Raw genomic sequence first — 70756 nt, 5'->3', positions numbered from 1 at the left:
CACCAGCTCCGCTGGCGGGCCACAATAATCACCTGACAATTGTCATAAATACGAGTCAGTTGCCGAGCGGCTGAATTTTGATCACACGACTGTGGGGATGCTAAGATCCTAAGTCTGGGGTTTTAAATTGAGCCGAATTTATTTAATAATTTTTAATTTTTAATTGATGTTTGTCTTGTGTTTTTAAATAGGCTGTACACTGCCCTGAGTCCTTCAGGAGAAGGGCGGTATAGAAATAAAATTATACTTATACTTATACTCCCCCCCCCAGCGCTGTTGTAACTTTTGAACGGTCGCTAAACGAATGGTTGTTACGTCGAGGGCTGACTGTACAACCGTCACCACGTTCCCACACTCGAAATTCAGGTTGGCATCTTTATTTAGGATGGTTGCCTACGTCCTGGGGTCATGGGATTGCCCGAGAATTTCCAACAAACAAAAATCAGGGAGGGAACCCTAACAACCACAGCGGGAAGGTTGTGAAACCTGACAGAAGCTCGCTCAACAACTGCCCCGTTTAGCGACAGAAGCTCCATTCCCAACTGCGGTCGTTAAGTTGAGGACTACCTGTAGGCCTGATGGCATTTCGCAGGTGTCCACCGTTTTACATGTCTGCCAGCACCTATTCCATCGCCCCTGCTTTAGGGGAGCCCCACAAGAGTTGTGGGCAGAGGAAGGGGGTGCCCCAAAGGTTATGTCTCGTCCCTACCACTTCCACTGAACCCCCCCCCTTCCAAAAATTCCCTCTGTCCCCGATGGAACTCTTGCATGGAAGATGCAGAGAATCTTCTCTTTGCCCTCCCCCTCCCTTGCACTACTCTACCTGCTTGGTGGGTTCCAAGGATTTTTGCAACGACTCCAACTTGGTGGGGACCACTTTATGATGGAGGTGAAGCAGCATCCTCAGCAGGTGCCGGTGGACGTTGTCCTTCCTGGAACGGGGTTGAAAGAAGACTGTTGGTGGCTCAGTTTGGAAGCCCAGCAGCTTCTCCCAATCGGTAGCCCTAACTACCTGCCTTAGAATGAGTGGCAACCCTCCCCTCCCCTCTCCTTTTTCGTTCCTCCTTCCCTTCCCTTCCCTCTCCTTTTTTGTTCTTCCCTTCCTTCTCTTCCATTTTCCCTTCCCTTCCCCATCCTTTTTTTCTTCCTTCTTTTTCCTTCCCTTCCCTTTTCCCTTCTCTCCCCTTTTTCTTCTTCCCTTCCTTCCATTCCCCTCCCTCTCCTTTTTCTTCCTTCTTTTTCCTTCCCTTCCTTCTCTTCCCTTTTCCTCTTCCTTCCCTCTTCCTTTTTCCTTCTCTTCCCTTTTTTCTTTCTTCTCTTCCCTTTTGCCTTCCTACTCTTTTCCTTTCTTCCTTCATTTTCCTTCTCTTCTCTTTCCTTCCCCTCATTCTTTTTCCTTCCCTTCCTTTCCCTTCCATCTTCCCTTCCTTCTCTTTTTCCATCTCTTCCCTCCCCTCGCTTCCCGAGGGAGCATAGAATATAAGCGCAAGAAACACTTCCGCTGTCACCTTCTGGGAAAGGAGGTGAGTGTTACCTGGGGCAGGCCGTCAGGAAGAAGCGGTCGAAAAGGACAGCGCAGAAATCGTCCTGCCCAAATTCGTCAGCCAGCAAGGTGAGGTTGCCGGTGAACAGATGCAGGAAAATGTCGCCAAAGGCCAGGTCGTTAAAAGTCTCCGCTACAAAAGGCCCAGAGAGATACTTAGGGTGACTTTGAGAAGAGGGGGGAGAGGACCACTTTCTCCCTCCCCCTCTCTAAAGCAGGGATCTGCAATCTCAAACACTCAAAGAGCCATTTGGAACCGTTTCCCACAGAAAAAAAAAAACACCGGGAGCCACAAAAACCCTTCCCGTGCCTGACTATTTCTCGAGCGGCCACAAAACTAGCATATGTAGTTGAATTAAACATTATGTTTTCTTCTGAAACTTTTCTTTTCTTGGATTTATCCATGGTTGGCCTAACGGGGGGTTGAAAAGCTCAATAAATCACGTGCCGGCGGGTGTCGCACATTGGCGGTTGCAACACATATTTTGAGCGACAGGGAGCCGCAGCAGAGGGGTGAAAGAGCCACATGCGGCTCCAGAGCTGACCCCTGCTCTAAAGTGAGGAGGAGGAGAGAGAAGGTGGTGGATGACTCCACGATGTCTTCACTGCAATTTTTGTTTTTGTTTTGGTCTTAAGTCTTGCAATTTCTTCCTGACTTGAAGAGCCACCAATGCAGGGAGGGTTTTTTGGCTTTTCCACTGAGATGAAGACATGGGACAAGGGGGCTTACTCAGGGTGGGAACCAAGCGAAGCAATGCGTTCTTGTTCCTTTGCTTGGTGATGTGAAGCACGTAGTAAAGGCCGATCTCACAGGCGATCCGCTGCTCTTGCAGAAATCTGGGACACGCATAAAAGGAAGAGTTTCAGCTGCTGTGTTTGTTCACTTCTTTGTCCGTTCACTCATTCCCTTGCTCGCTCATTCATTCATTCATTTTCTACCACACCTTTATTATTTTAATCAATATCTCAAAGTGATAACGATATCCAACACACAAATGTAGGAGATATCCTTCTCCTACATTTTCGACAATAACATCCTTGTGAGGTGGGTTGGGCTGAGAGAAAGGGGCTGGCCCAGTCACCCAGCCCCTTTCATGATTAAAGTGGGACTAGAATTCGGTCTCCGGGTGATTGGTCCAAAGTCACCCAGCCACTTTCATGCCTAAGGCAGAACTAGAATTCATAGTCTCCTGTTGTTTGGTCCAATGTCACCCAGCCCACTTTCATGCCTAAGGTGGAACTAGAATTCAGTCTCCTGTTGATTGGCCCAAAGTCACCCAGCCACTTTCATGCCTAAGGTGGAACTAGAATTCAGTCTCCTGGTGATTGGTCCAAAGTCATCCAGCTAGGTTTCATGACTGAGGTGGAACTAGAATTCAGTCTCCTGTTGATTGGCCCAAAGTCACCCAGCCACTTTCATGCCTAAGGTGGAACTAGAATTCAGTCTCCTGGTGATTGGTCCAAAGTCATCCAGCTAGGTTTCATGACTGAGGTGGAACTAGAATAGTCTCCTGGTGATTGGTCCAAAATTACCCAGCTAACTTTCATGACTGAGGTGGTACTAGAACTCACAGTCTCCTGTTGATTGGCCCAAAGTCCCCCAGCTAGCTTTCATGCCTAAGGCGGGACTAGAACTCACTGTCTCCTGCTTACTAGCCAGGTGCCTTACCACTTAAATGATTTTTTTTGTAACTCACAATTCTCAGTGAGGCCTGGTGGGTGAACAGCAGCCTTGCTTATTAACAACAGGCGTTCTGGACCCAGTTGTCGAGAAGTCGAGGACTACCTACATTTTGGCTTCGGTCTCTGAAGCCCACCTTCTTCAGCTCTGCCGACCGGAAGGTTTTGACTGACGGGCAAAGGCTCCCGAGCTGAAATGACTTACTTTGGAAACATCTCAGGGATGGCGCTGGGGTAAGACGCTGGCGCTTTCTCTTCCGCAGGCAGCTTCTGATCCACGGTGAAGGTGTAGTCGTCCACCACGAAGGCCATCAGCATGGGCAGAAATTTGGTGATCAAATCCACTTCCTGGGAGACAGAAAGGCAGCGGAGGAGGTTCACCTAACATTATCCTTAACTGCTAGTGAGAATCGGACCTTCAAGACCATAAGCCAGAGGTCCCCAACCCTTACAAGGCCGCGGCACTTGTTGAGTGGTGTTCTCACCTAGGCTTCCCCAGCAGCACAAAGCCCTCGTCCCGATAAACCCCTTTTATTTAATTTACAGTGAATTCCTCTCCAGCAAAGTCTTTCCTCTCCCACAGTCTTTCAAGATAGTTCACAATTACCGACCTTTATCAGGCTTGGAGAGTGGCCAGGCCGATATCTTTCAGACACCAAGAATGCAGGAATGAACTAATTGTCTCCTGCAAACTCCCCTCCCCTTTCGCTCCTCTTTTATTCCCTCTGGGAGGGGCCATTCATCGTCCACCTGTGGCCTTACTCCTGAGTTGACCCTTGTTCTTTAGCTGTTCCCTTCGTCTGGCAGCTCTGTGCATGCACACACTGGGAACAGGCTTCAGCTGTTCGTCTGCCTCACTGATGTCTGACTCCGAAGGCAGCTGATAACTGTCAGATGGCCCTGGCCCTCTCTCTGCCTCAGACGCAGAGCCCTCATCAGAGCCTTCCCCAGACTCCAGGACTGGCCCATCTTCCTCCCCAACCTCCTCACTGTCCGAATCTGCTGGCGGGCCACAAGAAGTGACAGGCAAGTGCGCATATGTGTGAAGCTCCACTCACGTGAGGACACTTGCACTCCCACGCCTGTCACACACACACGTGCTCTGGGCCGAGGTGCCAAGCTGGAAAGGTTATGGACCGCTGCCATAAGCGCTAACGTTCATGCTGACCCCTTACCAGTTTGGGTTCTTTGAAGATCTGGCTGTCGATTACATCCCAAGCTCCTTGTCCCAGGGACAGCATCCTCAGAAGTAACAAGAGCTCCAGGCTTTCCTGAAAATTCAACAACACGGAAGCATCTCCAAGTGAATTCTCCGGATGCTAAAATCTGTCAGGTCGACTATGCGCTCAACGAACAAGTGGAAATTAAACTACGGCCGCGTCGGCATCCGGAACAAACCCCGATGATTGCCAAAATGTGCACCGTGACATCACAAAGACTGCTCTTTGGATCTGTTCCTCGCTTCTAGTTGCTCCATCATCATCTTAGCAAACCTGGTGCCTTGCCTCACCACCCCAGTAGATTGTGAGAAATGCTAAACCCCTCCTGTTTGTCCCCCACTTTCTGAGCTGTGGCACCACTGGTCTCTTCTAGCACTGCTTTTGAGGATCTGGCAATGGCCATTAGAATCCTTTTTCTACCAGGGGGGGAAGACGTCCTTTCAGTTATGTTTAGGAGCTCTGAGCTTTCCCTCCATCAGGAAATGTAGAGTTCAGCTCTCAGATCTTCACTGCAAAACCCCAAGTGCACGTTGCAAATCCACTTCGCTTCCTTGGACAACCATTCATCTAGGGTGGAATAAGATCTCCTGCCTTGGGCTTGGACTAGAAGAGGAGGGAAGTAAGCAGCGGGATACCACGAGATTCTGTCTTAGGCCCAGGACTCTTCAGTATCTTCATAAACGACTTAGATGAGGGAATAGAAGGAGAACTCACCAAATTTGCAGATAATACTAAGCTGGCAGGAATAGCTAACACCCTAGAAGATAGGTTCAAGATCCAGATGGATCTTGACAGACTTGAACACTTGAACACTATCTAAACAAAATGAAATTCAATGTAGAGAAAAGTAAAGTCTTACACTTAGGCAAGAAAAACCAAAAGTAGACATGTAGACTGGGGGAAACCAGGCTTAATAGCAGTGACTGTGAGAGGGATTTTGGAGCCTTGGTGGCGCAGCGGACTAAACTGCTGTTAAAGTAGCACTTAGCTGCCAGCTGCCTGCAATTACTGCGAGTTCAAATCTCACCAGGCTCAAGGTTGACTCAGCCTTCCATCCTTCCGAGGTAGGTAAAATGAGGACCCGGATTGTGGAGGCAATAAGCTGACTTTGTATATAAAAGAACACCGCTTAGGGAGGGCCGAAAGCCCTACTAAGCAGGTATATACAAAAGTATGAAGGCTATTGCTTAACGCATTGTAAGCTGCCCTGAGTCTCCAGAGAAGGGCGGCATATAAATCGAACCAATAAATAAATAAATAAATAAATAAATAAATAAATAAATAAATAAATAAGCCAGCCGTGTGCAGCGGCAGCCAAAAAAGCCAACACAATCCTAAATTGCATGAACAGAGGGATACAATCAAGATCAAGGGAGGTACTAATACCACTCTATAAAGCCTTACTAAGGCCACACCTAGAATACTGCATTTCAGTTTGGGTCACCACACTATAAAAAAGATATTGAGACTCTAGAAAGAGTGCAGAGAAGAGCAACCAGGATGATGAGGGGACTGGAGGCTAAAATATGCGATGAACGGTTACAGGGACAATCAACCAATGGAACAGAAGTTGTGGGAGCTTCATCATTGGAGAGTTTCAAGAAGAGATTGGACTGCCATTTGTCAGAAATAGCGTAGGGCCGCGATGGCGAACCTATGGCACGCGTGCCACAGGTGGCACGTGAAGCCATATCGGTGGGCACGCAAGCTCAGCTCCAGCTGATTTTCAGGCCTTCTGGGCCCACTGGAAGTCGGGAAACAGGCTCTTTCTGGCCTCCAGAGGGGGGGGAAGGCTGTTTTCACCCTCCCCAGGCTCCTAGAAAGCCTCTGGAGCCTGGGGAGGGCGAAAAACGGGCCTACCGGGCCCACTATGACATGACGTGCCAAAAGCAGGGGAAGCGCGCGGGCTGTGGGATGAGTAGAATTATGTGTGTGGGCATGTGCGTAACCCTCCAACACTCACCCCGCTTTTGGCACGCAATAGCCATCACTGGTGTAGGGTCTCCTGCTTGGGCAGGTGGGGGGTTGGTCTAGATGACCTACAAGGTCCCCTTTCAATTGTATTAATCTGTTAATGACCTCTGAAGGATTCTACGATTCAAAAGGTCCAGCCCCAACTTACCCTGGGTAACACTTCCTGACCAATCAGCTCCTGCAAATTCCGGATGGTACTCAAAGCCAAGGTGTTAATGGCAAACGGATCACACAGGATCATCGACAGGTCCCTAGATAAGGCGAGAAGAAACAGAACCCAATGTACCTTTGCGGCAACCTACAGGTACTCCTCAACTTACGACCACAATTGAGCTCAACATTTATGTCGCTAAATTGAGTTTTGCCCCATTTTACGACTTTCCTCGCCGCGCTGGTTCAGTGAATCACGGCAGAAGAGGTTGCAGAAAAGAAATGCTTTTAAAAGCCTCTGACGGTCAGGCAACTCAGCTGGGATCGTCAGAGGCTTTTAAAAGCATTTTTTCCCCCTACAACCTCTTCGGCCGAAGAGGTTGTAGAAAAAAAATGCTTTTAAAAGCCTCTGACGATCCCAGCTGAGCCGCGCGATCATCAGGGGCTTTTTTTTAAAAAAAAGCATCTTTTCAGCCGAAGAGGTTGTAGAAAAAATGCTTTTAAAAATTAAAAAAAAAAGTCTCTGATGATTGCGCGGGTCAGCTGGGCATGGGGGGGGGGGGGCACAGGGATTTTTGCTACTGGTTCTCTGAACCACCCGCCGCCATCACTACCGGATCGGGTGATCTGGTCCGAACCGGGAGCATTTTACCCCTGCTTCCTGGTTAAGGGAATCACTGCGGTTGTTCGGTTAGCAGCATGGCTGTTAAGCGAATCCAGCTTTCCCGTTGATTCTGCTTGTCAAAAGGGGAATCGTGTGACCTTAGGGGACACGGCAACGGTCTTTAAGTATGAACCAGTTACTGAGCGTCAGAATTTTGATTACGGGACCACAGGGGTGCTGTGACGGTCGTTAAGTGTGAAAAACGGCCGTAAGTCCCTTGTTTTTTCAGCCCCGTTGTAACTTTGCAAGGTCGCTCAATGAAAGGTGTACTGTTTTGTGCCGTTCCAGTTGGCTAGAATAAAGATATATATACAGACTAGGAATGTAAGGGGATTTGGGGTTTGTTGTGGCTCCGACCCCCGAGCCCATCTTATCGGAGGAAGAAGGCTCCGAACATGAAGGAGAGGAGCCGGCCAGGCCTCCCTCTCCAGGACCCTCCTCTCTGGCAATGCCTCAGGTGTCTGCCGAGGGAGAGGAGATTGACCAGGAGCCAGGTGTCTCCGATGACAGCGATGAGGGGGATAAGTCGTTCCTGGATCCACGCCAACGAAGGCGAGATAAACGTTTGCAGCAGATGAGGAGGCGTGCCAGGGATTAAGCTGAGTCACTGGACCACACCCCACAGGCTATATAAGAGAGTGTGGTGGCCATTTAGACTCTGTGACGGACAAAGCTAACTTCTGGCTAGTCACTTTGTACAACGCCTGAATCTGCTGAAGGTTTCATGTTTGAGCTGGACTGTTTTGAAAACTGTGTGTCTTAGTTGGTGTTATCTGGTGGAGGAACACTCCCTCTTCTTGTAGTAAAGCACTTGGCAGACGGTTATCGTATTGCTGCCAAGTTCCTGATAACGAACCTTGTGTGTGCCAAGTACTTCTTTAAACCCCGGCTGGCTGTTTGTGTGTGTGTGTGGGGACGGGGACAGAACAGGGTTTATTTAGGCATCCGTGCCTAACATAGAAAATGTCCATCACCAGTTCAACTCCAGGCAGTTCAGAACAAAGCCCCCCAAAAAGGAAACACAGCGGCAGATTCCTCACTGCTGACACATCACGTTTCGTGAATGGGGTTTTAACGCTAGGAATTTTTTCGCGCCAGGAAAAGCCCAGCCTGCCTCCAGATACATCGACACTCACCCCAAGACTTGCTCTTGGCCTTTTTTCACTCCGTCGAGGAAACCCTGCAGCTCCCGCGCCCGCTTGTTGTCGACAAACTTTTCCCGAATGCAAGCATCGAGGCACCAAGTAAACTGCCAAGGAAGGGAGCAAAGAAATATATATATATTTAAAAAATATTTTTGACATAAGAGCATGAACCAGGAGGAGAGGCTGACCAGTGCCTGAAAGAATGCAGGCACCTGGGAAGGGAAGTTCTAGGGGTCTAGTGGTGAGGTTAGAAAGCTAGTTCCATTTTAGGCATGAAAGTTGTCTGGATGACTTTGGGCCAATCACTAGGAGACGGTGAGTTCTAGTTCCTCCTTAGGCATAAAAATTGGTTGGGTGACTTTGGGCCAATCACCAGGAGACGGTGAGTTCTAGTTCCATCTTAGGCATGAAAGTTGTCTGTATGACTTTGGGCCAATCACCAGGAGGCAGTGAGTTTTAGATCCGCCTTAATCATGGAAGTTGGCTGGATGACTTTGGGCCAATCACCAGGAGACGGTGAGTTCTAGTTCCATTTTAGGCATGAAAGTTGTCTGGACGACTTAAGGTCAACTACCAGGAGACAGTGAATTCTAGTCCTGCTTTAGGCATGAAAACCAGCTGGGTGATTTTGGGCCAATCATCAGGAGACTGTGAGTTCTAGTTCCATTTTAGGCATGAAAGTTGTCTGTATGACTTTGGGCCAATCACCAGGAGGCAGTGAGTTCTAGACCTGCCTTAATCATGGAAGTTGGCTGGATGACTTTGGGCCAATCACCAGGAGACGGTGAGTTCTAGTCTCACATTAATCATGAAAGTTGTCTGGACGACTTAGGGTCAACTAACAGGAGACAGTGAATTCTAGTCCTGCTTTAGGCATGAAAACCAGCTGGGTGATTTTGGGCCAATCATCAGGAGACTGTGAGTTCTAGTTCCATTTTAGGCATGAAAGTTGTCTGTATGACTTTGGGCCAATCACCAGGAGGCAGTGAGTTCTAGACCCGCCTTAATCATGGAAGTTGGCTGGATGACTTTGGGCCAATCACCAGGAGACGGTGAGTTCTAGTCTCACATTAATCATGAAAGTTGTCTGGACGACTTAGGGTCAACTAACAGGAGACAGTGAGTTCTAGTCCCACCTTAGGCATGGAAAGCCAGTAGGGTGACTTTGGGCGAGTCCCACTCTTTCTCTCAGCCCAACCCACCTCACAGGATTGCTGTTGAATGGAAAATAGGAAGAGGAATTCGTGTTGGATATATCAGCCTCTTGGAATTCTTTGTAAAAAATAAGAAAGGCGGGATACAAATAAGTAAAAATGAGAAAATAAGGTTGATATTTAGATTAGAGTGGCCTGATTAGAGTGGCCTGCCACAGCAGTCTCGCTTAGGGGACAAGCTGGGATGCGAACAAGATGGGATGTTTTGATGGCAACAAAACTCTATAGCCGCGGAAGGGCTGGAGGAAGGGCTACAACCACCGTTTCTTGGGTTTGTACCTTGTGGCAGGGGTCCACCGTGCAGATCTCGCTGATGTCCAGATCGTGGAGGGACATCAGGAGCTCCGCCCTTAACGTGCAATAATGGACATTCCGTGTCCGAAGGAAGAGAGTCCGGAGGAATTGGAGGACCATGTCATACAGCTTCACGTTCTTCCCGATCATCTGGGTCAGCTTCTGAACCACCTGGTCCCAAAAACAGAGCAAGGTTCGGAGTGGGATCGAGGACAATTCACCACGGCATGAATTGTGTGACTTTAAAGTCACACAATACATATTCATAGTAAAGTCACAGAACACATATATTGCCTGGACAACTTGTTAGGCTCAAACCATATCCTAACACAACTTGCCGTGGCCAACTCGCCACGGCCATCTGACTATGGTCAACCTAGCACCGGCCAACTCACTGTGGCTTCCTCACGACAAGACAACTCGCCGTGCCCAGCTGTGGGACAACTTGCCATGGAAAATTCCATGCAGCGTAACTCGGTGTGATGTTATCCTTTGAGATATTTCTTTGAGATGTTGTCCCATTGACAAAAATGGAAGATGTATAGCAATAGCCATAGCACTTAAGACATATATCTCAGTTCACAGTGCTTTTACAGTCCTCTCTAAGCGGTTTACAGAGTCAGCCTCTCGCCCCCAGCAATCTGGTCCTCGTTTTACCCACCGTGGAAGGACGGAAAGCCGAGTCAACCTTGGGCCTGGTGAGATTCGAAGTGCCAAATTGAAGGCAGCCGGCAGTCAGCGTGCAAGCCACGCGTGAGAGCAAAGAGCATGCGGGGAAGGTGTTCTGACCTACGCTTCCCAAGTCATTAAACACACAAATAGTCCCAAAAACCTCTTTTATTGCAACAGCTGTGAATTACGTTCATTCACAGCCGAGTCCCAATTAGTTGCAAAAAGTCCTTCAGGAGAAGTCCTTCGGGATAATCACCCACCTTTATCTCCCTTGACACGCTGCCAAAGACCTACTTGGCAAAGCCACACGGAGTCCAGAATTAAACAGAGATGCTGACTGGGAACAGAATTAACAACGTTGCTTTCCTGCAAAGGGCCCACGTGCCTTTGCTCCTCTTTTAAGCCTTATGGGAGTGGCCAATCATCTCCAGGCCTTACTCCTGAGTCGTCCCTTTTGTTACAACTGTTCTTGCCTTTTGGCAGTTCTGCACATGTGTGCACTAGGAACAGGCTCCTCCTGTTCCTCTGCCTCTCTGATGTCTGACTCTGGAGGCTCCGGAGTCCGTGCATAACTCCCAGATCCCAGCCCCATCTCTGCCTCCGACACAGAGCCCTCATTCAGGCCTTCCCCAGACTCCAGGACTGGCCCATGTTCCTCCCCAGCCTCCTCACTATCCGGCTCCGCTGCCAGCTCTGCAGGCTGCTGGCGGACCACAACAGAAGGCCGTGGACATGCATGGAAGGTGCGTGCATTTATTTTCGGTGCACAGCGAACCGGTTGTAAAATTATGTGACACCCACCTCTGTGGCCCAGCTACCTACAATAACCATGCTGGATCATCCTTCTTGTTGCTTACCTCTCCCTGCCGCCTCATTTTAGGGGAAGGGCTGAAGAAGTTCTGCAGCACCGAGAGGTCGTTACTGAATAAAGCATTTTCCTTCTCCAGGATATACTGCTTCAACAACGGGGAAACCTCGTCTCCAAACAGAGCCTGGTTATCTTGCCAGATCTGGCGTTTCACTTCCACGGCACAGGCTTTATACAGATCCTTGTCGGCCATCACGAGCTTCAACTTTTTTTCGGGAACCTTGGGTTTAATGGAGAATATATATATATATTGGAACTTGGATGTTATATATGTGGACGGCAGTAAGATTATTACATGCACAAAAATGGAAGGACGCTTCGATCCCCACCATGGATGAATGGTTGCAAAAGCTGATGCTTTGACCAAAGGGAAAAAAAAAACACAATTACTTTCGTTTCTCCTTGGAAACCGCTTCTGGACTTTGTGCTTGAGGTGGCAAAAAAAAAAAAAAAAAAGAAGGAAGGAAGGAAGGAAGGAAGGAAGGAAGGAAGGAAGGAAAGAAAGAAAGAAAGAAAGAAAGAAAGAAAGAAAGAAAGAAAGAAAGAAAGAAAGAAAGAAACTTTGATTTCGGGTTTAGGTAGATCTGTTGTTATAGAAATGGCTAGTTTATATAATTATGTAAAAGGAAAAAAAAATGAAGTTTGATGTTACTGTCTTATTCAACTGCACTAGTTCCAAAGGTAGATAGATATTGGGCTGATTTTCTCCCCGCCACATTCTTTTAAAAACATGGTTTATTGTAGAGTTCCTGCATGGTTTAGTTCTGCTAACCCAAGAAGCCCAGTTAATGGCTGGCTTCTGACAACATGCCGAATTAAAACCAAGCCAAATCAAACATGGACATGATATGCAAACCTCACCATTTTCTAGGCTCTGCAACGAAGAGCTTGATAAAATTGTTTCTAAAGCTAGAGAGGAACAAAGCTACTGAAGTCCCGTAGCCCACTCTTCCGTCAAGACCTTAACAAAAAGAGGTGCGCAATCTGTAAAGATGTTGACACAGGGTGAGTTTGAGACAAGAAACCATAATTCACAATGTCAGCTCTTCTTAGTGTTAGAGTGCAGCCAGTTACAGAAGGGAGAAAGAAATACCTTGTATGACAAATACCTCCTCTGGCCTTATAGCACTTAGACATGAAGTTCAGAATAAAGGTTTTTTTTTTAAATAGAAACAGAGGAAATTGATTCCTACATAAAGGGGAAGAAGGAAGGAAGGAAGGAAGGAAGGAAGGAAGGGAAAGGGATGGAGGGAGGGACACGAAAGAGGAGGAAGGAAAGGAAGGAGAAAGAAAGGAGGGAGGAAGGAGAGAGAAAGGGAAGGAAGGAGGGAGGGAAGGAGAGAAGGAAGGAAGAGGAAAGGGAGGAAATAAGAAGAGGAGGAGGAAAGGAAGGAGAAAGGAGGGAGGAGAGGAAAGGATGGAGGAAGGGACAGAGGAAAGAGGAGGAAAAGAAGGAGGAAGAAAGGGGAAGGGAGGAAGGAGAGAGACAGAAGGAGGGAGGGAGGGAAGGAGGAAGGAAGGAAGGAAGGAAGGAAGGAAGGAAGGAAGGAAGGAAGAAAGAAAGAAAGAAAGAAAGAAAGAAAGAAAGAAAGAAAGAAAGAAAGAAAGGAGGAAAGAAGGAAGGAAGGGGGATGGAAGTAGAGAGAGAGATGGAAAAAGGGAAGGAAGGAAGGAAGGAAGGAAGGAAGGAAGGAAGGAAGGACAGACTAAGAATGATCCTGAATTCCACCAAAGCAAACCACTGATCACCCTTTTACTATACCCAGGTGGCATCCAAATTCAACACCGATTTTCTTAAGTTTCTACCTTGGGCAGATGTTTCATGACACACATCACCACCGGCTGGATGGATGGCATTTTTACCAGAGGGAAGCTCTTCTCCAGGAGATCTTCCAGCTTTTTGTACCTGGGAGAAGAAAAGGAGAAGCCAGACGTCCACTTTTATCCCAACGGGCAGGTCCCTTCTACGGTGGTCCACCCGACTTACCTTTCTTCGGCCTTTCCTTCAGAGGCGATAGCCGAGACCCTCTCCAGAAGCTTCTCACGCAGCTCATCAAACACCGACTGGTGGAACTCCAGCCGAGGGGTTCCATGGAGGTCCAGGAAAGGGAGGGCGGACTGAAGAGAGGGCAACAGGATGCCGTTTTCTGTCTGTCAACACGACACGTGTGGGATTCAAACAGATTAGGGCAGGTAATTCGCACATTTCTCACCCACCATGATGCCGCAACGGTCATAACGGTGGAAAAACGGTCCTAAGTCACATTCTTCAGCACTGTTTGATCACTAAATGAACTGTTGTAAGTTATTTATTTATTAATAATCGGGGGGTGAGAGTGCGGTGGGGGGAGAGAAGAGGAAGACAGTTCAAACATCTGGAGGCCATAAAGAGACTAAAACCCATCCCAGATTTTCAGGCTGGGAAACCCTCAATCTTGGCCAGCCTGTTAGCCCCCCTTGCACCGGATGCAGTGTGTGTGCATGCATGCATGCACAGCCGAATGCGTGGCTTGCAACAGACCCAGAGAGATTTTAAGGAGCAATTCAGCAAAAGAAAGAAAGAAAGAGAGAGAGAGAAAGAAAAAGAAAGAAAAAAGAAAGAAGATTGGAGAGAGGGAGGGAGGTGGAAGGAGACAGAGATGGAAAAAGAAGGAAGGAAGGAATTAACAAAGAAAGAAGGAACGAAAGAATGAAAGATTGGAGGGAGGGAGATGGAAGGAGACAGAGATGGAAAAGGAAGGAAGGAAGGAAAGGAAAGAAGAAAAGAGAAAGAAAGAAAGAAAGAAAGAAAGAAAGAAAGAAAGAAAGATAGATTGGAGTGAGGAAGAGAGATGGAAAGAGACAGAGATGGGAAAAAAAGGAAGAAATTACGAAAGAAAGATTGGAGGGAGGGACGGAGGGAGGGAGATGGAGAATATGAGATGGAAAAAGAAGGAAGGAAAGGAAAGAAGAAAAGGAAGGAAAAAAAGAGAAAGAGAAAGAAAGATAGATTGGAGGGAGGGAGGGAAATGGAAGGAGACAGAGATGAAAAAGGAAGGAAGGAAGGAAAGGAAAGAAGAAAAGGAAGGAAGGGAAAAAAGAGAAAGAGAAAGAAAGAAGATAGATTGGAGGGAGGGAGGGAAATGGAAGGAGACAGATGAAAAAGGAAGGAAGGAAGGAAAGGAAAGAAGAAAAGAAAAGAAAGAAGGAAAGGAAAGGAAAGGAAAGGAAGAGGGGGGTGGGGAGCAAGTCCTCCGGGACTTAGGTGCTTTTTGCACCCGCGTGGAAGGACCGTGCTAAGAGCAAACCCCCCTCCCCAGGGTTTGCAAGCGGTGGGTAGGTGGGAGAAGACTCAGGAAGTAAAGTTGCATGATAAACCCCCGGGACCCAGTCCCCATGGCAACGGGAACGCGGAAGGGAGTTCCCCCCCCCCCCACACACACCTGGAACTGCTCGATGGCCTTGAGGGGCTCCATGCAATTGGTCAGCGTCTCCTTCAAGTCCTCCCCGTTGGCCACGCCGAGCTCTTGCAAGCCGGCAAACATGATGCCGAGGCTCCGCAGCCCGCGCGGGGTCCTCCCGCCCCGTAACGGCTGCGGTGCGGCGGCGAAAGGCGCCCCCCAGCGGCCGTCGGTCCGACGCTTTTAGGCGTCCCGCCGGGAAACCGCGCCCCGGCCGTAAAAAGTTCCGCTTCGGTTCGCGATCCGAGAAAGGACGCGAGTCGCTTCGTTCCGACAAGAAAAGAAAAGAGAGGAGAAGAGAAGAGAAGAGAAGAGAAGGGAAGGGAAGGGAAGGGAAGAGAGAAGGGGAGGGGAGGAGAGGAGGAGAGGAGAAAAGAAGAGAAGGGAGGGGAGAGGAAAAGAGAGAAGAGAAGAGGAGAAGGGAGGGCAGAGGAGAAGAGAAGGGGAGGGGAGGAGAGGAGAAAAGAGGAGAGAAGGGAGGGGAGAGGAGAGGAGAGGAGAGAAAGGAGGGGAGGGGAGGAGAGGAGAAGAGAGAAGAGAAGGGAGGGGAGAGGAGAGGAGAAGAGAAGAGAAAAAGAGAAAGAGAAGAAGAGGAAGAAAAGAAAAGAAAAGAAAAGAAAAGAAAAATTAAGCAAAACGCCCGAAAGGATTATTTGGGGGAGAAATGGCAACAGCTTCAAAGATATATCATTAAAAATTATATTAATTATAAATTAAATTTTAAATTTTAAAATCTTAAGTTCCGAAATTCGCAGTATGTCTGCTTCTTTTTTTACTAATTTACCTAGAACCCGTATTTTTAGAATAGTTTGTTAGGATGTACTGGTACTGATACTAGATATAGATATAGATATAGATAGATATAGATAGATATATAGATATAGATAGATAGATAGATATAGATAGATAGATAGATATGGATGCAATACCACATTCCAGCCCAAAATTTCTGTTCCTAAGCGAGACAGTTGTTAAGTGAGTTTTGCAAGAGCAACCGGATAGGTTGGAAGTTACTTTTTTTCAGCGCTGTTGTTAACATCAAACGGTCATGAAACAAATAGTTTGTAAATTGAGGACCTCCTGTAACAGTAACTCAGTAGCCCCATTTTACGACTTTTCTTGCCAGAGTTGTTAAGCGGAAAAAAAAAAACCAACCCTGCAGTTGTTAAGTCTGTTGAGCAAATCGGGCTTCTCCCTTGCTTGACCGAAGGTCGCAAAAAGGGGATCACGTGACCAACGGTCGTAAGTACGAGTCAGCTGCCACGCATCTGAATTTTGATCACGTGGCGGTGGGGATGCTGCAACCGTCATAAGTGTGAAAAACAAAATAAAAGCCACGATCACTCCTTGCTCATTTATATACATTGGTTTTGGCTCTCATTTTTTTTTAATGATTTCTTAAAATGTTGCTTTTTTTTTTTTAAAGAAAAAGAACAATAGATGAGATTCCATAATGCAAGTTTAGGATGTACTGGTAGATGGGTCTGGTTGGACACAGCAGGATACTGGAGCATCTTTAATTTTAAGGGTCTCCTCCTCCACCCCCCCAAGTGTCTTCATTATCTTTTTCTTTCCATTAGCCTGCCTGGACCAATATAAACCAGAGAGCAAATGAGCCATTCAAAATTCCCTGTCTGAAATTAATGGTTGAAAGCATCTCGGTGGAACAAAAATTTGGGATGCTCCCCGTGTGAAGCCTTAATGTCTAAGCAATGCGCTTAGAACAAAAAATAAACCATAATCTGAGAATGAGGACTTGGTTTACTTAATCTTAGGCTTGCAAAATCTCTTATCTGTGCTGTCCTTTGCTTTTCCTCTTCTTCCTTTTTTCAATTCTGCTTTTCCTTCTGAAAAGTTCGATTTAAAAATAAAATAAAAATGTTTACTTTTATATGCCCTTTTCTTTCCTAAAGAGCCAAAGTGATTTCATTTAAGGGGAAATTTATCTATCTATCTACCGGTATCTATTTACTGGTATCTATCTATCTATCTATCTATCTATCTATCTATCTATCTATCTATCTATCTATCTATCATCTACTGGTATCTATCTATCATCTACTGGTATCTATCTATCATCTACTGGTATCTATCATCTATCTATCTATCTATCTATCTATCTATCTATCTATCTATCTATCTATCATCTACCGGTATCTATCATCTACTGGTGTGTGTCTGTCTGTCTGTCTGTCTATCTACCTACCTATCTATCTATCTATCTATCTATCTATCTATCCATCCATCCATCCATCCATCATCTATCTATCTATCTATCTATCTATCTATCTATCTATCTATCTATCTATCATCTACCGGTATCTATCATCTACTGGTGTCTGTCTGTCTGTCTGTCTATCTACCTATCTATCTATCTATCCATCCATCATCTATCTATCTATCTATCTATCTATCTATCATCTATCTATCTATCTATCTATCTATCTATCTATCTATCTATCTATCTATCATCTATCCTTCCATCTTTTTTCTTTCTTTCTCTCTCTTCCTTACTCTTTCCCTCTCTTCTCTTTCTTTTTTTCTTTTTCGTTCTTTCTCTTCCTTCCTTCCCTCCCTTTCTCTCTCTCTCTCTCTCTCTCTCTCTCTCTTTCTTTCTTTTCTTTCTTTCTCATTACCCTTTATGTGCATATGCATGCTGTTATATGCAAATTAGAAGCAGTGTTAAATATTTCATGCTGAAATTTACAAATTAGAGAACTGGGAGCACAATAGAAGATAGTGCCTCTCCCTCCCTGCCCCCCTTCTCCATCTTCTCCACACACACACACACACACACACACACACCTCTGTCTCTCTTCCACCCTGGGGCCCAGAGGACAGGCATTTTGGATTGATGAGCCAGCCAGCCTCCTGAACCAACCAGGGGATTCAGTGGCAGATCCTTTGAAAGGGAAAAGGGAGGAGGTAGAACCCAACTCTCAACTCCCAATTGCCCTTCCTTTGTCTGATTATCATCTGCAACTCTTTGGCTCTTCTTGGGCAATCGTACCCCAAATGCTTGTCTTACAATCTACAACGGAACCCTTTAAATTGAATTTCTTAGCACTTCTTCTCCTTAGAGATCTGGGGGGTGGGGTGGGGGAAAGTGAACGGGAATGCAAATTGATCTATGTCCCTTTTCCACTCATTTTATTTATTTATTTATTTATTTATTTATTTATTTATTTATTTATTTATTTATTTATTTATTTAATTTGATTTATATGCCGCCCTTCTCCGGAGACTCAGGGCGGCTTACAGTGCGTTAAGCAATAGCCTTCATACTTTTGTATATTTATACAAAGTCAGCTTATTGCCCCCACAAACTGGGTCCTCATTTCACCTACCTTAGAAAGGATGGAAGGCTGAGTCAACCTTGAGCCTTGGAGAGATTCGAACCAGCAGTAAATTGCAGGCAGCTGTGTTAATAACAGGGTGCTTTAAACCACTGTAGTACCAAGGCTCTTTTTTATTAGTTCGATTTATATGCCGCCCTTCTCTGGAGACTCAGGGCGGCTTACAATGCATTAAGCAATAGCCTTCATACTTTTGTATATACTTGCTTAGTAGGGCTTTTTTTGCCCCCCCTAAGCGGTGTTCTATTTTATACAAAGTCAGCCTATTGCCCCCACAAACCGGGTCCTCATTTTACCTACCTCGGAAGGATGGAAGGCTGAGTCAACCTTGAGCCTGGTGAGATTTGAACTCGCAGTAATTGCAGGCAGCTGGCAGCTAAGTGCTAGTTTAACAGCAGTTTAGTCCACTGCGCCACCAAGGCTCCTCTCTTTTCCCCCCTCTTTTATTCAGGGAGTCTGTTCCGCAGATGCGTTCTTACAAATCCCCCCATATCTAAGGCAGAGCAAGGTGTGTAGCCTAACCAGTGGTGAAATCCAAATTTTTTTACTACCGGTTCCGTGGGCGTGGCTTGGTGGGCGTGGTGTGGCTTGGTGGGCGTGGCAGAGGAAGGATCCTGCAAAATCTCCATTCCCATCCCACTCCAGGGGAAGGATCCTGCAAAATCCCCATTCCCTCCCCACTCCTGGGGGAAGGATATTGCAAAATCTCCATTCCTACCTCACTCTGGGGACAGCCAGAGGTGGTATTTGCTGGTTCTCCGAACCACTCAAAATTTCCGCTACCGGTTCTCTGAACTGCTCAAAATTTCTGCTATTGGTTCTCCAAACTGCTCAAAACAAGAGCCTTGGTAGTACAGGGGTTTAAGGCACCCTGTTATTAAGCTGGTTATTAAGACCAGCTGCCTGCAATTACTGCAGGGTTCGAATCTCGCCAAGGCTCAAGGTTGACTCAGCCTTCCATCCTTTCTAAGGTAGGTAAATTGAAGACCCAGTTGTGGGGGCAATAAGCTGACTTTGTATAAATATACAAAAGGATGAAGGCTATTGCTGAGCACATTGTAAGCCGCCCTGAGTCTTCGGAGAAGGGCGGCATATAAATCAAATTTAAAAAAAAAAAAATTCCGCTACCAGTTCTCCAGAACCTGTCAGAACCTGCTGGATTTCACCCCTGAGCCTAACCCTTGACTTATGGTGAAAGGATTGCAGCCATTTTTGTATTCCCCCACCCTGCTTGGACAGATGTTGAAGAAACAAGAGCTCAGGCAGATGTTGAAGGCATAGGAATTCCTCTTGCAATAAAAAAGGCGAAGCCATGCTTTCAATTCCTGAACAGACAAGAAACCTGAATCTTTGACCTGGAAAAGTTTAATAATAGGATTATCGCTGACAGGTTGCTGAACAGGATGGGTGTGTTCTGTTCGCCAGAAGTGAGCCTTTCCTGGAGCTAGGTCAATGTAGGCCACCAATTAAAACATATTTAAAAAGTTTTAAGCAAGAGGAAATTTAAAAGGAGGATTATATAGGTTCCCTTCAGAGGTGGGTTTCAGCAGGTTCTGACCAGTTCTGGGGAACCGGTAGCGGAAATTTTGAGTAGTTCGGAGAACCGATAAATATCACCTCTGACTGGCCCCGCCCCCATCTATTCTCTGCCTCCCGAGTCCCAGCTGATTGGGAGGAAATGGGGATTTTGCAGTATCCTTCCCCTGGAGTAGGGTGGGGATGGAGATTTTATAGTATCCTTCCCCTGCTACACCCACCAAGCCATGCCCACAGAACCGGTAGTAAAACAATTTGAAACCCACCACTGATTACCTTGTCAATGGGGAGACTTTGTCAATGGACTGTGACAGTGAGAAAACGAAATCGAGAAAGAAAAATATGTCCTTCGGATGAAATATATGAATATATATGATTTTTTAAAAGTCTTTTAAAGAAAAGACTGGCAGCCCCCTATCTGAAATGGTCTAGGGTCTCCTGCTTGAGTACTGGGTCGGACTAGACGACCTCCAAAGTCCCTTCCAGATCTATCCTGATTGAAATTAGCAGAGATTGAAACTTGGATTGGCAGCTGGCAAAAAGATGGGAGCTAAACTTTGCCCAGTTCCCGCGGCCAAGATAGTCTATGCCCAAAACTGGGAAAATAAAAATATACCGTCAGAGGAAAGTGTGATAAAGAAAGTGTTAGAGTGCGCCGAGATGGATAAATTAATGATGGAAATAAAAGATAGAGGAGAAACTGAATATTATTTGATATGGAATTTATGGTATAACTGGTTAGACAATAGATGTAAAGATTAGGAAATCAACCAAGAAAAGAGGATTAAGGAGCTAGAAAATAGTAAAAAGCACAAATATATAGATAAATGCAATATTATAGTAGGATAAGATGTGATATAAAATGTAAAATGTTAAAAAAAACTAACTATGTACTGTATATAAATGTACATAAATGAACATATTAGTATATTAGTATATATAAGGGAACCACATATATGTAATTACATAAAAGGGAAAAATGTATTTATATCAGATATATACCGGTATTGAAGTCTTGCAAAGGTGATGAAAATTGTGATATAAAATGGAAAAAAAAATGCTTAATAAAAATTTAAAATAATAATAATAAACTTTGCCCAGTTCCATTATTTGTTCCTGATTCAGATTATGCCTTTCATGGCTTTCTCTACTGCTGGAAAATTTGGATTTAAAAAAAATTGAGGGGCCCTAGGTGCTCTCTAAACTTGGTTATTTTCTTGCAGACCCCCCCCCTTTTTTTTTTTAATTTGATTTATATGCTGCCCTTCTCCGAAGACTCAGGGCGGCTTACAATGTGTTAAGCAATAGCCTTCATACTTTTGTATATTTATACAAAGTCAGCTTATTGCCCCCCACAAACTGGGTCCTCATTTAACCTACCTTAGAAAGGATGGAAGGCTGAGTCAATCTTGAGCCTGGTAAGATTCGAACCTGCAGAAATTGCAGGCAGCTGTGTTAATTACAGGGTGCATTAAACCACTGTACTACCAAGGTTCATCAGCGTTACTTAGCTGGACAACAGAATCGTCCGCAAGAAAACAGCCAAGCTCAGAGAGCACCAAGGGGGCCCTCATTTCAAGCCTGAGCTACAAATATTCTTGGTATTTTGAAAAAAAATTAAATGTGTGTTTTTCGAAACGAGGATTTGGCCACTGAGACAGAAAAACCTCAGCTTCGGCTCTCCTCTCTGGCTGAAGAGAAAGCAATGAGGTATATAAATTTTCGGCGTGAAATATTATTTGTTGCTCAGTTCCTACCCGTTAACTGAATGATCTTCAGTGACTGCATGAAAATAGCTCGGGTTAGGAGATTTTTCACATGCGTTCATTTGGTACTTGGGATGTCAGTTTGCAAAACCATCATCCCAGCGGTTTGCCATGGGGACACCAGGTTATGCGCTCAAAGGGAGTCTGCCATGTGCCTCTCTTTAATCTTCTTGTGACTCAGGGAATGCCTGCCTGCCTCCACCGGCTGCCTACTTATCTTCTATCCTGTCATAGCACACCATCCCTGGGCACCTGGGGAGAAGCACTGCACCTGGGGACGGCGTTGGGAATATGTGAATCAGATATTTACACGAGGCTGAAGCATGAATATAAAAGGGACGCGGTGGCTCAGTGGCTAAGACGCTGAGCTTGTCGATCGAAAGGTCGGCAGCTCAGCGGTTCGGATCCCTAGTGCCGCGTAACGGGGTGAGCTCCCATTCCTTGTCCCAGCTTCTGCCAACCTAGCAGTTCGAAAGCACATAAAAAGATGCAAGTAGAAAAATAGGGAGCACCTTTGGTGGGAAGGTAACTGTGTTCCGTGCGCCTTTGGCGTTGAGTCATGCCGGCCACATGACCACGGAGATGTCTTCGGACAACGCTGGCTCTTTGGTTTTGAAACGGAGAAGAGCATCGCCCGCTAGAGTCGGGGAACGACTAGCACAGATGTGCGAAGGGAACTTTTACCTTTTAAAGCATGAATATAATCACAGTTCTATTTTCCTCTGACTTGGGTGGCGGGGAGGAACTGGAGAGAATCAACCTCTCCGACATTAATTAGAACAGAAGAATATCAACTACGGAATAGCGTACCCTTAATGATGCATTCATCATTAAGAGAAGAGGGAGCCAGCCAACATGGTCTAACTGTTAAGGCACCGGGCTACAAACTGTGGGAGACGGTGAGTTCTAGTCCCACCTTAGCCATGAAAGCTAGCTTGGTGACTTTGGGTCAATCACCAGGAGACGGTGAGTTCTAGTCTCACCTCAGGCAGGAAAGCCGGCGGGGTAACTCTGGGCCAAGACTGGGAGTTCTAGTCCCACCTTGGGCACAAAAGCCAGCTGAGTGACTGTGGGCCAATCACTAGGAGATGTGAGTTCTAGTTTCGCCTTGGGCAGGAAAGCTGTCTATGGGTGACTGTGGGCCAGTCACTAGAAGACGGTAAGTTCTAGTTCTGCCTTAGGCATGACAGTCACCCAGACGACTGTGGGCCAATCACTAGGAGATGTGAGTTCTAGTTTTGCCTTAGGCATGAAAGTCGTCTATGGGTGACTATGGGCCAGTCACTAGGAGACGGTAAGTTCTAGTTCCGCCTTGGGCATGAAAGCCATCTGGGTGACTTTGGGCCAGTGAGTCTCTCTCTCTTTCAGCCCAACCCACCTCACAGAATTGTCGTTGTACAGAAAATAGGGAGAGGAAGGGGCATGAGGTAAGCTAGCTGCCTTGAGTTATTTATAAAGATATAAAGGCGAGATGAATTGATTGTCGTTGACAATAATTCATCTTACTACGCCAAGCCTTAGTGATGCCAGCCGTCTCCTTGACAACTGCGTTTGGAAGTGATTATCGCCAATCTGGCCTACAATCTTGGATTTTCCCAATCCGGAATACTCCCAATATTCAGAAAAATCCAAGCCTGTTTAACTGGCCTCAAATCTGTTAGGATCGGCCTGGAGGATCTCAAGCCCTCTTGAGGTTGGGGGGGGGGGGAAATAAATAAAATAAATAAATAATTTTATTTCTATACCGCCCTTCTCCCGAAGGACTCAGGGCGGTGTACAGCCTATTAAAAAAACACAAAGACAAACATCAGTTGAAAACAATTAAAATTATTACATAATTCGGGCTGAAATTTAAAACCCCCAAAATTTAAAACCCAATTTAAAAATCATTAAATTGATAGCCCGGCTTGGTGGAACAGCAGGGTCTTGAGGGCACAGCGAAATACACGGAGGTCGGAGATCTTGCACATTTCCGGGGGCAGTTCATTCCACAGGGCAGCGGCTCCCACAGAGAAGGCCCTCCTCTCTCTCTCTTTCCAAGGATGGGAAAGAGAGAGAGAGAGAGGTTCTTTAGCTGGAAGAGTAACCTGAATTGCCTCTTTTATTTCCAGTGTGCTAAACAGGTCTATCTGCATTTGGTGACATTCCTGGGCAAGTGTCTGCAAAAACCTACCCATCCTTTCATTTCCTTTCTAGATAAGCCACCCTATGCAAAACACGGAGAAAAAGGAAAGAGAAAGAAAGGAAGACGGCAGCAAGCCAAGGAATAAGAAGACTAACTAAAATCTGCTTTACAGCAACACCGTTCAGGCTTCTGTTGATATTTTTCCCCCCCTTGCAAAAATCATCCTTTGCTTCTAATCAGATCCCATGAATGGTTTCATTCATACGTCACTTTTTTTTTGTTTCTTTTAAAATCCTCACCTGTTTTGTCAGGATCTCATCCGCTTCCTAAAATCATCATCTCAATCGTCCCTTTCCTCTTTCTTTCCTCCAACTGGGGCCCAATCTAAACTAACGAACAAACAAGATCTAATTAATACTTGGATAAGTGCCAATATGACAAGAAAATTTCTAACGCTATCTGATATCTTACAAACATCTGTTATCTCTTTGGTGGCAGGTTTTTGTTTCCCTCCTCCCCACTATTTTCCATCTGCCTGGTCTGGAATAGGAAGAAATGAGTGTTTTTATTTCTGGAATGGGACGAAATTTATTTATTTATTTTATTTATTTATTTGTTTCCATTTCTATACCGCCCTTCTCCAAACAGGACTCAGGGCGGTGAACAGCCAAAGTAAAAAACAGAACATACAAAATTTAAAAACAGTTTAAAATAATTAAATATTTTGGCCGTAAATTAAAACAACCCAATTTAAAATCAATTTAAAATTTAACTCAAGCCAGCCCAGCTAGTTGAAATAAGTATGTTTTCAGGGCCCGACGAAAAATCCGGAGGTCTGTTATGAAATGAGCGTTTATATTTCTGGAATGGGAAGAAATTAGAGTTTTTAGTTCTGGAATGGGAAGAAATTAGAGTTTGTAGTTCTGGAACGGGAAGAAATGAGTGTTTTTAGTTCTGGAATGGGAAGAAACGAGCGTTTTTATTTCTGGAATGGGAAGAAATTAGAATTTTTAGTTCTGGAACGGGAAGAAATGAGTATTTTTAGTTCTGGAACGGGAAGAAATGAGTGTTTTTATTTCTGGGATGGGAAGAAACGAGAGTTTTTAAAGAATAAATACGACCTCGTGGCCACAGCCATGACATTATCCAATCAAGCTGTAATTCGGTGGTTACCTTGGCAACCTGGGAGATGCATCTGAATGTCGGATCTCACCCTCCATCAAACATAATGGCTACGAGAGTTTATCACGCAATCCATCCTTCGGAAAAGAAAGGAAAAACCAGATTAACAATATGGGACGTGCCGTGCAGCAATGATTGGGAGGAAATGGGGATTTTGCAATATCCTTCCCCTGGAGTGGGGTGGGAATGGAGATTTTACAGTATCCTTCTCCTGCCACGCCCACCAAGCCGTGCCATGCCCACCAAGCCACGCCCACAGAACTGGTAGTAAAAAAAATTTGAAACTCACCACTGGCATGTATCTTGATTACAAAGTCCAGAGATACCGAGCACGAAATGATCCCAAAATGCAACTTAATTAAATGTATAGCCTCAGGGTTTCCTTTGCAAAGAATGTGGTAGGCCCGTTTACAGAAGCTACCCTGCTCCAATCCAAATTGGTTTTGTGGTGCACTCCCTGGGAGAGAGATACACTCTGTAGTAGAGATGAATCTTAAAGATAAGAGAGCTGCAAGTCAACCTCACCCTTTCTCACGACGATGTGTGGCTAAGCATTTCTCAGTCCCGCCCTGCAAGAAACAAATCCTTGTTTATCCGGATGGAAGGAATGCCCCCACTCAACTTTTGGGCAAGGCAAAAGTAGGGCGTACGGCTGTCTTCTAACTAAATTTATGGATCCTAAGCAGAGTCTGTTGAGTTGTTTCAGCCAAGGCAATCCTAAATTGCATGAACAGAGAGATACCATCAAGATCAAGGGAGGGTAGTAATACCACTCTATAAAGCCCTAGTAGGCACCACATTTAGAATACGGCATCGTTTTGGTCACCACACTATAAAAAAAGATGTTGAGACTCTAGAAAGAGCGTAGAGGAGAGCAACCAGGATGATGAGGGGACTGGAGGCTAAAACATACAATGAATGATTGCAGGAACTGGGCATGGCTAGTCTAGTGAAGAGAAGGACCAGGGGGGGGGACACGATAGCAGTCTTCCCAATATTTGAGGGGCTGCCACAGAGAGGAGGGGGTCAAATCAGGGGTGAAATCTGACAGATTGTGGAGAACCGGGGTAGCGGAAATTTTGAGCAATTTGGAGAACCGGTAGTGGAAATTTTGAGTAGTAGCCTAATAATAATTAATAATTAATAATAATAATAATAATAATAATAATAATAATAATAATAATAATAATAATAATTTGCCGGACTTGAACATTTTGACTCTACAAAAAACCACCTTACTCGGAACAGCTTACATCCTCCGACGATACCTTAACAGTTCCTAGGTCCTTGGTTAGGACTCGAGCTGCTGAGCTATTAACCAGCCTCAAAGGCTGTGAATCTCACTAAAGATTAACCAATTAATAATAATAATAATAATAATAATAATAATAATAATAATAATAATAATAATTTGTCAGCAATGTCTTTCTTTCTTTCTTTTTTTGGATGATAATCATATTAAATGTTTAAGCTGCCGACCCCCAGCAATTAAAATGTATTCTCTTTATTAAATTTATACGCCACTGCACTTTTGATAGCCTATGGGAAAAAAATAATAATCCCATGTTGATTATATGGATTCAATACGTCTATAACACAATCTTAACATTTCAGGAGATTAACAAGCCTCGTTTCCCCCATGATTAAACCAGGAGTTTATAATATTTTTTTAAAATAAATACACTTTAAAAAAAAAATACCGTAGTTAAAAGCAGGGATGGTACTTAAAAATCATTTACCCTCTTCATGTTGGCATCCATAGGATTTACTCCAGTATCGAGCTAAATTTAATTTAAACCCCTTTCTCAGAGTCCCTTGGGAGAAATGTGGCATAGAAATATGACTAACTAACTAAATAAATAAATAAATAAATAAATAAAATAAAATAAAATAAAATAAAAATTTCTCCTATGAAAAAAAACCCCAAATAATTATTTTGCAATAAAACTTTTCTATTAAGGCTTCCACTTCTTTTACGAGTCACCAAAAACTACAATAAACTTCCCGTAATCATCCTACTATAAATTAATAAGAGTAACAGAGTTGGGACCTTGTAGGTCATCTAGTCCAACCCCGTCTCTCAAGCAGGAAACCCTATACCATTTCTGACAAATTATTATTTTGTATTATCCTGTATAAAGGACATGCCTGGAAATTTAAAAAAAAAAACACTCTTCATACAATATTATTAAATATTAGCCTATTTTAAATATTAAATATTTTAAATAATCTTAAAATTGATATAGCCATCATAAATAAAATAAATAAAAATGTGAAATGGGGATTTTTTGGGGGGGACGTTCCCCCACTGTCCCAATGAGAAGCTCCTTCAAGCCCCGTTTCCCCCGGATGGACTAGAAACCCATCATCGCCACAAGGATGGGAGTTGTGGTTACCGGCCTTGCACGTCAATCAAAAACGCCCTTCGGGGCTCTCATTGGCCGTGCTTCCAGAAAGCTCCGCCTCCGTCCCCGCCCCCCCACCCGGCGGGTTTCGCCTTATTCCCTTGGAGACGGTTGCGAGGAAGAAGAGCGAGCACGGGAGGGGTGGGGTGGGGGGGGAAAGGAGGGGGGAAAAAAAAAAAGGTGTCCTAGGCGCATGCGCACCCAGGCGAGAGACGCTCGCGAGGCGACGCCGCCGCCGCCGCTCCCCCTTCAAGTCTGGTGGCGCCCAGTGACGTCGCTCGGCGCGCGCCCGAGCGCTGCGCCCCGCCCCTTCCCGGGAGAAGCACCGCGCATGCGCAATGCCCCATTCCTCCCCTATCTTTTTTTTCCTCTCAGACGGCGGTGAGCGCGCTCGCCTTCCTCCACCTCCTCCCGCCGCCGCCGTGGCCGCGCCCTCGTGCCCGCCTCGCCCGCCCGTCTCCGCGTCCCTCTGGGGTGGCCGCGGCCCCCTCCGGCCTGGGCGCGGCCTGCGAGGCGGCGATGGAGTAGCCGGGGGAAAGGCCGACGCAAGGTGAGGTGTGGGGGGGGGAGAGAGAGGGAGTCCTGCCCCCTCCCTTTGCCATGAGGGGAGTGGGGAGGGGGCTTGGCAGGGGCGGGGGCCTCTCCACCAGCGCCCAACCCGCCGAGGGTGAGCCCCCCACCCTCACGAAAGCCGCCTGGCCTCCTTGTGGGGAGAGAGTGTGTGTGTGTGTGGGGGGGGGAGAGATCATTGGGGGAGGGGAGTGCCTATCCAATGCACTCTCACCCCCATAAGATCCCCCTAATTGGGGGGGGGAGATCATTGGGGGAGGGGGAGGTCATTGGGGGAGGGGGAGTGCCTATCCAATGCATTCTCCCCCCCTAAGATCCCCCTAATGGGGGGGAGATCATTGGGGGAGGGGGAGATCATGGGGGAAGGGAGTGCCTATCCAATGCATTCTCCCCCATCAGATCCCCCTAATTGGGGGGGGGAGATCATTGGGGGAGGGGGAGGGTCCATTTGGAAGGGGAGTGCCTATCCAATGCATTCTCCCCCCATAAAATCCCCCTAATTGGGGGGGGAGATCATTGGGGGAGGGGAGGTGTCTATCCAATGCATTCTCCCCCATAAGATCCTCCTAATTGGGGGGGAGATCATTGGGGGAGGGGAGTGCCTATCCAATGCATTCTCCCCCATAAGATCCCCCTACTTGGGGGGGAGATCATTGGGGGAGGGGAGTGCATATCCAGTGCATTCTACCCCCATAAGATCCCCCTAATTGGGGGAGAGATCATTGGGGGGAGGGGGAGTGTCTATCCAATGTATTCTCGCCCCCATAAGATCCCCCTAATTGGGGGGGGGCAGTGGGGTGCTGTGTTTGCAGGCATCTCTGCAAACAGGCATGTCGATCTGGGAATGATGTTGATGGGGGGGAGTGGGGAGATTGTGGTTTATATGGGGAGGGTGGGATCGATGGGTGTGTAAGAAGTGGGCTTATTGCTTTTTTGCTTCCCCCCCTCCCCTCTTAAGGGGTGTGTGTGGGGGGGCTTTAAAAGTGATGGCCTGCAAACAGCCACTTTCTATTGTCTTGCAAGGGGGTGATGGGTGGGTGGGTGGGTTTATTAAGGCCATAAGAAGGGGGGGGGTCTCTAACGTGGGTGCAAAGTGACAGCAAGGTGTGTGTGCGTGATTATTGTGTGCATGGAGGGGAGGGACTGACGGGGCATGAGGAGGGAGCAAAAGTGGGGTGTGGGGGGGGGAAAGAGAGATCCAAGCCTGCATGCTCCCAATTAATACGTCCATTTCACTCCTTTTGTAAGTCAGTTTCATTATTGGTGTTGAGGGTCCTTGTTTTCTTTTTCTTCTTCTTTTTTCCCTCCTCTTTGGGAGCTCAAAGTTGGGGGGGGGGCACAACCAACACACAAAGGCAAAAATAAAGAGCCTTTGGGAGGCGTGGAGTTCAAAACCAAGCAAGCAAAGCAAGAAAAAAGCAATTAAAAAAATGTTGGGTTGGAATCAAGCAGAAATTGATTAGTTGGGTATTAAGACAAGGGGAAGCTTGGGGTGGGAGGATAGGATTTGTGTGATTTGTATATGTGGTATGTGTGTGTGTGATTGTCTAGCTCTAGCAGAACTTCCAAGGACTCACTAGGCCTGGGCTAGGTTTTAGGCCGTGGAGGGTAATAGTTAGCACAATGGAGAAGCCTGGATCCCAGATTTTTCCTTCAATCAAGAAAAGGCAGTAATGAAAGGCGATAAGACACATGTCTTTTTTTTTAATTTGCATTTTAAATAAATCGAGATATATGTGTTCTTTTATCTATATTTGGGTACGTTTCAAAAATGAGGCTGGAATTATGCTTGTGGGAAGGAGACGTGAGGTATCAAGAGTTGGATAAAGAGGGCCTAACCTAAACAAGGATTCGGGGTGAATATTGGGGGGCAGATGGAGAATGAAACAGGAGGCTGTCCTACTAAAGATCTCAATAAAGGGGAATATTTGTAGCTCAGGGTTGACATGAGGGGGTCCTTGGTGCTCTCTCGTCCACCGAGCTCGGAGATCACCAAGGACCCTCACTGCGAGGTCTCTTAAGGAGACGGGATCCCCCACTTCCCCTCCCAAGTGGAAAAGGGGTCGAGAGACAGCGGTAAGGAGTGATCACAATAAGAATCAGCATTCATCCTTTTGAAGGTGGAAAGCAGGGCGTGCAGGAGAGATTTTGGCAAAGGGGGGGGGGGAAGAGCTAATGAGATTGCAAAAAAAGAAAAGGAACCCGAGCGATGGATGCAAAGCAAGGAGATCTTGTCAAGATCTCCTTTGTTGTCTTTGTTTTTTTTTTGGGGGGGGGGAAGTCAAGCCTCCTAGCAGGAAAGGTGGATTGAGACCCCTTTCATGCAAACATGCCTGCAGAAAAGGTAAGAGGTTTTACTCTCTCTTTTTTTTTTTGCTTATTATCTTCTTGCTTAAAGTATTCGCGGCATCTGCTCCTTGCTTCTCTTCACTGATCCCCTCTTAGGAGTAAAGGATGAAGGGAACAGCGGGGTATTGCTCTAGCCTTTCCTTTGACTGCTGTCATTTTGGCGTTGGGGGGGGGGGAATCGGATGATCGATGTTCCCTCTCCGGCCAAGGGTTTGGGACCCGTGCATATTATTAGAGGCTGCTTCGCTCATCGCAGCCAATATTTGGGGCAGAAACACAGTGATGAGCCAGGATCCTATAAAGGAAGGTGAACATAACTACCCTTAACTGAGTTGGTGTGCTAGTTATCTTGTTTGGGTTAAGCTGGGATGGTGTGTGTGATTGTCTAGCAGAACTTCCCAAGAACTCACTAGGCCTGGGCTATAGGTTTTAGGCAGTGGCGGTGGGTAGTTTTCAAACCGAGCTTTGTTGTAATCCATGATTGAATCTTTACAACGGAACATCCCAACACCCCCCCCCCCCCCCCCCATCATTCCCTCCCTTTCCAAGTTTCTGGGATGAATAGAAATCGCGTGCCGGACAATCAGCTTGAATTTTGAACTGTCATTTCAAAAGGTTAGGTTCCATTTCTCTCTCTCTCTCTCTCTTTTATTATGTTTTTTGTTACTGTTATTGCAGATGGTGGATGTTGATATTGGTGCCGGTGGAGATAACGCCAGAAGAAAAATGGATGCTCTTACGGATAGCAGCGCTGAGATTGTTCCGTTGGATCTCTATGATTCATCCCGAGCCAAAATAGCTGCTAATCTACAGTGGATCTGCGCGAAAGCTTATGGAATAGGTAAATAAATAAATAAATTCCCGTTGCAACGTTATTATTTTATCTCTTTCCTTTTCCCATTCTCCAGCCCGGCTTCTCCCAATCCCTCCTCTCTCGCCTTCTCACGAAATGGATTTGGAACGATGCTTTTTTATTTTATTTTTTTTAAAAATCAGCAAACGTGGGACTGCTTTCCCTCCACGCTTTGCCCAGACTTTGGTGTACACTCCTTTTCTTGTCGTGAATGGCCTGTAGTTTTAAGTGCAGAACACCCTGCCGTGCTGTTGTTTGCGGGTTTTTTTTTTTTTGGTATCGCCAAGCTGTGCTCTCCCACACATCGCTTAAAAAGGCCTGTGAGAATCCAGCGTTTGTAGGACTTGAACTCTGCAAGTTAAGTTTTTTTTTTTTTTAATTTGGCAGATGCATGCTGCTTAGTTTGCGAGGGTTCCTAACTAATTAGATTTTTTTTTTAAAAAAAAAAAATAATCTTGTGGTATGCAAAAGGTCAGTCGGTCACCTTCCTTTTTAAAAAAAACCAAAACAAAATAGAAATATTTGAATGCCCACCCATGTGTGGGATTCTGAGCGGTGTGTATAAAAATAAAGGGAAGCTAGGGGATGGAAAATACCTTGCTGGTAAATCCTGTGCGAGCCTGAAAGTGCATGTTGGGACCTTTCCAATTTCTTCTTTCCTCTCTCTCTCTCTCTCTCTCTCTTTCTCTCTCTCAGGCGCTCTTGCCAACTTGGGTTTTGCATTGCAGTAAATTCTTTTCGTCCTCTTTGATGTCTTGCTTTCTATCTTTTGAGTACAGACTTCTAGCTGTTTATTAGTACGGGCGCTTCTAACCAAGCGTGAAATAAGTAAATTCAGAGTTAGAGGGATCCCCTTAATCTAACTCTTTAATTTGCCAACTGATCTAAAAAACGCTCCACGAATTAACATTAACTTGCTTTGTAGTTACGCAGTATATTTCTACTGGCATGCTTGGTTTTTTCCTCCTACCTTTATACAAATTGTGTTAGGTTGAAATTAGGAACGCTAACCAAAAGTTTCCTGCGCCGAGTTTTTTTTATATATATAAAAAAAGTTTGCCACAGCACACCGTGTTTCCCCCAAAATAAGACCCTGTCTTATATTTTTTTGAACCCCGAAATAAGTGCTTGGCCTTATTTTCGGGGAGGTCTTATTATTTTGGGGCACGTGGAGGAAACCAAAGGAAATGGTGGGGACCAGTTGCGCATGCATTTAAATATTTTCAGGGAGGGCTTATTTTTTGGGGGGGCTTATTTTAGTGCATGGGCTCAAAAGTCCGATAGGGCTTATTATCAGGGGATGTCTTATTTTAGGGGAAACAGGGTAGTCTGTAAGAGCAGTTAAGATGATGGAGGCTTTTATCCCTCCATAATTACGGTTTGTCTGCTGGGATCTTTTGTATCTGATTTTTCAGCACTGTAGTGTGCAGGTTGGAGCCACTGATGAGTAAATGTTGTGTTTATGTTTACCTGCCATGGGAACTAGGGAACTAGGCATGAATGATAGCAAGAGTTACGAACATATCTTGTTGAGGTTCCAGATCGCTGTTAGGAACCTTCATTTTGCAGAGCCTAGTTGAGTGGATTTCGGAATTTTATTTCAGATTTTTTTTTCCCTATAAATAATTGGCCGAGTTTCCTTAGCCTTCCAGATAATTGGTATAATTTCTGTCAATGTACAGAAGCTGCACCGACTTTTATTTGAGATACTCGGTTTCATTTCTGTCGGTTTGCATCTGGTCAATTGCAAAAAAATTAATTCAGATTTGATGTTTGGCTTTAAGGCTTTATGTCTCCTTCCCCCACCTCACCTCACCCCACCCCACCCCACCCCACCCCAAAGTGTCTTAAATTAAAGATTTGCTATTTGGGACAAAATGAACAGCAGAAGAAAGCTGAAATTTGAATCATTTACTTTACTAGGGGATTCGGTGAGAGTTGAGCAGAATAAAAGAGAAATCTAAATTTTGCCCAGTGTTTCGTAAAATGCATAAATCTGTATGGGGACTTTAATGTGTTGTCAATTTTAAGCTGAAACTTAGTTTTATATTGTTGTACTCGTCTGGTTTATGGCAAAAAAGGTTAAGGGGCTATTCCACCCATTTTCTTAGCATTCCTTTAACTTGAGAAAGTTCTTAGAGAGACTAGGATATATTCCTAATTGACCACTTAATTCCTTTTAACTCATGTCATCCAGGGTGAAGTTCTGTAAGAGTCAGGAAACAGATTTATCTCTCCCCTCCTCCATCAAGTATAAAGCTATGGCCTAAAAGTCGTCTAAAATATCTTTGCCAGGCTTCAGACTTAACTCTACTTTAGAAGAATCTTGCTTCAATTAGATAGCTGTACCACAACCTCACCCCAATTCAAGATTTCCTCCAGCGCCTGCTTTGTAACGTTTGAAGGGCTGCTGAGAGTAAATCCCCTTGCGTGTCCAATAGTAATTTTGTGATGACATACGATTCTGTCTTGCACTCTCGCGGGACAAGAGGACAGGTATCATAAGCACTTCTTTGGGATGAAACAAGGCGAACAAGCTGAAACATCACCCCGAAAAGGCGGCGGGAAAGCCTGCAGATCTGGATAAAGGTGTTGAACTAGTTCAGTGTGATGGCCCTCCTGGCCTTGGGGGCTACATTTCTTGCTGCGGTGTCCAGGCAGGAGTGCCAGTTGCAGTCCTGTCTCCGTGTAGAAATTCATGCACGGATTATTAAAAGCCAGGTGACTGAGGTTGCACGGATATGTAAATGAAGGCATAATCCAAAATGCAGTAGTCTAGCAAGTTGCTTTTGAAGTTTTGATTTGATAAAGCCAGCATGCTTGTTTAAAGTGCTGGATGAGAATGGGGGGGACGGGATGAGACAACCCGAGACAACGAGGGGGATCTTGGGAGTCCTAGTGGACAACCATTTAGATATGAGCCAGCCGTGTGCAGCAGCTGCCAAAAAAGCTAACACAGTTTTGGGCTGCATAAACAGAGGGATAGAATCAAGATCATGGGAAGGGTTAATACCACTTTATAAGGCCTTGGTAAGGCCACACTTGGAATACTGGATTCAGTTTTGGTCGCCACGATGTAAAACAGATATGGAGACTCTAGAAAGAGTGCAGAGAAGAGCAACAAAGAGGATTAGGGGACTTGAGGCTAAAACATATGAAGAACGGTTGCAGGAACTGGGTATGTCTAGTTTAATGAAGAAAAGGACTAGGGGAGACGTGATAGCAGTCTTCCAATATCTCAGGGGCTGCCACAAAGAAGAGGGAGTCAAGCTATTCTCCAAAGCGCCTGAGGGTAGAACAAGAAGCAATGGGTGGAAACTAATCAAGGAGAGAAGCAATTTAGAACTAAGGAGAAATTTCCTGACAGTGAGAACAATTAATCAGTGGAACAACTTCCCTGCAGAAGTTGTGAATGCCCCAACACTGGAAATTTATAAGAAGATGTTGAATAACCATTTGTCTGAAGTGGTGTAGGGTTTCCTGCCTGGGCAGGGGGTTGGACTAGAAGACCTCCAAGGTACCTTCCAACTCTGTTATTCTATTCTATTCTAACCCTGAAAGTGACTTTTTAGATCATTCTGTTTAAATCCCAGCCCTACCAACAAGTTGTTGGGGGGAAGAATTGGAAGAGGGAGAGCTATGTCCTCTCTTGCAAAAAAAAAAAAAAAAAAGTGGAATTGGTATATTGACAAAATTCAAATAATGATGCCGTTTGGATCAAACTTCGGACGAGCGGGCTGTCCTGTCCCTTCCGTGTTCCATCTGAAGCGCAGGCTTTAAAATGTTAAGTTCCTTGAAAATTGGCTTTTATCGATCCATCTAAATCTTATAATTTGCTCTGCGGGCTTCTTCCCTGTTGTTTTGATGCTCCATATTAATATGGTTAAAGAGGACGCGGTGGCTCAGCGGCTAAGACACTGAGCTTGTCGATTAAAAGGTCATCAGTTTGAATCCCTAGTGCCGCGTAACGGGGTGAGCTCCCGTTCCTTGTTCCAGCTTCTGCCAACCTAGCAGTTGGAAAGCACGTCAAAAATGCAAGTAGAAAAATAGGGACCACCTTTGGTGGGAAGGGAACAGCGTTCCGTGCACCTTTGGCGTTTAGTCATGCCGGCCACAAGACCACGGAGACGTCTTTGGACAGCGCTGGCTCTTCGGCTTTGAAACGGAGATGAGCACTGCCCCCCTAGATTCAGGAATGACTAGCATGTATGTGTGAGGGGAACCTTTACCTTTACCTTATTAATATGGCTTTTGGGGAATGTTCAGTTTTCTTTGAGATGGGCCTGAGTTCTCCTTGTCTGCTAATCATTATCTCTTCCAGGCTACTGTTACTATTGCTATTATTATTTAAATTTATATGCCGCTAACTTCCAGCAATTATACGCATTCAGCCTTTCCAGGTTTTTTTTTGGTTTTACCTTTGATCCAAATGGGTTTCTGATCAGTTTGCTAAAGCAGCTCCTTTTGATTAGGTCCCATTAAATCAAAGCTGTGGGCTTCCAAGATTTCCCACTGATGTGGGCCTGCAGGAGGTGAAGGGTAGGTGGGACACAATAATACAAATTTCCCCAGGGTGGTTGTACAGTATTCACTGGGAAATCTGAGAATTTGAGTTCTTATCCTTTTTAAGACCAACTTGACAGATGTGCTGTAGATATTGAGGAAGGCGAGTCATTTTAAAGGGAAGTTGCATTCCTGAGTTTTGGATCGGATTGATAGAAATATTGTGGTTGGTTAGCCGAGCATTATTTACCACAAGTGTTCCAAAACGACATTGCCGCCTCTTTGAGAAAGCAACGTGTGTCCTTTCAGCGATCTTTAAAATAAGGATTTTATTTTTTGCCCCTGGTTGCCTGATATCTTTAATTAAGTTGCTGGTTCAACCTTCAGCTTTGTGGTGTCAACACCCGTTTCTCTCTCTTTGAACTCGCCTGTCTTTTTCCTTTCAGACAACATCCCAGAGGAATTAAAAGATCCTTTTTATATAGACCAGTATGAGCAGGAACACATTAAACCGCCTGTCATCAAGCTGTTGTTATCCAGCGAGCTGTATTACCGCGTCTGCAGCCTCATTCTCAAAGGGGACCAGGTGGCGGCGCTCCAGGGACACCACTCGGTCATCCAGGCTCTCTCGCGGAAAGGGATTTACGTCATGGAGAGCGATGACAACCCTGTGTCCGAATCCGATCTCAGCTCTGCGCCGATCAAAATGGTGAGCTTCGAAACAAAACCAGGAGTTGAGCTCCACAACTCCGTCCTTTCGTTGTCTTTGTTTCCCCTCGTAGATTTCCCCCCCCACTCCTCTCCCCCCGAAATGGTGCCAGTCCTAAACTGGCCAACCACTTTTTTCAATCTTCTCGAGAAGGGGATTAAACCCAACGTGGTTTTTTTTTTTCCCTCCGGCCCTGTAGAGTCCTCACATGGCCATGATTGATGCTCTCATGATGGCCTACACCATCGAGATGATCAGCATTGAGAAAGTCGTGGCCAGTGTCAAGTGTTTTTCCACGTTCAGTGCCTCGAAGGAGTTGCCCTACGATCTGGAGGATGCGATGGTATTCTGGATTAACAAGGTAAACCGTGAGCCGATTTGATGTGGAAGTGTCTGGTTATTGGTGAGCACCCGTGTGGGAGGCTGCAAGTAGGGTACCATTTGTGACTTCTAATATTATGAGAGCAAGGGGGGAAGAAAAGCGTTCCTAGGCCGTACCTTTACCTAACTTTGTAAGAAAAGTCACCTTGGTTCTAAGCAGCATGAATAAGCAGCTTGAATAAACATAAACCTTGGATAAATAAAATTAGCCAGCGCAGGAGAGTTAAGAGGTGCAAAAACAGAGAGTGTAAAAATCTTCTTCTCTCGTGCTTATATTTCAGAAAATAAGTATGTAACCAGAAATATCGGACTTAATTTCGAAAACGCATTAGAAATTGGGTAGGAAATTAAACACGGGAAATCCATTTACTTAGGTCTGGGGGTAATTTTGTTTTTATGGCTTGGGGGCTGATTTGTGACTTGGAGAGGGTGCCTATATCTGAAGTGTGTGTGTGTATTGGGAGCATCTATATTGCTAGAAATTTGAAGCTGCTAATTGTATTTGATTGTCATCTGGATTGGGTTGTAAGAAAAAGAGAGTGAAGCACACAAGAGTTGTGGATAGCCAGAATACTCCCTGGGGAGATTGAGAAGGCAGGAAGTAATGACAAAGCTCTGAATTTTGGCAGTCAAAACAAAAATGAGGGAAAGGAAATACAGTTGCCCTCATTAGCTTTTTTCCCCCTCCCCTGCTCTGCTCTTTTAGGTGAACCTAAAAATGAGAGAGATCACGGAAAAGGAGATTAAATTAAAACAGCAATTACTGGAAAGCCCAGGTCATCAAAAGGTAAAGCACATTAGATGAAATGGGATGTTTAATTGATTCATGGGGCTATGACTTGGAAGCAAATCTCATTGTTTTTCTATCTGCCTTTGCTCTTAGATCAGTAGAATTTATTAGCCTGTCTTGCACCCCTTCTACAAAATTGCTTTGTTGTTTCCAGTGCTCTTGATTTTTTCTTTCTTCCTTCCTTCCCATATCTATCTATCTATCTATCTATCTATCTATCTATCTATCTATCTATCTATCTATCTATCTATCTATCTATCCTATCTCTAATCTCTCTCTCATCTATATCTATCTATCTATCTATCTATCTATCTATCTATCTATCTATCTATCTATCTATCTATCTATCTATCTAATCTCTACCTTATTCATCTAATATCTATCTATATCTATCTACCTTCCATCCATCCATCTACCTACCTACCTACCTATCTATTTATCTAATCTCTCTATCTCCATCTATCCATCCATCTATCTGTCCATCTATTTATCTGTCTATCTGTCTATTTATCTAATCTCTCTATCCATCCAGCCATCCATCCATCTACCTGTCTGTCTGTCTATCTATTTATCTAATCTCTCCCTCTCTCCATCCATCCATCCATCCATCCATCCATCCATCCATCCTATCTATCATGATTTGAATACTTAAGAGGTTTCACTCACGGTCTGCCGAGGTGCCATGGTTTCAAAACGAATGGACTTTGGAGGCCGCTGTGACAGTCCACTTTTAAAAGTTTACTTTGCGTCCCACATTTTATTTTATACCGTATTTAATGTATATTCGACACATTTTCCAGATATTTTTTTTTAAAAAAACAATACCTGTTAAAACTGTATCTTGTTTAAGCTTTGATATTTCATTTTGTGCACGGGGGGGGGGGGGTGGGTGGGAAATGTAGTCTTGAGACAGAGGTGAGTGGGAGGTTTTAACATCTGCTGAGAGGACCTTGTAGGTTTATATTTGTAACAGTCCTTTGATTTGATGCCGTTTGGATCTTCTCAAGCGCTAAGGAAAGTAACATCTGTAGCAGTGGTTTTTCAACCTGTGGTCCACAGACACCTGGGGGGGCCATGATGTCACAGGGCCCCTGCGAAGGCTTGGAGAAATATTATGATTTCAATCTTGAGTCAAGTCTTGGGAGGGGGGGGGTTGGTGGCCACAAAAGGTATTTAAGGGGGGTCCGTGGTGAAGAAAAGGTTGAGAACCACTGATCTATAGAATTATTCAGAAGAATTGGTGGTGCATGCGTACAATCCTTCCCCTCTCTCGTTCCTTTTAAGTACTAGACGTTAACTAACACGTGCTGTTGCACTTCCAGCATTAGAATATTTGAGAAGCACGAAGCACAGTTACCACAACAGTGGGAGTGCAATTTCTAAGTCCTGCCGAGATATTCTTAGCTGGTGTGGAAAAGGCTGCTGTCGAATTTTCATATTGCGCAGTCAGACTTTGAAATGAGCTCCTAAAGAGATTTCTATGCATGCAAATCCTCTAAAGATATGTTTCTTGAATCTTTTTTTTTTTAAAAAAAATATTTCCCGTGTCAAAACCGTTCGCAATATGAAAGCATGATCCCGGCGGGTGAGGCTCATGTAAAGTTTGCTTTGTAACATGCACTGATGATGTCCCTCTCCTGTTCCCTACCTTTCCATCCCCTTGCTTCCCGAACCAGTCTCCTTCAAAATGGTATTGGAAGTTAGTGCCTGTAAGTCAATTAATTCTGTACGAAGACGTTGTCATCCACCAAAAAACCCATCGGCTTTCCATCGGTCTTTTGATTTGCTTCCATTCAAAAGCGCCGCTTTCCACCGTTCGCAACGTTTTCTCGGCTCCGGGCGTTCTTTTTTTAACAACGAAAACTTTTTAGATTTCATTTCACGATTCTACGTACTGTAACTTGATGGCATCCATCACTAGACCGATTTCACAGTTGCCGATACCGAAACTCTAGAAAGAAAAGCAAAGAAACTCTAGATTGTCCGTTCTATTTCGAAAGATTCCTCCTTTGCAAGCATTAATTTAAAGTAATTTGGGCTTCCTTTCCTGAAAATAAGGGAATTGGTCAGTATATTTATTTATTTATTTTATTTTATTTATTAAATTTATATACCGCCCTATTCCTAAGGGACTCAGGGCAGTGAACAGCGAACGATAAAAATACATGTAATACAAACGTTAATAAAAAAAACCAATTAAAATATACTAAACACTCTGGTCCTAGATAATTCAAGACATCCCAGTTTAAAATAAAATCAAAAAGCAATATAAAGGGAAAGTTAGGCCAGGCCGGCCTGCTGAAATAGGAATGTTTTGAATTTACATAGCTTGTTTTGGAAAACTTACTTGTAGTAAAAGTCCATTCCCTTCCCCCCCTCTAAATTCCTGCATATTACCATATTGGTCCACTTAATCAAAATCAAATCACATGAAGTATTAGCACCACTTTATAAATCCTTAGTAGGACCACACCTGGCATACTGCATCCAGTTTTGGTCACCACATTATAAAAAAAAAAGATGTTGAGACGTTGGCCTAAATTTCCCCCTCTTTTATAAAAGATTTTTAAAATTTTAAATATCTTTTAGTATTTATATATTCAATTTTAAATTGGTTTTAAAAGTTTGGGGTTTTAAATTTGTCGGGGCCAAAATTATTTAATTTGATTTTATTCTATTTTTAAATTTTGTATTGTATGTGTTTTTATTGTTTGGCTGTGCACCGCCCTGAGTCCTGCGGGAGTAGGGCAGTATAGAAATCTAATAAAATAAAATAAAAATAAATAAATAAACTTATTTTCCAAAGCATTAGAAGACCTCCAAGGTGCCTTCCAAATCTGTTACTCTAAGGCAAGACAAGAAACAATGGATGGAAACTAACTGAGGAGAGAAGCAACCTGGAATTAAGGAGAAACTTCTTAACAGCGAGGACAATTAACTGGTGGAACAGCTTGCCTTCAGAAGTTACGGGTGCTCCAACACGAGGTTTTTAAGAAAAACCTGTCTGAAATGGTATCTCCTGCTTGAGAAGGGGGTTGGGGTAGAAGACCTCCAAGATCCCTTCTAAGATCTAAATGTACGTTATTGCACAAAAAAACCCCAAAAACTTGTGTTTTATTAAGATTTGATTCCCTCTTTGACCCTAGCTAGAGTTGCTTTTTCCTTGTGCTCCATTACAATATTTGCAGATGGACAAAGGGGCTGTTGCAACGTGGTCCTCCTGCGTCCTGCTCACTCTCTCCCTAGTCTTCGTTGAGTCTACCACTTGCTCAATTAACTGGAAGTTAGAATTGCAGCTGCCCTATGGCATATTGGCATAAAACACCCCGTTTCTGAACAGCGTTATTGACAGAATGCTTAGGGTTTCATAAATGTTGACTTGGCCCGCCACCAGGGCATCCGATGCTAATTAAGAATAGCGAGCGGTGGTTGAGTTTTTTGGAAAAGTTACTGCCAGCCCGAGGCCACCTCCAGCTTGTAAAACATCGGGTTTAAAAAGTTTATTTAGCACAGCGACACCGTCCAATGTAAGCTCCGCTAAAATGGCCCATTGATCCTTCCCTTTTGTGAGAGAAAACTTCGCGCAGAGGTCAGCAAATTCGGTCCCTCCCAAAAGATATTAGGGAGTGTGCAAAAAGATTGCCACCCCATGCAAAAGTCATTATGATCGCTAAAGTTAAATCCAGTTTAGACTTCTCCAAATGAAGTCGAGGGTTCAGGATTCAACAGAAGGCTTTGATCTTCTAAGGAGGCCCTGCAATTTGAACAGAAATCTCAACTCCCATTTTGCTGCTTCGGCTTGTGAAGGCAGAGGGGCTAAAGCGAGGACTTTAAACCCATCAGTTCACCTTACTTTGGGAAATAATTGTGTTCAAGATTTAACGTAACATTAAATTGAAATTATATGAGTGGTGCAGTGGCCTAGAGGTGGAGATCTCGCCTCACAATCAGGAGGTTGTGAATTCGATTCTAGGTAGAGGCAGATATTTCTCTCTCTGGGCACAATGAGAATATATCTGCAGAACAAAACTCTGCATTTGCGACAGGAAAGGCATCCGGCCAGTAAACAATCTGATAGCTCCATTCAGTCACCCAGACTCCACCCCGCAAGTGATTATGGGGTCGTTAAAAGAAGATGATTAAATTGAAATTATATACGATTTCTGGTTGCCATCTTCTAGCTTGCAATGACGACGATAATTTTGCTTAAGACCGATACTGTGCATGCTTTACAAAGCACATGATCCATCTAGTGACTTATGCTCCATGGTACAGTATGATTCACATTACACAACAATTTGTGGAAAGCCTCAGGCTGAATGAAAAGCAAGCCCTTTGCAAAAGTATCACACTTCAAATGTTCGTAGGGGACCTTTGTCCCATGGATTAAGTTGTATTCCTCAGTACTTTTTTTTTTTTTTTTGCAATATGATTTCAAGATTTTGGCAAAGCTGCTTACCTCTTGCCTAGCTGATACCAATTTTCAAATTCGAAACTGGTTCTGTAACCTTGCATTTTCTCTTCCGCTCAGAGCTCCCAAGCAGGCAAGACTGATTGGCAAAAATAATTTCTCAGCCTTAGCTTTCCTCAAATATTTCATACGGAGACATGATGGCCTTACTTAGCTGAATGGCAAGTTTGTGTTTTATGTTTTGGGTTATTCTCGAGAAAAGTGGTTATAGCGCTGGTAAGTATCAGTTAAAAGGCTGTAAGATCTCAATATAATATTATGAAGTGTTGCATTTTTTTTTTATTTTTTACTTATTGTGCTTTTTCTGCTAAACTGGTGGAGCATTCAGTTGCATCTTTTTTTTGGTTGCAATATTATATAGTGACCTTTGAAATTTAAATATTTAAATTAATATATGTATATATTTCAATATCGGGTGAAGAATCTATGGGGAGGTTTTGTATGCTCAAAGTGCTGGAAATGGTCCCCTTAATTATTTTGTCAGAAAAAAATCTAACAAGTGAAGTACGTTGTTGATTTGGATCACCAAGGATCAGATTAATAGTTAAATTAGTATGTATTGGTAGTGGGTGGAAAAAGAAGATATACCATTGTAATGAAAATACTAATTAGATGATTACAAACCTTTTGCCTTTGTACTTTTTCCCCCGGTGTGTTTATTATGAATATTAGCTTTAAAAGAATAGTATTCTTAAGAATATTATCTTAAAAAGAAGAGCATTTTTAAGAATATTAGCTTAAAGAGTATTCTTAGGAATATTAGCTTAAAAAGAAGAGTACTCTTAAGAATATTGGCTTTGGCGCAGGGTCTGCCTTTAGAAAGACGATTCCAAAATTAGCAAGCAAGTGTTCACAAAACCAAATGCTTGTAGCAGCAAAAGGATTATAACACCTTGTAAAATAGAAAGTTGCTGGTTTAAATCAGGGCAGAAATATTTTAGAAGAGCCCTGGGGAAACTGAGTTCTAACTCAGCCTGGAATCTCATTGGGTGACTTTGGCCCAATCACAATCGACCTCGAGGGTTGTGGGGTGAAAAAAAAACCAAACCATGAGCTCTGAATGAATGAAAAACGGGATGGGAAATCTCAGAAGTATTGCCTTCCTTCCTCAGGTACGTTACCGCCGAGATCATCTCTCGAGTCGACAGCTGCCCTTTTTCCCATTACTTGAAGACCTGATGAAGGATTGTAGCGATGGAGCTGCTTTGCTGGCTGTCATCCATTATTATTGCCCCGAACAAATGAAGCTTGATGGTACGTCGGTAACAGAGTTGAAAAGAAACCTGGTTTCCAAATCGAATTAGGAGATGCCAAAGTGATAGGGGACTGTCAGACCCTCCCTTAACTGTCTTTCATTGCCCCCGTATAACCAATCAGTTTCAGGCAAGATGTTTTCATAACGGTCAGTCCAAGCATAGTTTGGTATGTAGCTCCTTCCTTCTTCCAGCGGGGTGACCTTGAGGCAGCATCTCGAGGAGATACTGCACTTACTTTCATTTCCCCAAGCATTTCTCCTTTCATTTCACCTCCCCACAGTTCATGGCAGTTTGTCACCGCAGTGAAGCACAAGCAAACCTAAGTAGGCAGCTGACTGTGACATTTGATTAATTGTGGTGTCCTTTATAACTCTATCGTATTCTAAGGGAGTGATCCAGTCGCAGCGGGGGATATTTAGCTCCCGTTAAAGCATCTTTCTCTGGCTGAAAGCAATGGAACAAAATTGCTTCATTTTTGCTCAGATCAGATTTCTGGAGGGGGGAAAAAGTCAGTTTCTTTGCCTTTACGGACAATAAGTGATGTGCTGCCATTTTGTATAATCCATAAGCTTCTTAAACAAGGCTGTTCCTTCCGAGAAACATGTGATTAATCCACCGTAGCTATTTTACACAACTACAGTAGCAAACCCTTTTGCATTACTATTTTTTTTCCATTTTAGTATTTAATGACTACGGGCCTCACAGTTTATTGATTGATAATTATAGTATAGTTAGGCCATGTGTAACTGACCTAACATTTACATGTTTAACATTTAACATTTACATGTGTAAATGTGTAAGGGATGCGCTGGTTCAGTGGCTAAGATGCTGAGCTTGTCAATTGAAAGGTCGGCAGTTCAGCGGTTCGAATCCCTAGCGCCGTGTAACGGGGTGAGCTCCTGTTACTTGTCCCAGCTTCTGCCAACCTAGCAGTTCGAAAGCAGGTAAAAAATGGAAGTAGAAAAATAGGGACCACCTTCGATGGGAAGGTAACAGCGTTCCATGCGCCTTTGGCGTTGAGTCATGCCAGCCACATGACCACGGAGACGTTTTCGGACAGCTCTAGCTCTTCGGCTTTGAAACGGAGATGAGCAGCGTCCCCTAGAGTTGGGAATGACTAGCACGTATATGAGAGGGGAACCTTTACCTTTTACTGATGGACTGGGTGCCAAATTGTGATTTTAATATAGATTTTATCTGTTATTTATTATTTTATATTCTAGAATTAACTGGATGTTCATTTTTTTTTTTTTAATTTGATTTATATGCCGCCCTTCTCCGAAGACTCAGGGCGGCTTACAATGTGCTCAGCATTGTTTTATTTGTTCCGGCCTCTGACTTGAGATGTATTTTTCCGGGCGCTACTTTGAACGGAGAAGTTCCCATCTCAAAGCAGACTCCCTCAATCCAAAGGGGACAACTCGCTGTGGCGAACTCGTCATGGCCAACTCGCCCTGAGAACTCACCACGGCCAACTCGCTGCTGGACAATTTTAACAATTCAATTTAGTGATTTAAAATAAATTTTTTTAAAAAAGCACTTGAATTTTTGTCATTCGCATTTCATTCTAACCTTTTTTTGCATCCTTTCTTTAATGATTCCATCCTACCATTTCTTTGATATCCGTGTAAATCTTATCCCGCGACGAGTTGGCCATGGAAAGTTGGCTGTGGTGAATTGTCATAGAACCTCCCCCCCTCACACACAAAAATCCCTGCGTTTGCTGGATTTCAAGTCTTAGAATTTCTTTACTTCCTGTTGGCTGGGAAATCTTAATATTGCAGCCTTCAAACAGTGTCAAGTTCCTGAGGATGTCATCTGTCTGGAGCCATGGAAACGGAGAGGCTATTTTGGTGGTAATTCTCTTCTTCCTTCCTTCCAATTCCTAGAAATATGCTTGAAAGAGGTAACCTCGATTGCAGACAGCATCTATAACATCCAGTTGCTTCGAGAATTTGCCAACGAGTACCTGAACAAATGCTTTTACCTCACTTTGGAAGATATGTTGTATGCCCCATTAGTTCTAAAGGTAAGAGAGAGAGGGAAGGCGGCGAAAACGCTTTTCAATTACGCGTAGGAGATTTGGTTTATATTCCTTTTTTTTTTTCCCTCCCTTCTTTTCCCTAGCCCAACGTAATGGTTTTCATTGCCGAATTATTCTGGTGGTTTGAGAACGTCAAGCCGGATTTTGTGCGCCCCAGGGACCTCCAAGAAGTGAAAGATGGTGAGTCTTGATTTGGGCTGGGGAGGATTCGTCGGTGGCAGCGAAAAATTTTTACAGTGGAATTGGTTTCCCTGTCTTTACCCTGATGGATATTCTCAAGTCTTCTTCGTGTTCAAAACGACAAATTGGTCGTCTTTTGTCAAGATGCTGAAAATGTCTAAAGAGGAGGGTGTTGTGGCCCGCTGATGGCCAGCGGAGCTGGCAGCAGAGCAGACAGTGAGGAGGTTGGGGAGGAACTTGGGCCAGTCCTGGGGGCTGGGGAAAGCTCGGGCGAGGGCTCTGCGTCAGAGAGGGTGCTAGGCAGCAGTGAGGCAGAGGAACAGCTGGAGCCTGTTCCCGGTGTGCGCATGCGCAGAGCTGCCAGAAGACACAAACAATTCAGAAAGCAGGGTCTACTCCGGAGTAAAGCCACACCTTGGAGGTAATTGGCCCCTCCCATAGGAAACAAAAGAGGAGCGAACAGTAAGTGTGGGTTTTTGCAGGAAACAATTCGTTTATTCCGTGACTCTGAGACTCTGTGCCAAGTTTGGCCTTGTACTGTGGTTGGAAACCATTCATGTGGCAGCTTGCCAAACGAGATAAGGTGTGTTGATAAATATTCCTTTGAAAAACTGTTTGGACAAACCTGGCTGACTGTGAATGAAAGGAATTCACAGTCGTGTAAATAAAAGAGAGGAGGAGGAGGAAGAGGACTGTGGGGGTCCTAGGTGCTCTCTGAGCTTGGTGCTTTTCTTGCAGATGTTTTATTGCCAATATTAGATATATTAATTGCCTTGAGTTGTATGAAAAAAGTGGGATAAAGATCTAAAACCTTAAGAAACAAAAATTCCCTTTCTGGCCCTTTTAATGCAGTCTGGTCTCCCAATATTCAGTGATAGCAAATACTCCCTTGTCTGAGTGCCTGAAAAAGGAAAGCGTGTATTGTTTCTACTCTTCCTCTACTTAAAGATGAAGTTCGGCCTGCCAAGAATTGCCCTTCAGAGCCTCTCCTGGCATTGCAGAAATGACCTCATGAGTGTTGGCTTGCTCTAGAGAAATTCGAGGCGATTCATAATCAACCCCGCTCGGTCATAACCGAAGCTTTTCCCAGCTTCCAAGGTGGATGGGATGACTGGCAGCTGAAACCTCCTCCATATCGGGAGGAAGACGGCTTTTACGCTCCTTAGAGAGATGCAAACTCCTCGATTCCTTTCTTTCTTTCTTTTTTCATCTTTGTTGTGGTTTTTGAAACCGCTCCTAGGGTCCCCCTGCTGGAACTCTCCTTAGAAAAATTTAGAATAGTTTTCTTTCTTTAAAAAAAACGGCAGGTTATTCGCACAGGTTGGGGGTCCCTTCATTTCAGCCTTTTGCTTCTCATCTTTTAACAATGAGGGGTCCTGGGTGCTCTCTGAGCTTGCTTGTTTTCTTGCAGATGTTTCATTACCCAACTAGGGAACATCATCAGTGCTAGTAAGGAGTGGGGTTTGCTGTCAGTTTGTATACCTCTGTCTTGCCTGTCTCTGTGAGTAGAGAGTGGTTTTAGAATTTTTTTTTTTTAATTTGATTTATATGCCGCCTTTCTCCAGAGACGGGTGGCTTACAATGCGTTAAGCAATAGCCTTCATACTTTTGTATATTTATACAAAGTTAGCTTATTACTGACTTTATTAAGGTAGGTAAATTGAGGACCGAGTTGTGAGGGCAATAAGCTGACTTTGTATAAATATACAAAAGGATGAAGGCTATTGCTTAGCACATTGTAAGCCGCCCTGAGTCTCCGGAGAAGGGCGGCATATAAATCAAATTAAAAAAAAAAAAAAATTGCCCCCACAAACTGGGTCCTCATTTTATCTATCTTAGAAAGGATGGAAGGCTGAGTCAACCTTGAGCCTGGTGAGATTCGAACTTAGAGTAATTGCAGACAGCTGGTGTTAATCGCAATGCTTTTAGTCTGCTGAGCCACCAGGCCCTTTTGATTCTTTGGTTGGGCTGTTTACTGATGGCTCTTTTGCAGTTTTTTGATTGGGGTATTGCTTACTTGATTGTTGGTCTGAAGTTAACCTTGGATTAATCTATGCTGATCTGGGTGCTGATTACTGGTGGAGAAGTGCTGGAGTCTTTTTTCTTCTCTTTTGGGCTGGTTGGTTGTTTCTTTTGCACGGTCTATAGATGTTGAGGACCCAGATTGTTGGGGGCAATATGTGGACTCTGTAAACCACTTAGAGAGGGCTGTAAAAGCATTATGAAGCAGTATATAAGTCTAAGGGATATTGCTATTGTTAATGTCTATGTATCCATTGATGGGTGATTTATCAGAGTGCCAGACTTCTAGAAATGCCCTGACATTTTTTGGACTTGGCCTGGTCTAGGATGGTCACATTTTCCCAGTTGAAACTATCAGAACTCTTTACTAGCACTGAGGATGTTACCTAGTTAGGGTCATGAAACATCTACAAGAAAACAAGCCAGCTCAGAGAGCACACAAGGACCCCTCATTTCAACCCTGAGCTCCAAATATTCTCCTTTTTCTCAGTTTCTTGGTCTTTAAGAATAGCAATAGCACTTAGACTTACATACTGCTTCACAGTGCGTTACAGCCCTCTCGAAGCAGTTTACAGAATGAGCCCCCAACAACTGCTGGCAATGGGCAGAGTTAGCCAGGAAGGAAGGAAGGGAGGAAGGAAAGAAGGGAGGGAGGACTACCAATAGCACTTAGACTTACATACTGCTTCACAGTGCTTTTACAGCCCTCTCTAAGCGGTTTACAGAGTCAGCCTCTTGCCCCCAACAATTTGGGTCGTCGTTTTACCCACTTCAGAAGGATGAGTCAACCATGAGCCTGGTGAGATTCGAACTGCCAAATTGCAGGCAACTGGCAGTCAGCAGAAGTAGCCTGCAGTACCTCACTCTAACCACTGCACCACCGTGGCTCATCTTGACAAAAAAAAGACCGATGGAGACATCCCACTCCTGGTGAAAAGAGCAAGAGGAGAAGGAGGAAATGTCTATGTGTCTATGGATGGTTGATTTGTCAGAGTGCCAGGCATCTAGAAATGCCCTGGCATTTTTGGGGACTTGGCCTGGTCTAAGATGCTCACAGTTTCCCCAGTTGAAACTATGGTTAAATCTGTTTATATGCTGTGAAATTAAATCTTAGCAGATTCTTCCAGTGTCTTTTTGTTGTTGTTGTTGTTGTTGTTGTTGTTGTTGTTGTTGAATGTTGGAGCTCCAGTTAACACTAACCCTGGTGTGTTCTAGCTAAAAGCATGCTGCATCAGAAGAGCAGCCGCCCGTCGGTACCCATTTCCAATGCCACAAAGCGGAGTTTCATGCCGAGTCCGGCGGTCCCCAGTTCAGCTGACATGCAGCCTCCGAGTCAACTCTCGCAGGAAAGTTGCAGCAGGTATTTCAAATATCCTGAAATAGTTTTTGATGGTTTCGGAAGCTAAGAACGGTAGCAAAACATGTCCTGTTAGTTCTGATCGGAGTGCTAGTCTTCAATGGAAGCTCTGCTCCTTGTCCACCTAAGACTGAGGGAAGTGTCCACGCTTCCTTCATGTGAAGTGTTAATACCACTTTATAATGCCTTCCTAAGGCCACACTTGGAATACGGCATCCAGTTTTGGTCACCATGATGTAAAAAAGATGTGGAGACTCTAGAAAGAGTGCAGAGAAGAGCAACAAAGAGGATTAGGGGACTGGAGGCTAAAACATATGAAGAACGGTTGCAGGAACTGGGTATGTCTAGTTTAATGAAAAGAAAGACTAGGGGAGACAAGATAGCAGTCTTCCAATATCTCAGGGGCTGCCCCAGAGAAGAGGGAGTCAAGCTATTCTCCAAAGCACCTGAGGGCAGGACAAGAAGCAATGGATGGAAACTAATCAAAGGAGAGAAGCAACTTAGAACTAAGGAGAAATTTCCTGACAGTGAGAACAATTAATCAGTGGAACAACTTCCCTGCAGAAGTTGTGAATGCCCCAACACTGGAAATTTATAAGAAGATGTTGAATAACCATTTGTCTGAAGTGGTGTAGGGGAAAGCGGGGTTGGACTAGAAGACCTCCAAGGTCCCTTCCAACTCTGTTATTCTATTCCTTGGCCGTGGTGTTTCACCTCCATCCTCCCATACAAATCGAAATCCTAGTCCCTAAGGGACGCTTCCGAAAAGCGTAGCAGTCAAGAGGCGAATTTAATTGAGTCGGAAACGGGTACGTCTTTGCAGAAGCAAACCCGAGATTAAAACCTAGCCAAGATCACGAAGCAGGCAAAGGGAGTTTGAAGAAGCTCCCCGTTTCAGCCATTCGGTGGGGGGGGGGGGGAAAAAAAAAGCTGTTCTCCGAATTCATTTCCCGGATTTATTCGTTACATCTTGACCCAAATAATTTTGGGCCTTTTGGGTTGTCCTGCTTTTCCTCTGGGATAATCTCATCCTGTGTTTGAACTGCTTTGCACGGTGACCTTGCCGGCCTGTTTTTTTTTTTTTTTCTTCCTGTCTCCGTCGCTTCGTCCTCCCTAGCCGAGTTTACAGTAATTAATTTTGAAGACAGAACCCCCCCCCAGAGGCCTAGATTCTTATTCACTCCTTTTTCCTTATTATTATTACTATTTTTTTTAAAAAAAGCCTTTGCTCCATTTTAAGACCATGTGCATTGTCGACTTCAGAAGAACCTCAGTGCCTGATTGTGATTTTAGGCTGACTCGCACCTGACTTTGGTAGGCGTTTTTTTTGTTTTTTGTTTTGTTTTGCTGTGATTGGCATTTTGGGAGGGGTCAATCGATAGGGGTTTCCTTTTGCCCATTCTGTTTGAAAAGAAAGCCTGTTTCAAAAAAAACCGGCTGACCCCTCTGATGTGTTTCCCAACAGTGTCAAAGGAAGTCCTGCCTTCAGCCCGTCGCACCCTTTGCTGCCTTTAAGGCAGAAGCAACAGAAGACGATACAGGGGGAAGACACCTCAGGTAACTGCCCAATCCCCCTTCTTGTGATTCATGTAGGAGCAACTTTCGAGATGGAGGGAGAGAGAGAATTGGTGTGTGAAGGTCTCATGGCTGCTGAAGGGGGAAGTAGCCGTTTTAATACTGCCCTGAGGATGGTCCTCCCTTCCCTTCCCTTCCCTTCCCTTCCCTTCCCTTCCCTTCCCTTCCCTTCCCTTTCTTTCCTTTCCTTCCCTTCCCTTCCCTTTCTTTCCTTTCCTTCCCTTTCTTTCCCTTCCCTTCCCTCTCTTTCTCCTTCCTTCCTTCCTTCCTTCCTTCCTTCCTTCCTTCCTTCCTTCCTTCCTTCCTTCCTTCTTCCCTTCCCTTCCCTTCCCTTCCCTTCCCTTCCCTTCCTTCCTTCCTATTCAAGGGCACCTCAAAATTATAGAATTATAGTTGTATGAATGAGTTAGGTTGGTAAATAGCTTTTGGGGAACAGTAGAGGACTGTTTTTGCTTTAGCAAGGAGGTTAGGAAACTACCTTTAAACTTTACCTTCCTCCTTTCCTTTCCTTTCCTTTCCTTTCCTTTCCTTTCCTTTCCTTTCCTTTCCTTTCCTTTCCTTTCCTTTCCTTTCTGCTTCTTTCTTTCTTTCTTTCTTTCTTTCTTTCTTTCTTTCTTTCTTTCTTTCTTTCTTTCTTCCCTCCCTCCCTCCCTTTTTTCTTTATTTTTTCCTTCCTCCCTCCCTCCCTCCTTTATTCCTTCCTTACTTCCTTGCTTGCTTCCTCCCTCCCTCCTTTCTTCCTCCCTCTCTGCCTCCCTCCCTCCTTGTTCAAGGGCATCTCAAAATTATATAGTTCATTAGACTTCCTCCTCCCTCCCTCCCTCCCTTCCTTCCCTCCCTCCAAATCGTTCTTCCTTCCTTCCTTCCTTCCGTCCCTCCCTCCCTCCCTCCCATCTTAATTTCATGATTCTGGGAGGTTCAAAAACTGGTGGAAAACACCATAAGAAACAAGAAAACAGTGACATTCATTTAAACTGAAATTTCAGGAAAAACAAATTCAGCAGAACTTAAAATGCAACCGCTGCATATCTCCTCCCCCACTCCCCCCTCCCCAGGTCCAGTGACAAATTATGTCTTTAAGGCCTTTAAAAAAGGGGCAGCTGGGTCTAATCCCTGAGGGGAATTGACATTTCAGAGGTCAGGTGCCATGCAAGTCCTCCTGCTTAATAAGGGTGATTGACATAATACGCCCTTATAACACCTCTACTTTTTCCAGCTGCCCCAGTTACCTTAACTGGGAGCTTCTAATGCCTTTCAAAAGGCATTAAAGTTCTAACTTCCCCCCCCCTCCAGGCCCCCCCCCGCCTTCCCCTGACCCCGGCATTGGGTCAGAAAGTGGTACGAACCTGTCGGATGAAGTTTTGCTTTATGTCCTTATGTTTTCGTGCATCTATTATTAGCTCGCTGCATTATTTTTACCTGGGCCTAATTTGAGGTTTACTAGTTTATTCAGGCTGTCCTGAGTTGCGTGTTTAGCAGGCCGCTATATAAATAGAACAAATATGGTTTGTTGTTGTTTTTTTAAAGGATTTAAATATCAGCAAGCGTGTTTGTTAAAAACATTGCGTGATCTGTTGGTCCTTTTTTTATTTTAGACCAACGGCATCGGTCTAATTCCTTGACTCGGGCAGACGGGCAGCCTCGGGATTCAATCCTTGCATGGCCAGAGAAGAAGCAAAGGTAACCACTTGCTAGCTGCTTTGTGGATCAAGCCCGTTTAAAATAGGATAGCCCGCCTTGAAGTTGAACCAAATAATCAGTGACAGATTTCAAATCCCCGAGCTCTCCTTCTTAAAGGCAGCAAACTTCAGTGGCTCTCTGTAAACCTGTAAGGCTTTAAAAACAAAAACAAAAAAAGCTAAAAGTATATTTTTATTAGGCCAGACTTGGTCAACTCTGATATAGTGTTATTTTCCGTTTAATTTGTGCTCTGTTCGATAAAATAGTTTTGTCTTTTTTTAATATTGTAAGCTGGGTGGCCAGTAGAAAGGAAGGAAGGAAGGAAGGAAGGAAGGAAGGAAGGAAGGAAGGAAGGAAGGAAGGAAGGAAGGAAGGGAGAGGGAGGGAGGGAGGGAGGGAGGGAGGGAGGGAGAGAGGGATAGAGAGACATAAAGAGATAGAAAGAGAGAGAGAGACATAGATGGATGATAGATGATAAAGATGGATGGATGGATAGATCTATAGAGAGATAGATATGCATAAAGAGATAGAAAGATAGCGATAGAGAGATAGATAGATAGGGATGGAAGACAGACAGACAGATTATAGATACTGTAGATAGATAATGATATAGAGATAGATAGATGCAATATATATATATATATATGCAAAAAATTAAAATCCTTAAGGATTTTTAGAAGATTTTAAGCTGGGATTTTAACCAGAATTTTAAACATTTTAACCAATTTATTTACAATGACGCGGGAAAACACCCGAGATTTTAATTTTTTGCATATGCACACCCGCGAAAACTTAAGAAGACATATATATATATTCTCCTGTCCCCAAAGCATGCTTCTAATAGTTGTCTCTTTTAGGCCCCTTTCACAACCCGCACCGTTTGGTCTTCACCACACGGCGAGCAGCGACGCGGACCCCAGCTCCGGCGATAGCATCAGTCTGGCCAGGTCCATCAGCAAAGACAGCCTGGCATCCAACATCGTCAACATCACCCCGAAACAGCAGCTCCACTCCGCCCCCGTGAAAAACAGCGGGAAAAGCTTGCTGAACAACGTGGAGATGGAAGACGACGAGGAAGAACTGATTGCCATCATTCGCCCCGGTACCACCCTGAACCACGGCGGCCTGGAACTTCAGTGCGCTCTGCCGGCTCGTTCCCCTGGCTTTGTCGGTACCGCCTGGACTCCGAAATCCCCGAGCGAAGCTACGGACAATAAGCCGGAGAGCTTTTTCCTGGAGCCGCTAATGCCTGCCATTTTACGGCCAGCCAAGGAGAAGCAGGTCACCAATAAGGAGGACGAATGCGGAGAAGGAAAAGCAAGAGGTTACGCGCCCAAGAGATCGAGCGAGGGGCACGCGGCTTTGGCCCATAAAAAAAACCAACGGCGGTCACGGTGATCACAGCCTTAACAGGACTTTTAACTTGGGTTCTAGTTCTGAACTAACCGTGATCGCGGGCCCCAGTTTGGCAGAGCCAGTTGTCCATCACTCGGACGTCAGGATGGAACCCTTTTGCCCCCAAGCAAGCAGCAGTTTAGAGACATCCTCTCAAGAGCAGCCGTTCGCGGGCTTCTTCCTGCATGCCGCCAAAGCGGAGGAGGAGGCCGTGTCCAGCAGCAGCACCAACCTCAGTTATCTGAAAAGCCCCACTTCCCACCGGGCGGAGACCTCATGGACCATGGTCAGGCAGGATTCCGACTCGTCCATCCTAGACATGGAAGAAGCCGACCAAGACTTGGCGGCCGAGGAGCACCCCCTGATTGCCAAGTACATCGGAGAGGAAGAATCCGCCAAGCTTCAGGAAGACATGAAAGTCAAGGAGCACGAAGACAAAGATGACGCCAGCGGGCGATCCAGCCCATGCCTGAGCACCATTTCCCAGGTGAGCAGCGTCTCCATGACCAGCGGGAGTGCCCGGATGACCAGCTTTGCGGAGAGGAAGCTCCAAAGGCTGAACAGTTACGAAACCAAATCCAGCACGAGCAGCTCGCAGAAAACCACCCCAGATGGATCCGAGTGTTGTCCGGCTCCGCTCACCACCTGGAAACAGAGGCGGGAACAGAGTCCCACCAGACAGAGCAAAGACAATGTGAACCTCTTGGCGTCCGAGCTGGTCCAGCTCCACATGCAGCTGGAGGAGAAGCGGAGAGCCATAGAAGCTCAGAAGAAGAAGGTGGAGGCCCTTTCCGCCAGGCAGAGGCTAAAACTCGGCAAGGCGGCCTTCTTGCACGTGGTGAAGAAAGGGAAAGGGTCGGAGATCTCGCCGTCCCTGAAGCCGGAACACTTCACCAAGGAGTTCTCCGGGCACAACGGGGAAGGCCTGGAGGAGGACGCTTTGAATTCCAAAACGGCGGAGGTGTTCCTTACGAAAGAGGAGGTGGTGGCAGGTGAAGACGAAAGTCCCAAAGAGAAGGTTCAGGAAACGGTCGGCTTCGTGGAGGAGAGCATTTCCAGAGAGCCCACCATCCACGAAATCGAGAAGAGCAAGAGGGTCTCGGCGGCTCTGCTGGAAGAGAGCATCGACTCCGCCGACCTCAATGAATGTGACCTTTCCATCGAAAAACTGAACGAGACCATCAGCACCCTTCAGCAGGCCATCCTGAAGATCTCTCAGCAGCAGGAGCTTCTCATGAAGGCCCCAACCCTGTCCTCGAGTCGTGGAGGCTCTCAGGACCAAAAGATCAAAGCCCCCGTCCACTTTGTGGAGCCCCTCTCCCCTCCCGGCCCCAATCTCCGCAAGCCACCCCGGCTCGGTCAAGGACGGAGTCCCCGTTCAGGAAGGCCATCTGAACTCAAAGTGGCCAAGGACCGTCCCCATACCACGCCTCGCATCAAGACCCCGACGCCCAGCGTGGACACCTTGCCCCACTTGAGACAGTTCCCACTCAACAATTCACCCAAGGTGCCAGTCGAAACGGCTCTTGAAAACATCCTGGGCCCAGGTAGCGCTTCGCAAGAGAAGCTTTCCTTTGAGAGTTACCGGCTCTGCGACGACAATCAGAGAGGGGCCTTTGTTTTGTCCTCTTCCAGGGACACCAACATCCTCTCAGAAGCCATCAAGGATGAGAACAGCAACGTGGAGGACTTCCATCACCTGGCTTGTTTTGATGTCTCAGGCCAGGAGAACGTCTCCGTCGAAGAGCCTTCTAAGAGCAAAGGCAGCCTCATCGAAGTGGACCTCTCGGATTTAAAAGTCCGCGACGAAGAAGTGGAAAGCCAGGGCAACTCTTCGGATTTAATCAATGAAATGGAGCAGAAATCAGGCGTTGGGTTCTTCTTCAAGGTAAGGGCCGCCAAGATCTAAAAAACTATTTGGAATCATTCTGGTTCCCAGACCTGCCTCTTATATTTAGAATAGGAATAGAATAGAATAAGAGTTGGAATGGACCTTGGAGGTCTTCTAGTCCAACCCCCTGCTTAGGCAGGAAACCCTACACCACTTCAGACAAATGGTTATCCAACCTCTTCTTAAAAACTTCCAGTGTTGCAGCATTTACACCTTCTGGAGGCAAGTTGTTCCAATGATTAATTGTTCTCACTGTCAGGAAATTCCTCCTTAGTTGTAAGTTGCTTCTCTCCTTGATGAGTTTCCACCCATTGCTTCTTGTCCTGCCTTCAGGTGCTTTGGAGAATAGCTTGACTCCCTCTTCTTTGGGGCAGCCCCTGAGATATTGGAACACTGCTACCATATCTCCCCTAGTCCTTTTCTTCATTAAACTAGACATACCCAGTTCCTGCAATTTGGAGACAGGTGTGCAAGGGGCGGATTATTTTTATATCATTGTTTCATTGGTGCGTTTGGTTTTTTTTGGGGGGGAAATGTTTTGGGAGTGAAGTGGCAACCTGCGTGTTTGTGTTTTGGGGAAATGGTTTCGGAATGAAGTTGTAACTTTTCTGTCAACCCACAATCGATCACACAGGGGTGTCAGTGGACAGTTTTGCTTAGTTTGTGTCTACGTAATGTTGCAGTCAAAAGTGTTTTCATTAGGAGGATGCCATTTAAAGGAAAAGGGGGTTAATTTGACCACGGTCTTAACTTGTTTCTCTTTCTGAAAATCATAAGAGCTGAAGAAACTTCTCGGATCTTGTTCTTCCAAGAAAAACAAGAAAGCCCATTTTTGCCTCTTGATAAAAAGCACCTTCGGGACATAAAATGGTAGATTTGAAGCGTTCTCTAATCTGGATTTTAATTCTCGCAATTTCCCAGCCATCCTTGTCATGGCAGAGAACTCTGGAAGTTGAAGGCCACAAGTTGGGGACTTGCAGCTGGAAGAAGGCTGGGCTAAATTGACTTATCATTTTGGGTGCAATAATTAAAGGGAAATAGGGAAGGCTTTTTGCTAAGGTGTTGATGCAATCAGTGGGGGCTCTAGTTGGTTTATTACATGTATGTATATGTATGTATATTTGTATGTAGGTCTTTGGTTATTCGGGTTTTCTCCCGCGTAAAATTGGAAGTGTCGTGGCCAAGACACTTCCAATTTTACGCGGGAGAAAACCCAAATAACCTACAATTATGTGTATATATATATATATATATATACATATCGTGTTTCCCCAAAAATAAGACCCTGTCTTATATTTTTTTGGATCCTGAAATAAGCACTTGGACTTATTGCCATGTGCTCAAAAGCCTGATTGGGCTTATTATCAGGGGATGTCTTATTTTGGAGGAAACAGGGCATATAATATATACATATATGTATATGTATACACACACACATGTCTGTGTGTTTGTGTGTGCTGGTTTTTTTCCCCCTCAACAGAGATCAAAATTGCAAAACTAGGAATTTCCAGGTGCAGGAGAGATCTGCTTAGTGCAGGGGTCAGCAATCTGTGGCTCTTTGGGCCCTCTGCTGTGGCTCCCTGTCAGGTGATCCCACCACTAGCTGGCCCCGCCCCTCGCCTTCCCCTCCCAGTCACTCCTCGCCTGACCTGAGAAGGTAAGGGCGACAGTGGGGGATGGAGAAGCAGCCAGGGCAGAGACAGAGAGATACAGAGAGAGAGGGAGGAGAGACACATGTCAAAAGGATTGTGTGGTTCCCGGTGTTTTTTAACAACTGGTTCTCTGCCCTAATGATTGGCTGGGTAGGCGTGGCTGGGAGGTGTGTGTCATGCAACTAGTGAAAGTGAGTGACGTCAAATTGGCCACGCCCACCCAGGTTTTGTGGTTCCCGGTGTTTTCTTTTCTGTGGGAAATGGGTCCAAATGGCTCTTTGAGTATTTAAGGTTGCAGACCCCTACCTTAGTGGAACCTCTGGTTGTCAAAGACCAAACTAATAAATGCCGTATTGTTTAGTTTAAAAACTTTCAGATTCTGAGAGTAATATAAAAGATTCCGAAAGGCATATCAGGATCTTGGGAAGATCTACCAGCTAGCCCAGGGTTTAGCTACTGAACTTTATTGTAAACCGATGAAATGACAATTGTACGGTTAGGAAAGCCACCGTCGGTGTATTTTCTCCGTATCGATGCAGGCAATATTTGGACATTCCTTTTTTTTCCCTTTTTCTATTCCTAGGATGAACAGAAAGCCGAAGATGAGCTGGCGAAGAAACGTGCCGCTTTTCTCTTAAAACAGCAGCGCAAGGCCGAAGAGACCCGACTTCGAAAACAGCAGCTGGAGGCAGAAGTTGAACAAAAGAGGGACGAAGCTCGGTAAATCTCTCTCCCCCCCACCCTCCAACAATAAGGAAGAATAAAGATGTAGGACAGGGGTGTCAAACTCGATTTCATCGAGGGCCACATCAGGGTTGTGTTTGACCTCGGGGAGGCCGGGATGGGGGGGGCGTGGCCAGGGTGGGTGTGACCAGCATGACGTCACTCATGTCGGGGGCGTCTGTGGTAGCCCGAGTGCTCTGCCACGAAAATGGGCTCCTGGGCCCCGTTTTTGGCTGCAACGGCCTCCTGTAGCCCCTCTGCCAGTGAAAACGGACCTGGCAGCCTCCCCCCCTCCTCCTTCCCCCCTCCCCCACGAGAACCGTTTTCACTGGCAGAGGGTTGCAGGAGGCCATCGTGGCTGAAAACGGAGCCTGAGACGGCCGCACGGTGTGAAGGAAGTGCCTTCTAATGGCTTCCCTTATATAGGCAGCTTCTGACCCAGCTTCTTAAAGTGGCAGTAACCCTGCTGCCTCATTCCATTGCATCAGCTTCCGGTTGCCTCTGCTCACAACCTTTCATCAGCTTACAGCTATTAACTCTTCATACCCTGACAGTTTTCTCTGGCAGAGCCACCGTGGGCTGGTCCTTTGCTTGTTTCCAGAGTGGCCTTGTGGGCCAGATCTAAGCACCCTGCAGGCCAGATCCGGGCCCCGGGCCTTGAGTTTGACACCCCTGATATAGGAGCTGGTTGGCGACTTTCCCATTTCCTTTGCCCTTCTTTGAGAGTCTGGAATCCCTCCTTAATTTTTTGTAGGCGAAAAGCTGAAGAAGACCGTCTGCGGAAGGAAGAGGAGAAAGCCCGCCGGGAGCTCATCAAACAAGAGTATTTGCGGCGAAAGCAGCAGCAGATTTTGGAAGAACAGGGCTTGGGTAAACCCAGACCCAAAGCGAAAAAGCCGCGGCCAAAATCAGTCCATCGGGAGGAATCTAACAGCGATTCGGGGACCAAGTATTCCTCTACCCGTAAGGCACAGCCCCCACCTTTGAACTTTGAGTTGATCTGGTGACGCTCTGAATTGTTTCTATGTGTTGACAATGTCTCCCGCCTTTGCTCTTTTGGTCAGCTGATAACCTGAGCAGTGCCCAGTCGGGATCGAGTTTGTCCTTGGCATCTGCAGCAACAACTGAGCCGGAGAGCATCCATTCGGGAGGCACGCCTTCCCAAAGGTAAGCGCACCTGTAAAGAGAAAGTTTGGGCCTTTGGGAATAAAAGGAGGATGTTTCCTTCCTGCCTTGTTTGACCACGAAGCAAGAATTTCAGCTGGTCAGTCACGGCCTTTCGTCTGGAACTACATCTCCCTTTAGAAATATATTTGCAAAACAACCATCGGGAAACGAATGAACCATCTGCTAACTTATCTGTAGAAAGATTGTTCTGACCTAGGCTTCCCAAGAACATGAAGCAAACTCCTTGTCCCAACAAAAACCCCTTTTTATTAAGTTACTGTGAATTCTTCTCATTCACATCCAGCAAAGTTTCTCAAGGGTGAATTTAGAATCACAGACCTTATCTGGCTTGGAGAGCTGCCAGGCCGATATCTTCAAAACTTGGCAAGGAGTCACGAACCAATTAAGCGAACTAATTGTCTCCTGCAAACTCCACTCTCCCTTTGCTCCTCTTTTATTCCCTCTGGGAGGGGCCATTCATCGTCCACGTCTGGCCTTACTCCCAAGTCGACCCTTGTTCTTTAGCTGTTCCCTTCGTCTGGCAACTCTGCGCATGCAAACACTGGGAATAGGCTCCAGCTGTTCATCTGCCTCACTGATGTCCGACTCTGAAGGCAGCTGACAACTGTCAGACGGCCCCCTCTCTGCCTCTGACGCAGAGCCCTCCTCAGAGCCTTCCCCAGACTCCAGGACTGGCCCATGTTCCTCCCCAACCTTCTCAGTGTCCGAATCTGCTGCCAGCTCTGCTGGCCGCTGGCAGGCCACAACAAAGATATCCTAGGTGGAATTATTTTCCAGCTGCTCCCCACAAAAAATATAGACTAGAATGTGACTCTTATCTCATTTTGTTTTCCTTTTTGGAAACGAAGGCCAGAGATAATTCATATTAAAATATATGGGAGGGTGGGTGGGTTCCATGCTGTTCTCAGACTTTGGTTGTTTTCTTTCAGACCTTTCATTACCCAACTAGGTAACATCATCAGTGCTAGTGAGTGTGGCTTGTTTCCTGTTAATATACAGTAGCTCTGAGCTTGGTTGTTTTCTTGCAGGCAATTTGTTATCCAGCTAAGTAGCACTGATGATGTTACCTAGTTGGGTCATGAAATGTCTTCCAAGAAAACAACCAATCTCAGAGAGCATCAAGGGTCCCCCCCCTTTTTTTTTCATTCCTGAGCTACAAATTATTCTGCTTCATTGATACTCATTCATATTCTGCTTCAAATACACGGATCGTGGGATTGTGTTTCCTCTGGCAGAGTGGAGTCCATGGAATCCTTGCCCATTTTGAGCAGGAACCCAAGCCGAAACATGGAGCGAGATTGGGAGAACACTTCGACCGCCTCTTCGATTGCCTCAGTGGCCGAATATACAGGTGAGGGGATGGATCTTAGCAGTTTCTATACAGCCTCCCAATTTTATCCTTTACCCAAAGGGAAACACCATTGCTGAGCAGGAGATCTCAAGTTGGCCACCTCTTTTGAAACAAAACGGCAGGGTGGGCAAGTGGATGGAGCTGTTAAAAGGTTGATTTGATGCAGTGAAAGTTTTACCTGCTTAAAAAACCATCCAATCATGAGCCGTGGTGTGGCACAATGGTTAGAATGCAGTCCTGCAGGTTAATTTTGCTGCCTGCAGTTCGGCAGTTCAATCCTGACTGGCTCAAGGTTGACTCAGCCTTCCATCTTTCCGAGGTGGGTAAAATGAGGACCCAGATTGTTGGGGCAAGGGGCTGACTCCGTAAACCGCTTAGGAGCGGGTGTAAAGCACCATGAAGTCTAAGTCTAAGTGCTGTTGCTATCTCTTTCCAGGCCCAAAGCTCTTTAAGGAGCCCAGCAGCAAGTCAAACAAGTCCATCATCCACAATGCCATCTCCCACTGCTGTCTTGCTGGAAAAGTGAACGAGCCTCATAAGAATTCCATCTTGGAGGTTAGTCTTTCTCAGGGGTTTGGGAATCAGTTGGTCATCTGTAATGTCATCTATAAACAAACAAACAAACAAACAAATAAACTAACTAACTAACTAACTAACTAACTAACTAACTAACCAACTAACTAACTGGTCATTTGTTAAAGGAGACAGATTGGTTCCCAGTTTTCTTGGGGTGGGTGGGAAGTGCCAAATGTTTCCCCAAGCTTCTACACAGGGTGCATGAACCGAAACAATAGGGCTGTCAGGGTTCCAATGGATGCCCTAATTAAATCATGAGCCTCGAGCCAAGCTTCAAAAGAAATCCAGTTATTTATTAGGAGCTCCATGTTGGCAGTTACCCAAATAAAGCCAACTCTGACCCCATGTAATTTACAGCCCTAATCATGACCCTCTTTCCCCCCTCCCCTCAGGGTGTGTCATCAATCACATTCCCCAACAGAGCAAGGATTGTAGAGATCACTCCCCTCCGGCCGCTGTGGGTAACCCTGGGAGACAGCCTTGAGAAAGATATGTCCGGAATGTGCTCCTGTCTATGGCAGCCGTGTTGCTTCATCGGTTTCCCATCCCCCTTGCCTATGGCCACTCGAGAGAAGGCCAGGGATGCTTTGCGAGTTGACAAGGTGTTATGGCTTAGTGTAATATTTTCCAGTTTTTCCAGTTGTGCTGGAATTCAACAAATCAGAGTTAAATACATAAGTAGCGTCTGTGGGGCTCTGTCCAGATGAAAATTGTCCCAGTGCAGGGCTGCACTTTGGAAGCTTAGCTCTAAGCTCCTGGCCCACCTTTTAGGTCTGTATGCTGACCTGAATACCAATAGCAGAGAATATTTGTACCTTAAGATTGAACTGCATAGTCCTTGGGGCTCTCTTGAGTTTGATTGGTTGCTTGCAGACGTTTCATTACACATCTAGGTAACATCATCAGTGCTAGGAGGGAATGGGGTTTGCGAAGTGGAGGAGGGGAAAGACTGTGGCCTCCTTGGTGCTCTCTGAGCTTGGTGGTTTTGTTGCAGACGTTTCATTACTCATCTAGGTAACATCAGCATTGCTAGAAGGGTGTGTGGAGAGAAGGAGAAGGGGGAGGAACAGGACTGTGGGATCCTTGGTGCTCGCTGAACTCAATTTTTTTCTTGCAGACCTCTCATGACCCAACTAGGTAACATCATCAGTGTTAGCAGAGTGAGGTGTGCAGAGAGGAGGAGAACTGTGGGGTCCTTGATACTCTCTGAGCTCGGTTTTTTTCTTGCAGACCTCTCATGATCCAACTAGGTAACATCATCAGTGTTAGCAGAGTGAGGTGTGCGGAGAGGAGGAGAACTGTGGGGTCCTTGATACTCTCTGAGCTCGGTTTTTTTCTTGCAGACCTCTCATGACCCAACTAAGTAGCCTCATCAGTGCTAGAAGGCAGTGAGGTTTGCTCCCTTCGTTACCGACCCAACCAAAAGCCCCCCCCCCGCCCCCCCATTCCTTGAACCCTTAGCTTTTCCTGGCCCACAAATATCTTCTCCTTCTGCCCGCAGGAGCTTGAAAAGAGTGAAGCCAACCACTACATCATCTTATTCCGCGACGCCGGCTGCCAGTTCAGAGCACTTTACTGCTACTATCCCGACAACGAAGAAATCTACAAGCTGACCGGAACGGGCCCAAAGAGCATCACCAAGAAAATGATCGACAAGCTGTACAAATACAGTTCGGACAGGAAGCAGTTTAACCTGATCCCGGCCAAAACCATGTCCGTCAGCGTAGACGCGCTGACGATTCACAACCACTTGTGGCAATCCAAGCGACCCGCCGTGCCAAAGAAGACCCAGAATCGCAAATGACACTAAAAAAAAAAAAAACACTAAAAAAAAAAAAAACCGGGGCTAGATTTCATCGCTGAGGGTTATCCAACGAGTGGAACCATAAACCATGTTTTTTTATTTTAAAAAAAAAAAAAGAAAGGAAAAGAAAAGCAGCTTCTTAAACACGGATGCAAGGATAGTATGATGTTTCCTCTCTTTTTTTGGGACGCAGCTGGTTTGCCGGTTTGGTTCGGTTCGGTGCGGATGCTTAGACTGCTGCTACACCCATCGCTGACTTCTTGCGGCTTTTCACGAGAGACCAGACCCGAAGCTGGGGATTTACTGGTGTGGTTTTTTTTTTCTTTTTTAAACTTGAAGCTCTTCATTGGTACCAGTTGGGGTCCCTCTTTTTTTTCCTTCCTTCCTTCTTTCCGATTTAATACTCCTGCAAAAAAAAGAAAAGAAAAAAAGGAAGCTGTCTCATAGTTGGCAAAGCTGCAGTTTTGGAAGGGAAAGAAAAACTTGAATAACGGAGACTGGATGATCCCCCCCCTCCGCGCGCCCCCCCCCACCAGGAAAAAACTCACTTGTTCCTTCTGCATTCCTTAAAAGGATCTCACACCCACTGCATTTTTACTGCCAATGTCATTTCTGGGATGGGTGGGAAGGGGAAGCCCAGCCTACCTTGTTGCCCACTCCTCGGCTCAGTTTACCTACAGTATCCCATTTCTCGATCGTACGCACTGACAGAGATGTCAAATCGGTCTCTTTTTAAAAAATAAAATAAAAAACGGAGACAGAGGACATATGCAAAACAAAAAAATAAAAATTGTGACTGCTTGCGAACTTTTTCGGGGCAAAACAATCATGAAGAAACGAGAGAGGTGCTACTGGCTTGGATTAGCTCGTTTGAAACTTGACATGGCAAAAAAACAAAAAAAAAACCTTGGATTTTCTGATTCGTCTCCTCGTCTTCTCCCTCGCCCTTCTGTTTTGTTTCTTTGTTGGACGAGACCCTAGGAATAGCGGAACGTTTGTTTTTTTTCACTCCGAGCACGTTAACACTCCGTCGAATGGTGCACTCCAGTTATTCACCGATGCTTTTTTAAAAATAATAATAATCATGTTAAAAATCAAGCCCTGCTACTTTTTTGTCCTGTCCTGTGTGTCTGTTCTTTGCTGGATGAACAGCATGCTCTTAATGAGGGAGTGTGTTCCTGTTTTTTTTTTTTTTCCTTTCTCCCCCTTTTTAAGTTTTTCCGCGGGAGCCCTTTTTAATTGGGGGGGGACACAGACGCAATGAGACAACGACGTATACAAAAAGCCAACCGATTTTCCCCCTTACGATGGGGCAAGTTTTTAAAACAAATCTTGTGTTTGGTCTGAAAGCTCAAAAATGGAGTTTTTTGTTTAGTTTGGGTTTTTTTTCCCCCTCCCTTCCCCTTTCATCTTGAAATATTAAACCTTTGCGTTGAAACCTTTAAACCTGTCTGTGCTTTCAAAACCCAAACCAATCTTTTTTCACAATTGGGAATAAATGATGCAGGAAGCTTTGATGAGGATGATGTGTTTTAAAATGTGTCTTCCCTTCCCTTGAAAGGGACGGTAAAAAAAAATTCCGTAGCCTTCAACCCAAACCTTTCTTTTTCAGACTTTACTGCTTGGAAATAAATATATATATATGTGTGTGTTTGTACACACACACACAATATATATATATATATTCTGACAAAGGTTTTAGTTTGCACATGTTTACTTCTACTTGAAATGTTACTTGAAAAACTTTTTGAGTCATGCAGAGACGCTCTTTCTGACACTAGAGACGAACGAAAGAGATGGAAACACACACTCGTCAGTGGTTATTTATGAACCTAGAAAAATAATAATAGTAATAATAATAGGGCAAAACGACTTTTGTATAGAGCGAGGCGAGAAACTATGTTCTTAACACTAAGCTAGAAATGCTTAGGGGGGGAGAGAGAAAATCAGGATGGTCTTCCGTTTGTCGGCCATTCCTTCCCTCGGTTCGTTCATTTTAAATAGATTGTAAATTTTGTTTGATAGTCGATTTATCTTGTAAATAAGGCTTCGTTTCTTAAACTATTCAGAGGATTCAATGTGGTTGTGAGCGAATTTTTTTTTTTTTTTTGGTTACATGCTTTTCATGCTTTGATTTTTTTTTTTTTCTCACTGTTTGATATACGACATATTTATTTTATGGAAGCACTGAAAATAAAGGTCATCATCCGATTTTGGTTATTCCATGCATTTTATATTTGTGTGTGTGTGTGTATGTGTGTGGTTAAACGTGTGTCAACATATGCAAGAGCCTTTAAAGATGTGTTTGGTTATGTTCCTGCATGTCACGGGCTGTTTATTATTATTTATTGTTTCCCAAAGCCAGTTATGATTTCAATGCCATAGGTTTTAAAACACGTTAACCATTACGCATGGGTTTTTCTTTTCATTTTGGCCTATAGGGCTGAGTTACCTATAGGTCAGCGATTCTCAACCTTTCCTTTAAATACCGTTGGTGGCCACGGATCCCCAAAACATAACTCCAGATTTAAATAACGCTTTTTTCAAGCCTTCGTGGCGACATCGTGGCACCCCCCCTGCCCCCAGGGGTCCATGGACCACAGATTGAGAACGGCTGCTATAAATTATTGCCGAAAATGGTTTTGCTAATGGGATTAATCTCTTGTCTATAGCAAAGCTGGAGAAAGCAATCTTTCTCTGTAACAAAAGCAAAGGAAACAAACCTTTTTATGGGTGCTGGAAAAATCTTGGCTTTGCTACTTTCCAGAGGAATGAAATTTTTAATGCCCACAGAACACACAATTTCCAACTTCTGGGTTCCACAGAACTCTGGTTTCAAACTCGTGCCCATCTTCAGAGTCGCCCGCTTTTCGTTGGGTCACTTGCGTGGTTCAACCCACCGCTCGCAGGACCACGATGGGAGGCCGAAATTTCTGCCGCTAAGTGAGACAGTCAAGTAAACTTGGACTCATTTTACAACCTTTCTTGCCAAGGCTGTTAAGTGAATTGCAACCGTTGTTAAGTCAGTAACGGGGTTGTGAACTCGAATTTGGCTTCCCCGTTGATTTTGTACGTCCGAAGGGCACAAAAGGGGGACCCTATGACACTTCAATCGTCATAAGAGCCTTGGTAGTACAGTGGTCTAAGGCACCCTGTTATTAAGCTGGTTATTAAGACCAGCTGCCTGCAATTACTGCAGGTTCGAATCTCGCCAAGGCTCAAGGTTGACTCAGCCTTCCATCCTTTCTAAGGTAGGTAAAATTGAGGACCCAGTTTGTGGGGGCAATAAGCTGACTTTGTATAAATATACAAAAGGATGAAGGCTATTGCTGAGCACATTGTAAGCCGCCCTGAGTCTCCGGAGAAGGGCGGCATATAAATCAAATTAAAAAAAAAAAAACATGAACCAGTTGCCAAGTGTCTGAATTTTGATCACGTGACAAATGAGGGTGCTGGAATGGTCGGTGTGAAAAACGAGTCACTTTTTCCAGTGCCGTCGTAACTCGGAACTCAATGGGCTGTTGTAAGTTGAGGACCATCTGTATGCCATTGGCATGATTTTAATCGTATGTTTGCATTTCGTAAGCCAGTTTGGAGGATGACTGGGAAGGCTAGGATACAAACACTGAAATGTGTGGGATAAATGGATTCTTCCTTGAATGAACCCTAACTGCAAAAAAAGGTTGAAATTGAGTTAGAATAAAAGAATACATTTGATAGGAAGGGGCGTTGTGGGGCGTAGCTATCCCCTAAAGCCCATAAGAGCCTTGGTGGTGCAGCAGACTAAAGTTCTGTTAAAGTAGGACTTAGTAGCATTTAGCTGCCAGCTGTCTGCAATTACTGCGAGTTCAAATCGCACCAGGCTCAAGATTGGACTCAGCCTTCCATCCTTTCGAGGTAGATAAAATGAGGACCCGGATTGTGGGGGCAATAAACTGACTTAGTATTAAAAAAAAAAAAAAAGAACACCGCTTGGGAGGGGGCGAAAGCCCTACTAAATAGGTATATACAAAAGTATGAAGGCTATTGCTTAATTCATTGTAAGCCGCCCTGAGTCTCCGGAGAAGGGCGGCATATAAATCGAATCAATAAATATTTTTTTACGATGTATAATTCTAAAGATCTTCAACTGGCCAGGCCAGGAGATGTTGATCGAAGAAACAGAAGCAGCATTCTTGTGTGAAATAGTTCACTTATTTTACTGCTAATGGGGAAACTCCATGGCGATGCTATGGAGATATATAACTCGTGCAGCCACATGGATAGATGGAGAAAGACCCACCCACCTCCCCCATGGAAGTGAGGAACTCAACGCACAGCAGGTTTCAACTTGTCTTGGTCCTGAAAGGAGCTTCAGGTGACAATCTGGGGAGATTTTATGAAGGGTCGGCAGCTGCTATTCTCGGTAAAAGCTCCTTAATGCTTTGAGGAAGACGACGGTACGCAAATTTGAGCCTTTGCTTGGTGAGAAGTCGGCCAAGATGAAATGTAAGTGGTCCTGTCTTGCTTTCATTGTGGGGTGTGTATGTGAATAAACTCAGAGGTGAATCATTTTACAAGAAGAGTCCTCCATTCTTCTAACTGCAATAAAGTACCTTATGCCACCAGACTCCAAATTTTGGGCTTAGACAGCTTAGAACTACGCCGCCTTCGGTCTGACCTAAGCATAGTGCACAAAATTATCTGCTATAACATCCTACCTGTCAATGACTACTTCAGCTTCAACCACAACAATACATGAGCAAACAATAGATACAAACTCAAGGTAAACCGTTCCAAACTCGATTGCAGAAAATACGACTTCAGCAACAGAGTGGTCAATGCCTGGAATGCACTACCTGACTGTAGTTTCTTCCCCAAACCCCCAAAATTTTACCCTTAGACTGTCTACTGTTGACTTACCCCATTCCTAAGAGGTCTGTAAGGGGTGTGCATAAGTGCACCAGAGTGCCTACCGTCCCTGTCCTAATATTCCTTTTTACTTACTTACTTTTATCTCTATTTTGAAGGAGGAAAATGAGAAACTGCTAGGAACAAAGGAATATTGTTTGGGGCAGAGATGCGGTTGGCTAAACTATTCAATGCCTACTCTTTGAGAAGAGAATTCAGGTGGATCAACAAAAGCATCTCAAGCATCTCAAGTAAAACGGAAAACGTTTTAACATTAATAAGGCGTTCCTGCAATTAAACAAAGGCCTTTTCTATTTTACAAGACCTAGGAGGCTTTTCAAAAGCATTGCTTTTAATCCCAAATGACCAGATGCGTGGTTAATCACTTCTATATCGGTGCCATCTGTTGAGCTAAACATTGTTTAGCTATCATTGTGTTCGGACACCGTCCAGCTTTTCCTTGTTTTCTTAGGGATCCTTGGATTTGCTTTCCTTTGGACATCCGTCGGACTTTCTAGGTTGCAGTGTGTCCTGGAGAAAGAATATTTCTGCTCGTCCATCCCAAATGGTGAGAGACCTCTTCCAAAGATGGGGTTGGGGTGGAATACTCAACTGTGTTTGCAGGCAACATCAATTGCTTATAAAATGGCCTTGTGGGGAGGGGGGGAAAGCCCATTGAATATTTCAGCAGCTGCCAAAAAAAAAAGAGCCTTGGTAGTACAGGGGTTTAAGGCACCCTGTTATTAAGCTGGTTATTAAGACCAGCTGCCTGCAATTACTGCAGGGTTCGAATCTCACCAGGCTCAAGGTTGACTCAGCCTTCCATCCTTTCTAAGGTAGGTAAATTGAGGACCCAGTTGTGGGGGCAATAAGCTGACTTTGTATAAATATACAAAAGGATGAAGGCTATTGCTTAGCGCATTGTAAGCCGCCCTGAGTCTTCGGAGAAGGGCGGCATATAAATCAAATTAAAAAAAAAAAAAAAGCCAACCCAGTCCTAGGCTGCATAAACAGAGGGATAGAATCAAGATCACGTCAAGTGTTAATACCACTTTATAATGCCTTGGTAAGGCCACACTTGGAATACGGCATCCAGTTTTGGTCGCCACGATGTAAAAAAGATGTGGAGACTCTAGAAAGGGTGCAGAGAAGAGCAACAAAGTTGATTAGGGGACTGGAGGCTAAAACATACGAAGAATGGTTGCAGGAACTGGGTATGTGTAGTCTAGTGAAGAGAAGGACCAGGGGAGATATGATAGCAGTCTTCCAATATCTGAGGGGCTGCCACAAGGAAGAGGGAGCCAAGCTATTCTCCAAAGCACCTGAGGGTAGAACAAGAAGCAATGGGTGGAAACTAATCAAGGAGAGAAGCAACTTAGAACTAAGGAGAAATTTCCTGACAGTGAGAACAATTAATCAGTGGAACAACTGGCCTCCAGAAGTTGTGAATGCTCCAACACTGGAAGTTTTTAAGAAGATGTTGAATAACCATTTGTCTGAAGTGGTGTAGGGTTTCCTGCCTAAGCAGAGGGTTAGACTAGAAGACCTCCAAGGTGCCTTCCAACTCTGTTATTCCGTTACTATTTCTATTCCAGACTTCCCTGCAGGCCTCACATCCATTCTCTTTGTGGTAACCAATCTGGGCGTTCTCAACTCCACCGTCTTCAAGAGTCCAACGTTGTCATCCGTCACCAGCCTCGCTTTAGCAAACAGTGGCATCCGCAGCATTGAAGCCGGCGCATTTCATGCTTTCCGAGGCCTCACCAAACTTAGCCTCTATCAGAACAGTCTAACTTACGTGACAGCATCTTGGCTTCCCAAACCAGGATTACTCGAGAACTTCACGTTGGCCCAGAACCTCATGACCAAAATCGGACCCGAGACATTCTCTGGCTTCTCCAACCTTACCACGCTGAATGTAGCCGGCAATAAGATCTACGAAATCGCCAGTCAGAGTTTCAGAAGCTTATCCAAGCTGATGTTCCTTGATCTTTCCGGGAATAATTTAACCGGCTTAACGAGAAATGCGTTCGATGGGATGAGAAGGCTGCCGGTGATGAAACTCGGCGGAAACCCATGGAACTGTTTCTGTGAACATCAGGATTCTGTATTATTTCTTCAAGGTACGGCACTGGAAAAAATGTCTGCTTTTTTTTAATAAGGGGAAAAAAATCCGAGATGATAGAATAAACTACTGATTTATCGCGCCCCCCCACCCCCTAATCCAGATACTGTTTTATGTTCCACTGAAAGAGTGCTGTTAGGTTTCATGAACCATCCCAAAGATGCTTTTTCTTTTTTTTTTTATTGAAAAAGTTTTTCAAATACAAATTTTTTCCCCTTTTTCCCCCCCTCCTCCCTAACCCCCCCCTCCCCCTCCCCTCCCCCTGTGGCTTCTTCAAAATAAAACCCAAATTCATAACAGATTATATAATACTTTACCATCCCCTTAGTCCATCCCCCATATGCTGACCCTTTCTTTCTAATAATATTATTATTTTATTTATTATTTATTATTATTATTAAAGATGCTTTTTCAAAAGGCAACTGGACTTTTATTTATTTTTTCTTGAAGACGTTTCGCTTCTCCTCCGAGAAGCTTCTTCAGTTCACTTCACTCAGTCAGAACTGAAGAAGCTTCTCGGAGGAGAAGCGAAACGTCTTCAAGAAAAAATAAATAAAAGTCCAGTTGCCTTTTGAAAAAGCACCTTTGGGACAACCATGACCTGAGAATTTCCATAGACGTTTCATGAACCAGATGTAGGAGAAGAGAGAGAGAGTCAAAGGGTAGGAGTCAAGAGAGGAATTACCTGGAATCATTACATTGTCATAAATGGTCTTAAATCCAACCTGTCTTGAATTCTATTAACTCTTATCTAGCACAGATTTAGTGCTGAAGGTTAGTTGATTAGATTCTTGTATATAAGCTTGAGCAATAAATCTTAACTGGAACTCAACGTGTGAACCTGTTCCTTCATGACTGATACCACGGCTGCTTTCAGCCTACTGGGTGAGCCCTGCCAATGGTGGTTTGTTTAGCAAACCACGGGTTTAGTACACTGTGCAAACTCAGCTAATGTATCACGGTCTTCAACAACCTACAGTAGTGGCCAAAATTGTGGAAACCTTTTGGGGGAAAAGTGTATTTTCTAAAACTAGCTAATAACACCACTTTTTTTTTTTTGGAGTAATACCATAAAATTATATATCAATGGAAAGATAATTTAATCAAGAATGTAATGCAATAACTTTTAGGAAGGATTTGTTATTAGAATAGCAATTACAGTATAAAGAAGAAAAGTGAAACACGTA

General features: G+C 44.8%; 2 protein-coding genes across 2 annotated transcripts in view; one reads left to right on the top strand and one right to left on the bottom strand.

Annotated features, from left to right (window-relative positions):
- The window catches only part of LOC139325752 (negative elongation factor B), a 16440-nt gene extending 1484 nt beyond the window's left edge, over positions 1 to 14956 (bottom strand). The window contains exons 1-12 of the mRNA XM_070955732.1: positions 14847 to 14956; positions 13412 to 13575; positions 13231 to 13330; positions 11414 to 11644; positions 9870 to 10055; positions 8368 to 8480; positions 6566 to 6668; positions 4399 to 4494; positions 3429 to 3571; positions 2274 to 2380; positions 1535 to 1676; positions 824 to 932 (exon numbers count right to left, since the gene is read on the bottom strand). Coding sequence (XP_070811833.1) covers positions 824 to 932; positions 1535 to 1676; positions 2274 to 2380; positions 3429 to 3571; positions 4399 to 4494; positions 6566 to 6668; positions 8368 to 8480; positions 9870 to 10055; positions 11414 to 11644; positions 13231 to 13330; positions 13412 to 13575; positions 14847 to 14948 — 1596 coding nt within the window. The 5' untranslated portion in view covers positions 14949 to 14956. The remainder of the gene's footprint in view (positions 1 to 823; positions 933 to 1534; positions 1677 to 2273; positions 2381 to 3428; positions 3572 to 4398; positions 4495 to 6565; positions 6669 to 8367; positions 8481 to 9869; positions 10056 to 11413; positions 11645 to 13230; positions 13331 to 13411; positions 13576 to 14846) is intronic.
- A 12822-nt stretch (positions 14957 to 27778) lies between these two features.
- LOC139325840 (calmodulin-regulated spectrin-associated protein 1-like) lies at positions 27779 to 64788 on the top strand. Its single transcript, XM_070955883.1, is given in 19 exon segments — positions 27779 to 27784; positions 30832 to 30994; positions 35956 to 36218; positions 36418 to 36579; positions 37306 to 37386; positions 42973 to 43114; positions 45006 to 45145; positions 45244 to 45340; positions 48578 to 48722; positions 50185 to 50276; positions 51890 to 51974; positions 52832 to 53366; positions 53368 to 55257; positions 57496 to 57632; positions 58390 to 58598; positions 58700 to 58802; positions 60059 to 60174; positions 60611 to 60729; positions 62252 to 64788. Coding segments are annotated over 18 exon segments (4782 nt in total). The 5' UTR covers positions 27779 to 27784; the 3' UTR covers positions 62555 to 64788.
- The last annotated feature ends 5968 nt before the right edge of the window (positions 64789 to 70756 follow it).

Source organism: Pituophis catenifer, unplaced genomic scaffold (genome assembly GCF_029215685.1).
Source record: "Pituophis catenifer annectens isolate HBS135680 unplaced genomic scaffold, rPitCat1.0.hap2 SCAF_17, whole genome shotgun sequence".
In the NCBI taxonomy this organism is placed as follows: Eukaryota; Metazoa; Chordata; class Lepidosauria; order Squamata; family Colubridae; genus Pituophis; species Pituophis catenifer.
This window is presented reverse-complemented; position numbering and strand designations above follow the sequence as displayed.